The 72089-nt window shown below is 40.7% G+C and overlaps 1 protein-coding gene and 3 long non-coding RNA genes across 4 annotated transcripts; all 4 read right to left on the bottom strand.

Moving 5' to 3' along the window:
• Positions 1 to 20810: 20810 nt before the first annotated feature.
• On the bottom strand, positions 20811 to 23867 carry LOC129009819 (uncharacterized). Its single transcript, XR_008492853.1, has 3 exons — positions 22502 to 23867; positions 21552 to 21706; positions 20811 to 20910 (listed from the first exon to the last, which is right to left on the bottom strand). It is a non-coding gene; the product is annotated as an uncharacterized LOC129009819 (long non-coding RNA).
• A 3011-nt stretch (positions 23868 to 26878) lies between these two features.
• Positions 26879 to 51706, bottom strand: LOC129010778 (uncharacterized). The gene is given in 6 exon segments (XM_054445271.1): positions 26879 to 26917; positions 29766 to 29873; positions 38070 to 38267; positions 47270 to 47369; positions 51134 to 51208; positions 51699 to 51706. Coding segments are annotated over 6 exon segments (528 nt in total).
• Positions 51707 to 55513: 3807 nt separating this feature from the next.
• LOC129009820 (uncharacterized) lies at positions 55514 to 57504 on the bottom strand. Its single transcript, XR_008492854.1, has 3 exons — positions 57175 to 57504; positions 56143 to 56217; positions 55514 to 55693 (listed from the first exon to the last, which is right to left on the bottom strand). It is a non-coding gene; the product is annotated as an uncharacterized LOC129009820 (long non-coding RNA).
• A 4483-nt stretch (positions 57505 to 61987) lies between these two features.
• On the bottom strand, positions 61988 to 70132 carry LOC129009821 (uncharacterized). The gene is made up of 3 exons (XR_008492855.1): positions 70076 to 70132; positions 69017 to 69084; positions 61988 to 62340 (listed from the first exon to the last, which is right to left on the bottom strand). It is a non-coding gene; the product is annotated as an uncharacterized LOC129009821 (long non-coding RNA).
• Positions 70133 to 72089: the final 1957 nt, after the last annotated feature.

Raw genomic sequence — 72089 nt, 5'->3', positions numbered from 1 at the left:
ACTTTTACTTTTATAAAACCTCCAACCTTCTCTTTGTTCCTCAGAGATACCAGAGACCACCCAGTTTGTGTTGAAGCCCCAAATTTCAATTCTTTCTTCCCAAATAAAATCTTTTAAATAAGATTTATCTCTATGTTTTATATGACTTGGAATATATATATATATATGTGTATATATATAGAGAGAGAGAGGAAGTTTTTGCAATTAAAATAATTGCAATTACTTTTAATTGCAAAAACCACAATTACTTTTGCACCAGCCTAATCTCTGTGTGTGTGTGTGTGTGTGTGTGTGTGTGTGTGCGTGTTTACGCACACAATGGACAATGGCGTGAGCATTTTCCCTTTTCTTTTAGAAAAAAAGGAAGTCAATCCTTCTCTAATTCCTGCCAACCCAGTCTTGCTGCAGGCTGGCCAATGTCTTTTCTCAGCAAGATGGCCAGAGAGAAGAGAGCGAAATCATAGGGTCAGGGAAACACTAAGTATTTCTGTTGCTGTATAATTCCTCATATGAGCAAGATGTTAATCGTCTCTAATTAACTGATTAAAGGCTATGAAGTTTTAACTTACAAATAACTTGATATTCACAAATTATCTAACACAAATGTTCTTTCCAGGGAGTACCCAAGCAACATGCATTCCAGGAGCCCTCAACCAGGGCCACTTGGACTTGTAGTCCAGTTTTCTCTAAAGCTTCAATTTCTAGGTAATCGATTAATCTTTTTAACTACCACGAGGAACTTTGCACAAAAGGCAGTTTTTTAGCTGGGCATGGTGGCTCACACCTGTAATCCCACAAATTTTAGAGGCTGAGGCAGGGGGGTGATTTGAGCCCAGGATTTTGAGACCAGCCTGGGAAATATAGTGAGACTGTCTATCTCGAAAAAAGAAAAAAAATTAATTGGGCATGGTGGCACATGCCTGTAGTCCCAGCTACTTGGGAAGCTGAGGTAGGAGGGTCACTTGAGCCTGGGAGGTTGAGGCTACAATAAGCAGTGATCACACCACTGCATTCCAGCCTGGATGACAGAGTGAAACTCTGTCTCAAAAAAACAAAAAGGCAGTTTCTTTGTTTTGTTGTTGTTGTTTGTTTGACTCTTTTATGTATTATTTTTTATTTTTTAGATTGAGTCTCGCTCTGTCACCCAGACTGGAGTGCAGTGGCACAACCTTGGCTCACTTGCAACTTCCGCCTCCCAGCTAGCAGCCTCCCAAGTAGCAGGAACTACAGGGCACAGGCCACCACGCCTGACTAATTTTTGTATTTTTTTATTTTTGTATTTTTTTAGTAGAGACGAGCCTTCACCATGTTGGCCAGGCTGGTCTCAAACTCCTGACCTCAGGTGATCCACCCGCCTCGGCCTCAGCCTACCAAAGTGCTGGAATTACAGGCTTGCGTGAGCCACCACGCCTGGCCAGAAAAGGCAGTTTCTTATATAAAGGTATTTCTTAAGCTCTGCTGAAGGTTTGGAGAGCTGCAGTCGAACAGCAGGAGAAGCAGTTCTTCTGCAGGACACACCAGGCTTGTCTCACCAGGTAAAATAAATGTAATTAGTGAAGCAGGAAATATAAGAAAAATAAGTAAACAGAAAAACGGGTTTTCCTATACTTGGTTGACTCACTCCAAGGCCAGCAACAGGCAGGGCCCTAGCAGGGCCTTGATAGCACTATCTGAAAAGCCAGAGCCCAAAGGAATGAGCTCCAGAGACTGTCCCAACACATCCACCCCCTAGAACAAGGATAAGAAAAGCAAGTTCTTCTTATGAGTTTCCCCTTTGAAATTCTTTCCCTATATCATTATCCTCTGATCTGCTCTCACAACTACTTTTGTAACTATTTCTGCAAATTTGCAAGGATTTTGTGAGTTCCTGTTTCCAGTTGTGCAGTATGGCGAAGGTCACAAGACATGTCTGAGTTTTAAAACCTGTCACTGTTTGATAAACTGTCTTTGTTCTACCTGCTTTCACGCCACTGCATTTGGCGCCACAGATGTATGTATAAAAGTCAAAGCCCTGTCCAGGGCTCAGCTTTTTGGATGCGAATCTGCTGAGCCGGTGCGCCTAAATAAAAATCCTCCTGTCTCACCCATTGGTCTCTCCAGTCTCCGGATTCCCACAACATTAGCACTGTCCATCCATCCTCATAAGAGCTCTACTGGGTAGTTATGAGCATCATCATCTTTTTTAAAGTCAAATTTGTACTATGACATAATTGTAGATTCACATTCAGTGCTAAGTAATAGTATGGAAGGATTTTACCCACTCTTAACTCAGGTTGTCCCAGTGGTAACAGCTTGCAAAACTACAGTACACAATCATCACCAGGAAATTGACACAGAAATGATCTGATCTTATTCAGAGTTCTCATGTTTATAGCTGTATGTCTGTGTGTGCATTTAGTTCTATGTAATATTATTACATATGTGGTTTGTCTCTCCACTGCCACAGTCCCGACACAGATCAGCTCCATCATCACAAGGATCCCTTGTGCTGTCCCTTTATGAACACACATCCCTCCTGACACCGCTACTCCCAGCCCTGGCAGCCACTAATCCATTCTCCCTCTCTATAATTTTGTCTTTTAAAGAATGATTTATAAATAGAATTGGATAGTATATTATCTTTTTACAGACAAATAAATAAGACATAAGCAAGCTAGTTATATAACTGGAAGTTCCAGTGGAAGCCACAGGATAGCTGAGGATTTTACCACTGCAAATCTTTGCTCCCAATCCCTACAGCACACCGTCTCAGACTTGTTCGGAAATGGGCTTTATTTTAATCATTTTCAAAATTTCACTTGCATCTTTGTGAACAAGAACAGAAACTTTAACTCAATATGATTTCACTGATTTTGAAATAATCTGATTAAGTTAAAAGAGAAAAGCCTTTTAATGTAAAAGGAGAGAAAAAATGCAGCCCTCTTTTCTCTCCAGACCCCATGTTACAAACCCACATTCATCCAGGCAGATGCAGTCTGGAAGCATGTGCTGTTGGACATGCATCATGTTAAACACATTCCTTTCATCATTTTCTGCCATGTAGAATTCTGGTGATGTAACATAGCATCCATCTTTCTGCATTTTATTAAAACATTGGATGTTTTGGAAACACTGGATCTATCTTTCCACTTGAACAGCAGGTGATCACAAGCATTTGGTGGGTGTGAGTCCCAGCTGGCTGTGGTCTTCACCTGGTCTGACATTGGGAAAGACGTGCTGGGATTTGGCAGCCCCTGATTCAGCAGCTGCTGCTTCTGCTTCTTACTGTGCCAGAAGTGTTGAAGCTGCTTCCAGCCAGCCAGCTGTCCAGTTAGGGGATGGTCCACTCCCTGGGCCATGCAACAAGAGGCCTGCACACTGCCCTCCATGGGGTGGTGAAAACTCTCTGAACAGCATGCATGAAATCTTTCATATAGACCTACCCTCGCTGTTAGACCAGCACTTGGGAAACCTCATTATGATGCAGTTTCCCCAAACAACATACGTTGTGGATGGAACAACCTGTGTGCAGGTACTGTAATAAGCAATGTTTTAACATTATTTCATTTCTTTCTTACAACACTACACTTTGAAATAGGTGCTATTATATATTTAAACATATAAGGGAAAAGATAGCTCATAGCACAGGAAAAAACAAAACTTCAAGTTAATAGATGTAATTTTTTTTATACAGTCATGCACTGTATAGCTACATTTTGGTAAATGAGAAATCACATATATAATAGTGGTCCCACAGGATGACCATACTGTTTCTACTGTACTTTCTCTATGTTCAGATATGCTTAGATACATAAATACCCTTGTGTTACAATTGCCTGCAGCACTCAGGATACTAACATGCTATCCAGGTTTGTAGGCTAGAAGCAATGGGCTGTCCTCTAGCCTAGGTGTATAGCAGGCTATGCCAGCTAGCGTGGAGTGCGTAAGTACACTCTATGATGTTTGCACAATGACAAAATTTGCCTATTGATGCATTTCTCAGACAGTATCCCCATCATTAAGTGACACATGACTGTGTATTATTTCTTAAATATCGTCCATATCAGAATTTAGTGTTTATTGGTTTCCATCTTAACAGAGAACACTAACTTGGATGTATTTTGCTAATATAATTTCATTTTTCTGCATAGAGCACTGTGGTTTTTGAAGCTCTGCCACTTGAACAGATTTTGTGATCCAACGATGGAATTTGGTTAACATTTTTCTTAAAAATGACCATGCAGAAAAATAAACACTAGGAAATGGAGCCCATACATTTGACTAGATGGAGAGAGGAAAACAAATTCTCCCTGGTCATAGGAATCCCATGATTCACTTCATACAAAAGTGGGCTCTGAGAGTATCACATTGGAAACAAAGGAGCTCCTCTTTCATTGTTTCTATTCTAGACAGTGTGGCATGAGGTGATGTAATGAATTCACCACAGAATATCAACCAAGGTTGTAAATGTCAGGCGCAGAGGGAGACACCTGGTAGCCCAGCATGTGGGAAGGTGTGCAGCATGCAGGGAAGAAGAGTTTAACACAACAGACTTGAAAGGCTTCTCTGAATGTAGCCCCTAATGCCTCATGACCCCTCAGGCAGTCTCTTAGATCAAGAAGACATGGCCTCCCATCATTTTCCCAAAGCGATTTTTAATGTAGAACTAAAAGAGTCTATCTAATTTCTTTTTAAAAACCGACTCTTGTTCCCCAAGGACTCCCTCTGTGCTAGGCAGTGCGCTCAGCAGTTAATGAGTTTAGTAATTCTCCCAGTAGGCTCATGAAGAAGGGAGTAGTATTATGACAGGAAAATAAAAAGCTTGCCCTTCTGCATGTGAAAGCATGCTATCTATTTTCTATATGTCATCTTCTGTGACCGTATTGTAGCTCTTGCATTTAGGCAGTGCAAATATTCTAATTCCATGTTTATCTACCATCTCCACATTTTCAGAGGCAGGGAATCAGGCTGAGGGCAGATACATGCCCTGCCACTGACCCTCCAAGACGCTTGCTCCCATTTACATGTCCTTTCCACCCTCTATCCCAGCACATGGTACCTCAGCCATGGTCTCGATGATGGCAGGAGTTTCCCATCATGCGCCAGTACTGCTCCAGATGAGATGATGCTTTCTTATCCTCTTACCCAGGCCTGGAAACTTGTGCTAGGCTTCATCCTTCACAGACAACCACACTTCCTCTGAGAGAGATTGTTAGTTAGCCCTGACATGCGTTCCTCCTCAGTAATGGAACTTCCGATTTTTACTTGATGACTATGTATTAACTATAGTAACATTAAAAAGCATATTATCCAACCTCCATTACAACTACATTTTTCCTGGTGACCAGGTTTCAGACAGTGGAATATAAGAAGAAGAGTCACGTGGCAGCTTCTAGGACAAAGCAGCACATGTCACTGACCCACGTGTGTGCCTCGTCTCTTCCTCCTTCTTGTATTCTGTGCTTCAAGATGATTGATAGAGCTGGTACCACCACTTGTGAGGCAGCCTTGGAAATGAAGGCCCCACACAGCTGAGTACAAGCTGAAAAGGACCTGGATTCCTGAGGACTTCAGCCCTAGGCTTCTCACCTTTGGACTTTGACATGAGAGAAAAATAAAATTCTCTCTTGTTTAAGCAAAATTACATTGGGTCCTTTACTTGTGATTTGAATCGAAAGATGACCAAGTCAGGGTCATTGCACTCCAGCAAGACCGATTACCTCGAAGAGGGTACATGGTTTGATGATGCTTTTAAATCCTCTTGTCAATCCTTGTTATAATACTAACGTTTATTGGAAAGCGATGACTCACCTCACTGGACTACCCTCTGTGTTTGAAACCAATTGAATTTTTTTAAAAAATAAGGTTAAATACTTATCAAAAATATTAACTTCATAGCTGCTAATGCTAGGTTGGTTGTATCAGAGGTAAAATTGCTTTCTTAATACAGTTGACCCTTGAACAATATGGGTTGGAAATGCTAAAGTCTACTTATGTGCAGATTTTTTTCAGCCAAGCATGGATAGAAAACACAGTATTTGTGGGATCTGAAATCCAGGTACATGGAGGGCTGATTTTTCACATATGCATGTTCTGCAGAGCCAACTGCAGGCCTTGAGTATGCACAGATTTTGGTTTACGTGGGGGCCCTGGAACCAATCCCTCTGCATATACCGAGGGATGACTGGACTTCGTACTGCGAGTCTAGACCCGTGGACTCATGCATGCAGAGGACAAAGGCTGCCTGCTCCCAGCCAGGCACAGAGAGCTCAGGAGACTCAACAGTGAGTTTTCCTTTGACAAACCAGTTCATATATATATGTGTATATATGTGTATATATATATGTGTGTGTATATATATATACACATATATATATATATATACACATATATATATATATATATATTTTTTTGAGACAGAGTCTCTTTCTGTGGCCCAGTCTGGAGTGCAGTGGTGCTATCTCGGCTCATTGCAACCTCTGCCTCCCGGGTTCAAGCGATTCTCCCTGCCTCAGCCTCTGGAGTAGCTGGGATTACAGGCGCCTGCCACCATGCCCAGCTAATTTTAATTTTTTTTTCTTTTTTGTTTTTTCGGAGACATAGTCTCTCTCTGTCGCCCAGACTGGAGTGCAATGGCGCAATCTCGGCTCATTGCAACCTCTGCCTCCTGGGTTCAGGAGATTCTCCTGCCTCAGCCTCCTGAGTAGCTGGGATTAAAGGCACCCACCACTACACCTGGCTAATTTTTGTATTTTTAGTAGAGATGGGGTTTCACCATGTTAGTCAGGCTGGTCTTGAACTCCTGAGGTGATTCGCCCACCTCAGCCTCCCAAAGGCATTTCACATATTAACCGCACTCAACAGAGAGGTGATCAAAAGGATATCAGCATCCTGCCATCTCCCTAATGGGACACACCCTTTGCCCTTCCACAAGGATGTACAAGTATTTGTGCATGTGTGTGGTGCGGGGCGTCCTAACATTCCCGAGGGCTGGAAGCTTCTATTTCACGGTCCAGCAGGAAAACGTGGAGAGACAAAGAAAAGCTCCCCCTCTCCTTTGGGAGATGCTGCTTAAGACAAAATAGAGACCAGAGGTAATTTTGTTGGTAAAAATGAGCCACATGAGGGATACATGAATTGAATTTGGCACAACAGAGCAAAAAACCTGGTGATTCCAAGTGCATATAATTTTAAGTTATTTCTTGGACAGAACTCTCCTCACACCATATTTCTGTAAAGGATATGAAACGTGATTGCCTATTTCTTACATTTTCACATTTTGTTGTTTTGGTTTTGGTTGGGGAAACTTTAATTTATTTATTATAAGGATGGCTGCCATCCAAACAATGAATCCAATGCAGATTTTACCCTCATGGTCTTAGCTTCCTGCCTCTCTTTGTAGGTGGTATAGAAACCCCCTTGTGGTATAACTGTGTGTGTGGACCTTGTCATCAGGACTATTCCAAGCCCAGTTCTCTTCCTTGGTCTACTCCCTAAAGCATCTTTCTTTTGATAAGGCTGCCTCTGACTCAAAGACAGAGTTCTCTTTTATCAGAGAAACAAATGAGCCTGGCTAATGACGGGGATGAAAATTAGACTTATAATGAGCTGCTCTATCATAAGTGCATGTAAATTACATATTCGGTGCTAGTTAAAGTTTTAACATGACACAATACCTTGTAATTACATAGATTTAATTAGTACATACAGAAAATTTTTCATTAAGAATGTCTCACTAGGGCCAAAAATTCCTTCAAAAATCTCTCTTAGGCATGGGGTTTGAACTAGCTATGAAGGGGTTCCCGGCTGCACATTCAAAACAACGCTGTAAACGAAATGTTGGCACACTCCTGAGGAAGAGACATTAAAAGGTATAAAGACTACACACACTTCCTGTATAGTTGTGACACCGATAAATTGGGCACCAAATATAATCATTGTCAGGTCACTGTTCTTATCTGAAGGGAAAATACATTCTTGGAAACAAAATTTGTCCTGAAGATTTTTGCAAGATTGGAAAATACTTTCTAATTTGTTTGTGGTTGTCCATATGACCCACAGATATTTAATGGGTATCTCTCTTAAAAAAGTAGTTTTTAAAAACCAAAATATTACTTTACAGATACAGTAATAATAATTCTTTATTACATCAACTATGCAGTAAGCATTCAAATTCTCCAATTATGGAAGCCTGTTTTTTATTTTATTTTATTTTATTTTTGAGATGGAGTCAGCCTTTGTCACCCAGGCTGGAGCGCAGTGGCACTATCTCGGCTCACTGCAACCTCTACCTTTCGGGTTCAAGTAATTCTCGTGCCTCAGCCTCCCGAGTAGCTGGGACTACAAATGCGCACCACCATACCCAGCTAATTGTTTTTTTATTTTTTTTTATTTTTAATAGAGACAGGGTTTCACCGTGTTGGCTGGTCTCAAACTCCTGACTTCAAGTGATCCGCCCACCTCCGCCTCCCAAAGTTCTGGGATTACAGGCTTGAGCCGCCGCGCCTGGCCGGAAGCCTGTTTTAAAGCCATTAACATATCATGTGCGGATTTAATTTTTCTTATAAATTAGCACACCAGCCTTTCATTCTCCTTTGTTCTTGCTGTACTCAGCAAATCCTAGTACTAGGTACATCTTTGCCTGAGTTTCTGCAGCTGCATTTTCTGTCAGAGCTTTTTTTGTTGCAAGACACGTGTTATACAATTCAATTGTCCAGATAAAAACCAGGCTTAGCTTGGTTTAAAAGGCAAACATATTAGCAGCTTGGTGGAAAAATAAAGGCATTTGACTGGAAGAAATGAAATCAGCTTTTGAAAGAATGAAAATATGCATGAACAGTAAAAAAGGTGAGAACCACCATCACTAGGGAAAGAACACGGGTATTAATATCTTCTTAATTTATAGAATTGCTTGGATAATGCTGGGGTTGATTTTCATCTGATTATCTCAGATACAAATAGGAAAAAGAAAAACAGGCTTATAAATGACTCATACCTATCATGAGTGACTAATTCCAGTTCTGTTCTGTTCTGACTAACAAAGCAAATAGTTTGTGTGTAGGTTGTTTTTGGAAGGAAAATGATTTGAAACAAGGGTCTAAGCTGTTTCAGCAAAGTATATTAAGCCATTGGTAGTTTAGAATAATATTTCTATATTCCTATGAAAATATAGATAAGGCTTGTTAGAGAAGAAATATAAGCAAACCGATATATCCCTATTATCTGAGCATATGCTTTGGTTTTTCTCAATATTATCAATAAATAGCTTTTTGATAATTGGACAGGTAGTAAGTAATCATTATCGTCAAGCTATTGACACTATTGAAGTCTGTCTTTCATTTTGAATCAGTCCATGCCCATCCCATCTTAGGACCTTTGAACTTGCTGCTGCTTCTGCCTGAGCCCCCTGCATATGGCTGGGCTCTTTTTTTATCCTTTTCCTTTAGAAGAAGGATTCCTTATGTCACCTCCTAGGAAAAGCCTTCTATGTTCACTCTAATAAGATAGCCCAACCACCCCCATTCTAGTCTCTCTCCATCAGATTGGCTTTTTTTACCCTTCCACCCCAGCATTATCAGTCTGAAAATAGTCTGTTTCCTTGTTTTATTGACTGAATCCCTGCATTAGGCTGTAAGCTGCATGAGACCAGGATCCCAAGCTGTCACTTTCAGCACTGTTTCCCCAGGCACTAGGAAGGGGCCCAGCGCAGAGTAGGCATCATGAGGAAAGAAGGAAGGAAGGAAGGAAGGAAGGGAGGGAGGGAGGGAGGGAGGGAGGAAGAAAGGAAGGAAAGAAGGGAGGGAGGGAGGGAGAGAGGAAGGGAGGGAGAGGGGAAGGAGGGAGGGAGAGGGGAAGGAGGGAGGGAGGAGGGAGGGCGGAAGTGGGGAAGGAGGGAGGAAGTGGGGAAGGAGGGAGGAAGTGGGGAAGGAGGGAGGGAGGAGGGAGGGAGGGAGGGAGGAAGGAAGGACCCACAGATAGAGCTCAAGGGCCATTCATCTCTTACTGAATTCCTCTCTGGAAAATCCAGTATCATAAGGCAGTTGTGGCATAATTATCTTTAAAAAAACAATTTGGGGAGGGAAATAATAGAAGAAAAAAGCTAGGGAAACTTTTATTTGTTGATTTCCAAATAAGACAGTTAAAACATAGCAGAGGTTTTAAAAGTAAGCCAGAGAAAGTTTAATATCTTGTTGACAGAAGGACCCAGTTCTGTGAAATGTGAAGACATGTAGTCTGCTTTTACCTTCAAAGTGCTGTCGGTCACTCGTGCCCTCTGCTTTGACAGTAAGAATGCAAAGACACAAAATACCGCCTTGTACCTAATCAAGATTCCCTCTCACCACAGCAAGAGGAATGCAGACCCCGAATCTTGGTAATGTGTCACTATAATTTAAATATAGATCATGACGAAGACACCATACATTATGTCTAGTTTAAGTAGCTCAAGTGGAAGGAGGAGTGTGAGCATGGGAGTGTGTGCTTGTTGAGGAGTGAGTAAATATAAGGAGAATATGGTACAAAGCATCACCTTTATAAAAAGAATAGCCCACAGCCCTATACTTTCTATGTGGCTGTGCCTTGTCTTCCCAGCCAAGGCTGCATGCTTTTCGAAAGGTAGCACATATCTTTTTATTTTTTCTCGGGAACCAACACACTAACCTAGACTTGGGTGCACAGTGGATGCCATATAGTCTATGCTGAGTTCACCTGCCTGTGTCACCATGGATGCCCCAGGCACTTGAGCTGCAACTAAAGGTCACTCCACCACAGTGCTGGTGTAAATAGAGTCCACGTGTATTCTGTGCTTCTGCCAACCTACCCATCACATAGTATTAATTCTTTAACCTCATGTCCAGGCCCAGTTAAACTTTGCTTGCTTTGTCTTTCTTCACAAGGGTGCTGTGGGATTAATTCATTCCTGGGCACTGGGTTGAGGGCATTGGGAGCTGGACAATTTCATACATATCCGCAGGGGCTCTTTGCATTTTTTGGCTGGCGGCAAAGCGGTACCAGAAAATATGCCTTTCCGTATATAATTCCATGCTTTCCTCTAATAATAATAATACTCTATTTAATAATAACCATGGGCCGGGGCGGTGGCTCATGCCTGTAATCCCAGCACTCTGGGAGGCCAAGGCCGGCAGATCACCAGGTCAGGAGATCAAGACCATCCTGGCTAACACGGCTAAACCCCTTCTCTACTAAAAGTATAAAAAAAATTAGCCTGGCGTGGTGGCGGGCGCCTGTAGTCCCAGCTACTCGGGAGGCTGAGGAAGGAGAATGGCCTGAACCCGGGAGGCGGAGCTTGCAGTGAGCCGAGATCGTGCCATTGTATTCCAGCCTGGGCGACAGAGCGAGACTCCGTCTCAAAAAAAAAAAAAAAAAAACAAACAAAAAAAAACCCGTGAATTCTATATTGGAAAGTTGCTATATACTCATTTTAATAACTGATTAAAAGGTAAGAATGACAGCCTAGAAACTACAGACCCAAGATCCAAGCCTGGAATCATGCCGTACATCTCGAAACGGGCATATGCAATTAAAAATCCCTCAGCAGGCAGTTCAGCCATGGAGGAAGACACATATTTTGGTCTTGAAATTTGCTTTCAGCTTCCCCAGCACTTATAATCCGATTTTCGCCAGCGGAGATGAATAATGACCTTCCTCAACCTATTTACGGCGGATGGAGAAGAATGATGATCACACATATTGATTTTCCTCCCCCTCCTTCTTGTTGCAGGAGACTTGAGGAAACATGATCTCGTGTATCTTGAGCCCTGCTGTGCTGGGGATGAGGTGAATAAGCATTTCCAAGGAAAAAGAGGAGGGTCCCCTAAGGTCCCAAATCAATGAATGCGTTTGTGGGAGGGTTTCTAGGTCTGGGTCGCTGGGGAAGCTTAAGAATTTTCAACAAACAAAATGATGTTTAAAAGAAACGTCTCATGCCTGTTCTGAAAACTGGATAAAACGCATAGAAAATAGGTTTTGTGTGGCCTGGAGCTTGTTTAATCTGCTATTAGACAGGAAAAGATCCTCTATGTGTTTTCTCCACGGCTTGTTTTTAGTCAACTTTAGTGAATGTAATTACACAATGAAAGGCACCCACGTTACGTGCGCAGGTGGGAGAGTTCTGACCGGAGCCTGGGATTGTCTGTTGCCACCTGCTCTGTGCAGGCTTTTGTCTCTCCAGGGTGCCCCTCCTGGGTCACAGAGCCCCCCACTCCTCTGGAGCCCTTTTTTCCTCCCCTTCTCCTCTTCCCCATCTCACTGTGGATTGCAAACTGCCACACTTCTGAGCCCCTCTTCTGAAGGTCGCCATGCAGAGAAGGGGGTTGGGGGGCGGGCTGCCATTTTACCAATTTCTCAGCCCAGGGCCTCACCTGAGCTGGTACCTGGCAAATATCTGTGGGATGAATGTGTAGCCAAAAGGCTGTGGCTTCCAGGGAGGGACAGCAAGGGCAATTTAGGAGGAAGGGGATCGGTTGAGGTGGCTCATATCTGTAATCCCAGCACTTTTGGAGGTCAAGATAGGAGAACTTCTTGTGACCAGGAGTTCGAGACCAGACTGGGCAACATAGCAAGACCCCATCTCTACCAAAATATATATTTATAGTTGGATGTGGTGACATGGGCCTGTGGTCCTAGCTACTCAGAAGACTGAGGCAGGAGGATCGCTTGAGTCCAGGAGATTCGGGCTGCAGTGAGCTATGATTGCACCACTGCACTCCAGCCTGGGCAACAGAGGGAGACCCTGTCTCTAAAATAAATCAGTAAATAAATAAGAGGAAAGGGTCCTAGGTAAGATCCTTGCTGGGAGAATTGCAATTCTCACTTCAAGTGTCAGAGCTCCAGGGCGTAGATGCCAAGGTTTGATGTTTCTCACTATTTTGTACAGAGATCTCACAGTGAGTAAAGAACCAGCAGGTGCTGGAGGAGGGAGAGCCTAAGGGGCTAGAGTGGAGTCTGTCCTGTGTGTGGAGATGCTAGGCCACTGGAACAGATTTCTGCTGGACTGAGGGATCATGGCTTGAGCCCCACCACACTTCAGAACCTGGGGAGGGGGCAAGACAGAGCCACGACCCCTTTCTGTTCCTTAACACACACATCTTGTCCTTCTCCCTCCTTCATCCTACTCCACCACATCCCCAGCAAGCTGAGCCCTGCCTGGCTGCCAGGTCTTTGGGCAGAGCTTAGAGGCCTCTGTGTGTCTGGGAGGCCAGAAGCCCTTCCCTGGCCAGAAAAGAAGCTGGGGTGGCCTGAAGGTCCGACTACTCTGCCACTGCGGAAAGGGAGGTCACCCTGAGTCCCCAAGTCCAGGGCAATTCTATGCTAATATGTGCATTTATTGCTATACTTTTCCTTTCAAATATGGCTTAATATGGCTTTAGCTGCCCTTTTTTTTTTTTTTTTTTTTTTGAGATGGAGTGTCTCGCTGTCACCCAAGCTGGAGTGCAGTGGCACAATCGTGGCTCACTGCAACCTCAGCCTCCTGGGTTCAAGTGATTCTCCAGCCTCAGCCTCCCTAGTAGCTGGGATTACAGGTGTGCGCCACTATTCCCAGCTAATTTTTGTATTTTTAGTAGGGACAGTGTTTCACCATGTTGACCAGGCTGGTCTCAAACTCCTGACCTCAAGTGATCTGCCAGCCTAAGCCTCCCAAAGTGCTGGGATTACAAGTGTAAGCCACCGTGCCTAGCCTAGCTGTCTTTCATATATAGTATTTTCATAATTACTCAGATGAAAGTATTTCATAATTTACAGCATGATTTCTTTGACATGCTCTATTTAGAAGATGATTTCTTTAAGTCTGTCCATTTAGGGCTGGTGCAGTTGCCATCATCATCATCCTAGTTTTATTCCACAGCGAGAAAAGAAGATACTCTACGATTTCAATTATTTGAATGGCTTACAATTGGCTGGGTGGTAAAGCTTGTGGTCAATTTGGGTACATATTCCGTGTTCTGTGATTGTTGGCTGCTGCGTTCTAAATACGCCATTTGGATCAAGCCTGTATTTCTGTGGTGCAAAACTCCTATATTCCTAAACATTTTATGCCAGAGCTCTACTAGTTAAAAGAGGTTTGTGAAAATCTCCCACTGTGATTGTCTACTTCTTATATTTCTTCCTTTGGTTCTGTCAAATTTTTGCTTTCCACTTGTATATGCTATTTAGACTTGCTTTCTTGTCACATCATCGTATACTTTGAAGCACTTTTTGCCATAAAATCTGTTAAAAGAGTGCCAGCCTACTTTTGTTTCTTGTCTGAATAATGCTTCCCTGGGCTTTTAATTTTATTCTTCCATATTTTAAATATGAAGAAATGTCTTCATATTTAAGATCCCTATAGTGTAAGCATTATGTGGCTCAGTTGTACTTTTTATCTTGTTTGACAAAGCTTGAATTTTTATTGGATGTTGGTTAATTTACATGTGATGATTTTAGTGATATGTTTGTGTTCAGGTTTGTTTCTGTTTGCTACCTTCATTTTTCCCTCCTCTTGAATCCTTGCATTAACAGATTATTTTGGTTTAGCGTCCTCCATTAGCATATTATTCAGTTCCCGTGGAGACTATGACGTACATCTTTGATTCATAATTCATAATAATTAAATATAAATTAATGCTTTCATCATAACCTTAAAAGTGTTAACAATTTAAGACACTTTACTTCAATCCATTTCTTCTGTCTTTTGATTTGTTGGATTCACATTTTTAAGTTCTACATACATTTTGAAACTCACAAGTTATTATTGTTATTATGATTGATTTATGCGGTTTAGATTTATCACAGATTTTTTTAAATTTTGCGTTCATTTTTCTTTTCTTCATTTCTATTTATCTGTCTGAAATGATTTTCCTATCCCTAAAACTAACTGATGTGGTTTGAATACTTGTCCCCTTCAGTCTCATGTTGAAATGTAATCCCCAGTGTTAGAGGTGGGCCTGGTGGGGGGGGCTGGGATCATGGGAATGAATCCCTCATGAATGGCCTAGCACCATCTCCGTGGCGATGAGTGAAGAGGTTGTTTAGAAGTATGTGGTGCCTCCTCCCTTTTCTCTTTGTCCTGCTCTTGCGATGTGATGTGCTGGCTCCCTGTTGCCTTCTGCCATGATTGGAAGCTCCCTGAGGCCTTACCAGAAGCAGATGTCAGCACCATGCTTCCTGTAAAGTCTGCAGAACCATAAGCCAATTAAACCTCTTTTCTTTATAAATGACCCCAACCTTAGATATGTCTTTATAGCAATGCAAGAACAACCTAACACACTAACAAATTGTAAGGTTTTTAGTGTACATTTGGTGGCACTGAATTCTCTCAGTCTTTCTTTTATATAAATTTTCATTTTGCCTTCATTTTAAACTTTTTTATTATGTTATTTTTAGATAGAGAATTCAAAGATGACAGGCATTTTCTTTCAGCTATCTCTTTTTCTTAATTTCTATAAATGTAAGGGTACAAATGCTATTTTTTATTAAATGGTTGTTTTGTCTAGGGGTGAAGTCTGAGATTTTAGTGTGTCCATTATCTGAACAATGCATATTGTACCCATTAAATAATTTCTCATCATCCACCCCCTCCCCCCACTCCCTGACCCTTCCAAGTCTCCAATGTGTATCATTCTACTCTCTACGTAATTTGGTTGTCTTCAGACTTAATTTTGGTTTTGTGGTGTGTGTGTGTTTTTGACAGGGTCTTGCTGTGTCTCTCAGGCTGGAGAGCTGTGGTGCAATCACTGCTTACTACAGCCTCTACCTCCCAGACTCAAGTGATCCTCATACCTTAGCCTTCTGAGTAGCTGGCTACTGTGTGGGGGCACAGGCATGTGCTCCCACACCCAGCTAATATTTTTTTAAATTCTTTTGTAGAGACAGGATCTTACAATGTCGCCCAGGCTGACCTAGAACTCATGGTCTTAAGAGATCCTCCTGTCTCAGCCTCCCAAAGTGCTGGCATTATAGGTATGAGCCATCCACTGTGCCTGGCCAATTTTGTATGCTGAGAAATTAGCTAAAATTCTTATTATTGCCCCTTTGAATAGAATGTGTGTTTTTCCCTTTGTTTTTGCTTTTCATTGGTTTGCACTGGTGCGTCTAAGTGTTTTATTTTCCTTGTATTCCTTTTGCATTGGGTTAGTAGAAATTCTTTAATCTATGCCTACATTTCCATGATCAAGTTTAGATATTTCTTATCCGTGATTTTTTTCAAATATTTTTTCTACCCTATTCTCTCTTCCTCTAAGAGTCTAGATACAAATTTGGTAGGCTTTTTAAAAAAGAAATAAAACAAAATAGTTTTAGATATATAAAATTATAAATTTATATAATAGGGAGAGTTCCTACATACCCCACACTGAGTTTCATTTTGTGTTAACATCTTACATTAATATGAAACATTTGTCACAACTAATGAATCAACATTAATACATTACAATTGATATGGTTTAACTGTGTCCCCATCTAAATCTCATCTTGAATTGTAGGTCTTATAATGCCCACGTGTCATGGGAGGGACCAGGTGGAGATAATTGCATCATGGGGGTGGTTTTCTCCATCCTGTTCTCAGGATAGTGAGTGATTTCTCTTGAGATCTGATGATTTTATAAGGGGCTTCACACTGCACTTCTCCTTCCTGCTGCCATGTGAAGAAGGACATGTTTACTTCCCCTTCCACCGTGACTGTAAGTTTCCTGAGGCCTCTGCAGCCATGCTGAACTGTGAGTCAATTTAATCTCTTTCCTTTGTAAATTACCCAGTCTTGGGTGTGTCTTTATTAGCAGAATGAGAATGGACTAATACAATCATTAATTAAAATCCATACTTATTTCAGGTTAATTTTGGTTTCTTAGTTTTTCTTTAATGTCCTTTTTCTATTTCAGGATCTCATCCAGAATACCTTATTCCATCTAGTAGCCATATCTTCTTAGGCTTCTTTATGCTATGACAGTTCCTCAAAATGTCCTTGTTTTTTCATGACTCATACAACATGTAGCCATTTCAGATTGGTCATTTTCAGTAGCAATATACATTTAAGATTCATTCACATTTTCATGTTTCTGAACAGCTCAGTCCTTTACATTAGTGTACAATATACCATTGTATGGATGTACCAGGTTTTTTAATCTAATCATTTATAAAACTATATCTCCATTACTTCCAGTGTCTGTTGAATATGAATAAATCTATTAAAATATTCATATGTGAATTTGGTGTGAACATACTTTTTTTTTTTTTGAGACAGGGTCTTGCTCTGTTGCTCAGGCTGGAGTGCAGTGGCATGATCTCAGCTCACTGCAAACTCAGCCTCTAAAGCACAAGCAATTCTCCCACTTTTGCCTCCCAAGTAGCTGGGACTACAGGCATGCACCACCATGCCCAGTTAATTTTTGTATTTTTTGTAGAGATGGGGTTTTGCCATGCTGCCCAGGTTGGTCTTGAATTCCTGAACTCAGGCGATCCACCTGCCTCAGCCTCCCAAAGTGCTGAGTCATGAGCCACTGAGTCTGGCCAAAAATACATTTTTAAGTCAGTTGGTTAAATACTTAGGAACATGGTAGCTGAATTGTGATGATAAGACTATGTTATACTTGTTGAGAATCTGCCAAATTTTCCTCAAAATTGGCAGTACCATTTTGTCTTCCCACCAGCAATACAAGACCACACTAATAGTTGCACAATTGCATTGCGTCATTATTTTCATTTGCATTTCCTTAATGGTGAATGATGTTGAACATCTTTTCATATACTATTTGCCACCAAAACACTGTATTTTCTTTGGTAAAGTGTCTCTTCAGGACTTTTGCCATTGTTTGATTGGGCAGTTTGGGGATTATATATTTTTTTCTTACTTTGGAGTTGCATTGTTTTTAATATTTTTAACTTTCATTTCAGATTTGGGGTTCCACGTATACATTTGTTACATGGGCATATTGTGTGACATTTAGATTTGGTTTATGAATGATCTCATCACCTAGCTAGTGAGCATAGTGCCCAACAGGTAGTTTTTCACCCCTTTCTCTCGTTCCCCTTTCCACTTCTAGTAGTCCCCAGTTTCTATTGTTGCCATCTACATGTCCATGATTACCTAATATTTAGCTCCCATTTATAAGTGAGAACATGTAGTATTTGGTTTTCTGTCACTGCACTAATTCACTTAGGATGATGGCCTCAAGTTGCACCCATGTTACCGCAAAGGACATGATTTTTTTCTTTTTTTATGGCGGGGTAGTATTCCATGGTGTGTCTATACCACTTTATTTTTTAATCCAATCTACCATTGATGTGCACCTACGTTGATTCCATGTCCTTGCTATTGTGAACAGTGCTGTGATAAACATACATGCATGCTGCTAATGCCACAGAATTTTGTAGAATTATTTATTTTCCCTTGAGTATATACCCAATAATGAGATTGCTGGGTCAAATGGTAGTTCTGTTTTTAATTCTTTAAGAAATCTCCAAATTGTCTTTCACAGTGACTGGACTAATTTACATTCCAACAAGCAGTGTATAGCCTCACCAGTGTCTATTTTTTTTTGTCTTTTTAATAATCACCACTCTGACTGGTATGAGATGGTATCTCATTGTGGTTTTGATTTGCATTTTGCTGATGATTAGTAATATTGAGCAATAGGTTTTGTGACCACTTATATGTCTTCTTTTGAGAAGTGTCTGTTCATGTCCTTTGCTCACTTTTTAATGGGGTTATTTGTTTTTTGCTTGTTGACTTAAGTTTCTTATAGATTCTGGATATTAGACTATCACTGGATTAATAGTTTGTGAATATTTTCTTTCATTCTGTGGGTTGTCTGTTTACTCTATTGATAGTTTCTTTTGCTGCACAGAAACTCTTTAGTTTAATTAGGTCCCACTTATCAATTTTTGTTTCTATTGCAATTGCTTTTGAGGACTTAGTCATAAATTCTTTGTCAGTGCTGATGTCCAGAATGGTATTTCCTAGGTTTTCTTCTGGGATTTTTAAAGTTTGAGGTCTTACATTTAAATTTTTAACACATCTTGAGTTATTTTTGTACATGGTGAGAAGTAGGGGTCCAGTGTTACTCTTTGGCATATGAGTAGCCAGTTATCACAGCACTATTTATTAAACAGGGAGTCCTATCTCCATTGTTTATTTTTGTCATCTTTGTCAAAGATCAGATGGTTGTAGGCGTATGGCTTTATTTCTGGGTTCTGTATTTTGTTCTATTGGTCTATGTGTGTTTTTGTACCAGTACCATGCTGCTTTGTTTATTGCAGACTTGTGGTATAGTTTGAAGTTGGGTAATGTAATGCCTCTGATTTTCTTCTCAAGTTTATATTTTTTGTGGCTTCTACTCCACATAAAAAGGTCTCACTTGTGCTGTCTTTCTGGATTTGCTTGTCCTTTTAGATTTGGGGATGTCAGTTTGGTCTGTGATCTCAATTATCTGATGAGTCCAAGAGAAGTTATGGACTTTCTGTATATTCCATTTATTTATTTTTTTATTTATTTACTTGTAAGGCTATGAATAATGACTTCTGAACTCTTTATAGGTAGAATCTGAAACTGGAAATCCTTGATAGATTTTTTTTTTCCATGTCAATGGTGGACAAAAATGCCTGCACATTCTTTGTTACTCCTTTCCTTGAAAGGCGAAGGTTATTTGATCTTCCCTTGAATTATAGTTGACATTATTAAGGCTCCGATGATAGAATATAGCAGAAATCATGTTCTGATAGCCCCTAAAAGATACTGCAAGGACACTGTCATCTTCTAATATTTCTTTGTTGAAATACATACTCTTGAAATGCTCCTATTTGGAGCTGAGTCACTGAAGAATTCCACAGAAGAATTATCTGCTGGAGAGAGAGCTCATTTGGGGGAACACAAAGGCACCAGACATATAAAATACTCAACCTTTGATATTTCTGCATCTAGTAGTTTGTGTCATCCTACATGACATGCCAGACAGCATGGAGCTTCAGTGAGTTGGCTCTACAGTGCCTTTGTCCAAATTACTCATTCATGATAACTATTTAATAATAATATGGTTTTATTATGTCACTAAGTTTGGGAGATGTTTGTGACATAGACATAACCACAACACTCCCTTACATGCCTCTTCGGCTCCTGTGTGTCTTCCCTTCTTTTTATTTTTTTATTCTTAAATCTGAATATTTACTACCAACATATTTTTGAAATCACCAGAACTCTCTTTACCTGTGTCTAACATGCTCTTAAATATAATAACTATGTTTTTAATTCACTTATATTTTTCAGTTATAGAATTTCTTTTTTATATATACTTTAAGTCATAGGATACATGTGCAGAATGTGCAGGTTTGTTACATAGGTATACATGTGCCATGGTAGTTTGCTTCACCCATCAACCCGTCATCTACATTAGGTGTTTCTCCTAATGCTATCCCTCCCCTAGCCCCCCACCCACAGTGTGTGTGATGCTCCCCTTGCTGTGTCTATGTTTTCTCATTGTTCAACTCTCACTTATGAGTGAGAACATGCCGTGTTTGGCTTTCTGTCCTGTGTTAGTTTGCTGAAAATGATGGTTTCCAGCTTCATCCATGTCCCTGCAAAGGACATGAACTCATATATAGACCAATGGAACAGAACAGAGCCTCAGAAATAACGCCACACATCTACAACCATCTGATCTTTGACAAACCTGACAAAAACGAGCAAAGGGGAAAAGATTCCATATTTAGTAAATGTTGTTGGGAAAACTGGCTAGCCATATGCAGAAAACTGAAACTTACACCTTATACAAAAATTAACTCAAGGTGGATTAAAGATTTAAACACAAGACCTAAAACCATAAAAACCCAGTTCTAGAATTTTTATCTGAACTTTTATAAGTGAAATTTATTTGTGGACAGTCTCCTTCTCGTCATCCTTTTCATTGAACTGCCTCCACTTCTGTGTCCTCTTCCTTTTTGTGTCTGGTGTTGGAATGATAAAATAAAAATTATAGCATCTGAATGAATCTGAATAGAAGATATTTTATATTAATAGAAGATAGTTTGTGTAGGAGATTATCAATTTTATCTAATCTGGAATATGGATGGATGTGAGGCTGGGTTTCAGTCTTTATACATCTGAGATATTGCTAGCTTTCTTGTGCCTATAGGGTAAAGTCCTTCAGAGTTCCCAATCTAATTCTGAGTTGTTCAGTAGGATCCTTCTTTTAGGTGAACCCTACACTTCAGTTTCACACCCCAGCACTGTAAGACTTGTGAAAACTCCAAAATTTAAGTTTTTAGCTACCGCTTTGTGCTTAGTTTTGCTGCCCTCATATATGACCTTGGTGACACATCAGTAAACTTGTTGAGAGGAAAATTAGCTCCGAACATTGGGCTTATTTACCCGATCTCCCTTCTCCATGTTATGTTGGCCCCTCAATTCATTCCTACCATGGAAACCATAACCTCAATTTTTTTTCCCCATCACTGTGAGATGACTAAAATCTCTGCTCACCTACTCTACATTTTACACACTTTCTATTCAGCCTCTCTGGCCCACACCACTTAAAAATCTAATAAATGTCTTAGAAGGAAAATACAACATAAAATTCTAGGCTCACCTTAATGAAGTTGCATTCTCTCTTTCTTGATCTTTCCAACTCTGGAAGCCTTGAGAGTTCCTTGATGTCTTTTAAAATGTCACTCTTTGGTGTTTTTGGTCAGATATTTTTGTTGTTCTCAATAGTACAGATAGTTTGGCATAAACTGGTGCATTCTAGACAGAAATGGAAGAGCCTGAATGTCACTGTTTTTAAAAGCTTTTAAAAGAACAGGTAGTGTTTTTGCTTGTTAAGATAAATTGGCCTGAAGCCATCTCCCTCGTTTTGTTTTCCTAGTGTTCATTTCTTCCTTTAATTTATTTAACCAATTTAATATCAAAATCTAACTTAAAAACAAAATTATGCAGGACAAGAGATGAAATAATGAAGAAAGACTGTCACTCTCAGAATATTTTTATTCTGGCTTAGGATGTAAAGCTATATCACATAAAACACACATCAGCTAATTTAAAACAATTGTATTTAATTAGCAGAAAGTTACACTAAGTGTAGGAAAATGTGTGTAAACTAGTAACTACCACATAGACTTTATCACACTATGGAACTTGTCTTAACATTGTAATTCAGTATTTTAAAGTTTGGCATTTTACAAATTCTGTAGATTTAGCATGATTGGCTCCTGGTATGGTCTCTTTGAGCCAGTATTACAATCCAGATTACTGTCTTTTACAATCTTTTAAGCAAATTCTAACATTATTGGAAACGGTTTTCAAGGCTGCAATTGGAAAAAAATTCCAAGATAAACAAGGAAAGAAAAAACACCAGTCTTTGTAGGATGAAGATAGTTCTTTATAATGACTGAGCATCCAAATTAACTCTGAAGAACTTTAAAAACAACTCATTCCTATGGAATTCTGAGGTAGTGGGTTTAACTCGCAGGTATCTAATAAGATCACTGATGTGTGGGAGCCACAGGATGGACGATAATGACATCATTGGCCAGCACTTACCCCGTTATTGAACATCAGAATGGTTGCTTCATTCACAAAGATTTGACCAGGGGCCTTCTCTGTAAAACCACCAGGTCCTTGACCCATCGCCATAGCTGACTGAGTTAGTGGTGAAGGCATTTGGTCCAAGCAAGGTCCATCAAGCTCTCTTCTCCTGACAATTGAAGATTATATTGAAGACATCTAGGGGATTGAGGCCAAGCCCCACAGTGGATGTGCTTGGAGAAAAGGAGCATGAAATCCAGACATTGGGGTCTCCCAGCTCTTCCCTTCCTGAATCTTGTTCAACATTCACTTCTCTCAATTATCTGAGCCAAGGCCTTCTAAGACGTCTCATTTTAGTGTTAATTATCCAGAACTATAACGAAAGAACCTAACTAAAAACTCACTGCTGAAAATTACTTTCAGAGATGCAGATACCTGATAGTCAGTCAACCCCAGACACTGAGGATTCAACAACCAAGACTGAAATAGGGTTATCAACTCATATATGGGCACCCCTGAGCTGACAAAAACCTAGACTCTAATGAGTAGCAGATGGTGCTTCTGAATAAAATGGTCAATTAGCTTGTTTTGAAAACAGTTCGCATTCTAATGATAATAACTCCTTTTGAGAACAGGGATTCCTCACATGATAAAGGCATTATTTCCCACTAACTCAGCAATCTAAATCTAAATGATACTAATAGTTGTAAGAATTAACATTTATCAAGCACTTACTTAAATGTGTGCCAGCTTTCATGCTCAAAGCTTTAGACATATAATTACATTTACTCACCACCGCCATCTTATGGAAAATATCTTATCATTTACTGGTTTTGGAAATGAAAAACAGACAACAAACTAAAACCCTGAGACCTAAAGAGTCCACAGTCCATGGTCTCTTGGGTAGCAAGCAGCAGAGCTGGGATCTGAATCCATATCTATCTGACTTGGGAATCCAGATGGGCAACCTCTACTCACTGCTCCCCTGTGGAAAGAGGGCCCTTCGGGCTATAACAACGTGCAGTATCATCTTAGCATGTGGGTTGTCCTTCCCAAAGGAATAAAGTTGTTTTTATTCATGTCTCAGCATCCCATAAAGTTTCTTTTAGAAATCTGTGCTAATTACTCAGAATCAATCTGTAAATGTGATACTAAAATCAATATGTATTATAGATTATGAAATGCAAACATTGTCTTAGTAAATATTTATGACATAATGCCCTAAATTGTGTTCAATATTACATTTTGATTATCATTTTAAAAAATGTAATTCATATAGCAAAAGTCTAAACAGGCAACTAATCAATAGCACTTGAAAAAAGTAGGGTCCTATATTGACCTTAGAAGCTTGGGGGTAAATAAGATATGCACGGGTTGCAGAAGGAGGGATGTACTGAAACTCCTTACAAAAGAGTCACATACAAAACCCAGTTTGCAACACAGGATAAAATCAAATCAGGAATATTTCTTCAGGGACCAGATATTTGTATTCAAAATTTGGTCTAAAAAAAAAAAAACCCAGCAACAACAACACATACACCCATTTCATTAGTATTGCAAAATAAATCGTTATTCATTATAGTCAACCTGAATGAATGCAGCCTTTCTCTGCCATCTTTGTGGGATTGGACACACTGTGAGTTCCCTCACGAAGTACTCCATAGGATGGTAAAATTCAACAGAAACTCTTGTCTAGACATAATCCCTGTTTGGTCACCCTGGAATGCATCACAGAGCCACACCCAGCCACTCTGCCCTCTACACGCTAGGCTTTGTGCAGTGTTTTAAAGCAGGTTTAACCATGAAAGTCAAGACTCTGGCCATGGCCATGAGACACTGGCTCTGAGATGCCTGCGTAATATCACAGTGAACAGTTTAAAGAATCTCCTGGATTAATGCAGTGATTCTCAAGCATCAATTTTGCCTCCTCCTACTGCGGCAGGGACATTTGGAAATGTGTGGAAACATCTTTAGTTGCTATAACTGGGCAGGACGCTACTGGAGTCTAGTGGGTAGAGGTCGAGATGCTGTCAATAATTCTACAGTGTATAGGACGGCCTCCCAGGATGATGAATCATCTGATGCAAAATGTCAATCATACCAAGGTGGACGATCTGGTTTGGCTTTGTGTCCCCACCTAAATCTCACCTTGAATTGTAATAATCCCCACTTGTCAATGGCGGGACCAGGTGGAGGTAATTGGATAATTGGGGTGATTTTCCCACGATAGTGAGTCTCATGAGATCTGATAGTTTTATAAGCATCTGGCATTTTCCCTGCTTGCACTTTCTTTCTCCGGACACGCTATAAGTGGGTGCCTTACACCATAATTGTAAGTTTCCTGAGGCCTCCCTAGCCATGCAGAACTGCGAGTCAATTAAACCTCTTTTCTTTATAAATTACTCAGTCTCAGGGAGTTCTTCATAGCAGTGTGAGAACAGACTAATACAGTGGAGAAAACCTGTTTTAAAGGGTCCACTTCCCTACCTAATATATTTATTATTAATTATTTAAAAAATATGAAACACACAACTGCAGTCCAGGCTGTTCTCAGAACTAAGGCTTCAGCAACGACAAGGAAGGGTCCCTGCCCTGCGATTATCTCCTAACTAGTAACGTGACCTTTGGCAACATAAGTAAACTCCTGAAGGTTGGTCCCTTACCTGTAGAATAGGAGTACATAATAATATCTAAAGTCCACATTTTAATTAAGGATTAAATAAGTTTATAGACAAATTCTCTTTTGTATCTCTCCTCAAATCCCAAGTCCTCTTCCCACCACCCCTTTGGAATGATTTGCAGCATCTTATCTAAGGGACTCCTTTGGTTTTAGATACCTTCAATTATCAGTAGGTTCCTGATCATGCTTGATGAAAACACACATTTTGATGTTAGTCCCATCTTGTAATATTCCTTATTCTTTGCTTTTTCACATTTGCCATGGGAGTTGCTGGTGCAAACAACAGGTGGAAAAGTTTAAGGGCAAAAGGAACACTTGCTAAATAGAAGTTTCTCTGCCATCAAAAGCCATCTGTTGGTCAAAAATATTGGCAGAGTGGCCATAGTATGGCAGGTACTGAAGCAGGCTCTGGAAAGTGCATGACCGTTATATAGACAGACAGCCCCATGGAGATAGAATTCCACAGCAACTCTGAAGCCATGTATAATTCTCAACCTAAGTTCCAAAAAATCTTCCATGATGTTTCAATTTGCAAAAGAGAAGTATAAGCCGATCCACAGAAATTAAAAACGAATAATCTCCAAATCTCTAAACTTTGTTCAATGATGTAAAAGGATCTCTAAACTTTGTTCAGTGAAATAAAAGTACTTATTCTGCTATAAGGTCAGGCAAGTCCAGAAAACTTGCCCCTTGGTATGGCAGTGGGAGAGCATCAAAGCCTCACAGTTGTTCAGTGCTTACAGTAAGCCTGATGGCATGTCTCAGTCTTTACAAGAGCCAAGAGAGGTGGATGCTGTAGAGATGAGAATGGTGTGGCTCAGCAAGGCTGAGGAGTGGGTGCAGCCTCTGTGGTGTAGATCTCCTTAGACCTTCTTCAGCACCAAGGAGAGTGCCTTGAATTATTCAATCGTTAATGTTTTCTAAAAACAAAGATATGCATAAAGACCTATTTTCACGGAGTCAGGAGTCAAGAGAGATAGTCTGTTACTTTGGGTGTGTCCATTTTTAGATTACTTCATCTATTGCTTACAAAAAGACCGCTGAATTTCTAACGTAAATGTGGTCTAGGCCTATGCGTCCCCATTTCCCTGATGGACTTTTTCTAAGCCAATGTACTAGCTCCTCAGACTGAAAGAAATAAGAGTTTTGCTGACCCTGTTTTGAGAGTAATTACTCAACATTTGATAAGAAGGCATCATAGGTTTCCCCAATTCAGGTAACAAGAGTTCAGGGTATCAGAAGGGGTTCAGAGACCTGTTTGTGGGTGCACAATTTTCTATCCCTCATATCTCTGTATAAGAATATCAAAGTGTAAAAATGTGATTCTGCCTTGAACTTCTTCTACTCACATGGGTGAGATGAAATTTTAAATATTAATGTTTAAAGCAGCTGAGAAATAATCAACTAACTATATATAATATAAAAAGACAGTTCACTTGAAATCTGAGAAGAGAATGTAAAAATGCAGTACTTATGTTTGAGGTGTTTTTCTTACTTTCAGATTCTAAAGGTTGAGAACGTTGGGTGTGATGTGACAATTCATTTTGCACCAGCCCCACTGTCAAGGCCTTCACCCAAATGTCTGTGTTGAGGTCCCAGACTTCAGAAAAATGAGAGAACACGTCAATCAGGATGACAGAGAGAAACCCCAAAGCCATATGTGAAAGTTGATTTCTCCACTGGCCAGGCAGCAGGAGTCTGAGAGCCTCGATTTAACAGTTTGAATTTGAATTTAATAAAGCCTCAACCAGCTGCAACAAAAAGTGAAAGATTTCTGAAAAGTAACACTGATAATTGTGGATAAATTCATTGTACTAATTAATCTTACTCTAACAGTAAAGTAATTCAAGTATCTTCCACTGAACAGGGCAACATAATGGACAGTGAAATATACACCTTCCATTGGTAAAGATTATAAATTAAAATTTTGATTTGTGTTTCCTTTGCTTTCAACTTTTAGTATAACCCATGGAGATTAAATTGGTCATTAGAAGGCACACTACATACAGTTTGGTACCTGAATACAATGACAAACAGACATACATTATTTTTAAAAGTTTTTCAGTATTTCACTGCCTGATTTCTTATTCTGTGCAAGAAAATTGCAGTTTTCAAAGCATTTGATTTTGCAATGACTTATAACTAATTAATAAGCCAATCTTAGAATGTGTCTTTTAGCGAACGTATGTTCTGATTCATGTTGGCAAATATGTAAGGATGAAATGTTGGTTGTCAGGTATACATATATTCAGCTTTAGTAGGCACTGCCTAATAATTTTCCGAAGTATTTTAACAATGTTAATTAACATATTGTAATGTTAATGTTATAAAGAATAATGTTTTCTCCTTTTCTGCTGATTATTTGGGCTAACATATTGCCTTCTATGTTATTTTTTCTTGGAAATGTGGCCTCTATGAAATGAATGTAGATGCTTTTATCCCATTGATCATTGAACTCTGTTCCTAAAGGGAGTTGACATCCTCTGTGGCACTCTCATCTGGAGACAGATATCCTGAATCTTACCTATTTTCTTCTCTTATTAGTAAGATATTTAAACTCTTTGTGTTTCGTTTTGTCACCTGCAAAATTGAGATAATAACAGTTCCTACCTGATGGTGATGTAGTGTGAAATAAATAACGTTATATATAAAGTGCTTAGAAAAGTACTAGACACAGTGTAAGGGCCTGAATTATGGGTTAAATCAATAATTATAACTGCAATAAACTGATCAGTGGAATACCATTTTATTTGTCATTTTTCTCTTGGCTGACTTGCCAAAAAGTAATAAAAGAAGGTGTGCTAGCTACTTCTGGGAAATAGTTGTCTCTCTTTAAAAAGAGAGAGATGCCTGGTCACGGTGGCTCCTATCTGTAATCTCAGTGCTTCAGGAGGCTGAGCGGAAGGATTGCTTGAGATCAGGAGTTCAATACCATTCTGGGCAACATAGCGAGACCCCTGTCTCTACAGAAAAAATACCAAAATAGTTAAGTGGACATGGTGGTGCATGCCTGTAGTCCCAGCTACTTGGGAAACTAAGGCAGGAAGTCTGCTTGAACCCTGGAGTTTGTGTAATTACACACTCCATCCTGGGTAGGAGAGCAAGACCCTGTCCAGAAAAAAAAAAAAAAAAATAGAGAGTGAGAGAGCTGCATGAGGAAAATATTTTTGCGCTGCTCTCACTACAGATTGGAAGTTGTCAGGTGTGGGCACCATATCTGTTATCTCAGCAGCCACGTTTGATCATGAAGAGACAAGAGTGAATAGAAAGCCAGAATCCCAAAATACCCCAATTGGAAAGGAAAGTCTGGTTTCCTGAAGACGCCAGAGATCTGTGGACACAACTTGCATTGACCTGCCTTTGCATTTACTGTTAAGTACCCAGTAATCATAACTGTCATTAACCTGTTTGTTAGGTGTGCCATGTCTTGTAGTCAATGTATCCTAAGTGATATAATTCAAAAGCCAGAAGGGGTAAAGACATCCCAAGGTATGTAGGAAAGATTTTTCAGATGTGCCATCACTCCTCCTCCTCACTCCTGAAGACAGGCCTCAGGAGCAAGCCAACCGTAGCATTCTATACAAATGTACAAGATTGCAATCAACATCTCCTTCATTCTTCCTTCCCTCTTTCTTCCTTTGCTGGCCTCTTTTCTGCTCCTCAAGCACACCATGCATCCTCCTTCCTTAGGACCTTTTCACTTGCTATTCCCTCTGCAGAAAGTTGTTTTCCCCAGATGACCCACGCCTTTCTCACTCATGTTCTTCAGGAGTTCAAACATCACCTGCGGGACAGGCGCCTTCTGTGTGTAAACTAAATCAAGTGCAAGCACTTCCCCTCACTCTCTATTGTCCTTGCCTTGTTTGATATACATCGCCACACTCATCACAACCTGATAATCCATTAATTGTTTATAGCCTCTTCCATTATATTATTAACTCTAAGGAACTTTGTTGTTTATTTTTTGCTGTATCTCCAACATGTATAAGAGTGCCTAGTACATAGACGGTGAACAAGAAAAATTTGTTGAATAAATTTCTTCAACAGACATGTATTAAACACCTACTAGATACCAGACACATAAAATAATTAATTAGATCTGATGAGCTATCAGTTTGATACAGTTAATTTGAAAAATAAAGATATCTTAAGGGAAGCTTAAAAATCATATTCTAGATATAGAATAAAATGCATTATACCACTTTAAAATGCATTTGCCCTTTGAAATAAAAATATAAATAGCAAAGAATTAGTGTTGATTAATGATAGTTGGTGATTTATAAGAGCTCCCTATTACTGCAAATTCAGTGCTTCACCAGCTTCTGAATTCTCAGACAGATATAAATTAATTTCTATTGACAGAAATAGCAAAGTCTTTATTCCTGGGTCTGAAAAAGGAGTTTATTTTAGACTAAGATGTTTCTGCATATGATTCATTTCCTAAAGCCCTGAATATTAAGACAGTCTATGGTGTGCTCATAAAAACTCTGCTTTGGAATCTCACTTTGGCATTGTTTGATACCTGTTTTCAGGGCCTGTACCTTTCTGGGCTTTTGACCCCAAACCTGACTATAAGATGCTGAAGAGCTGACACTATACCTTTGCATTTCTTGCAGGCCCACAATGCATCCTCAAAGTGAACACATGCAGAAAGTCAGCACCAGGGACGTGCTGAATCGGGAGGAGGCACTGCTCAGCAGATGAGACCTAGGCATGGAAATCAAACAACTCAAGGTGAGATTTCTTCTCTGCCTCTTACTATCTGTGTGACTTTAAGCAAGCCTTGTCTCTTTAAGCCTCAAGGTCTACATGGACAGAACACATGTAAAAAAATCAATATTGTTCTCCTTAATTCACTCAAATTAATAGAAAAAATAAATAGATAAATATTGTCTAAAACAAATAATACCAGTCTCTAATTCCGATTTTCTCCAAATGACTATTTCATCTTCAGTTACACCGTCTGACTTCCAGAGCATGGATTTTTGTTCCAGAAAAATTTCCCTTTAAAGCCTGCCTCATATCACTTCTAACAGCGCTTTCTTCTCTTTTGCATTTTCTGAGTATTCTCTTAATCTAAGTTTCTCTATCAAGTTTTGTCGCCTAATTTCTATTCTTTAGAACATTCTGCATTCATCCAGTGGACATCCCTATAAGGACAATTTAGAGAACTGGCTATCCATGAATTTTTTTTTCCAGCAAGCCACAGATCTATACTGAGTAAGTATGATAGTGCCTCAAAAATACACAATTCTGTACACATTCACCTCAAGGCTTGACATTTGGGTATCTGTTAGAAATACATATGTTTTCTACTAATACTTTTTAAACTATCCAAGTAGATAACAATACACCCAGAACACATACAGCAAAATGTTTGCAAGAGAATTCATGTGAAATGCCAGGAACACTTACGCATATCTTTTTTAGTTTGCAGGCTCCTCTCTGAAAAAAAGAGTCTAAATGGCTCACGTGCCAAGGAGAAGAAATCTCTACAAGTTGCAGCATGAATTAATGTGTCATGGACCTTCCTATAGAGAAGTCAATTCTTAAAATTAGAAATCAATTTCTGACCCAGGAAAATGAGTTGGAAACAGGTAGTAACCAAATATCTCTATGGAGTATTCTTTCTAAGACGGGTGGGTGAGGTGTGTAAATTTTTCAGGCTAATTTAACCAGCTAATTTAATGCAAAACACAGCTTATTGTCTTAGGATTTTTTTTTCCATTGAGAATCTTTTAGCAGTTGGTGATTGCCTCTGAGATTTTAATATCTTTCTACTTTTATCTGCTTTATTTACAATATTTATATACTCCCTAATATTGCACTTTTAGGGGCAGATAAAGGGGCAGGTGAATGGCTGGTCTCATAAGCACAAAAATGACATCCATTCTATATCTACATTTACGTCTCTTCTATACATTCACATCTCTATATCTATCTATCTATCTATCTATCTATCTATCTATCAACCTATCTATCGTCTATCATCTATCAATTTACCTGCCTATCTATCCTGTGTCTGTCTTCTACATCTACATGCATACCTTTTCTGTATTTATACCTTCATTCATATTTGTGTTTGTGTATTCTACAGCTATATCTACTTTATATATTCTACATCTGTATCTAAATCTATATTTCTCCATCTATGTAAGTTTTTTGGTTCTCCACTTCATAAATCCTGTTATGGCCTCAATGGTGGACAGAGCCAAAAAAGGATTTTGGAGCCAAAAACATCCTTTCAAATGTGGTTTGGTTGTAAATATAGAAATAGTGCAGTTTCGCCACTTCAAAACTACCTGTTGGACATTTTTTTCACCTCTGAGGATGGAGTTTGACTGGCAGTGAAATTGACGGCTAAAGAATTTAAAATGATTTTCATAATTCTTCTTGAGTAGAGATCTCACCTTAAATCCTGCTGAGCTGATCAGTGTATTTACATTATTGGGATATTAGAGATTAAAGTCACATCTATTGCAGCAGCTCCCTGGCGTGAACTTCCTCAGAAGGGAAGTAGAAGCTGAGCTTAAAAAGAAATTCTGTTTATATGCTGGATTACATTTATTGATTTGCGTATATTGAACCAGTCTTGCATCCCAGGGATGAAGCCCACTTGATCATGGTGGATAAGCTTTTTGATGTGCTGCTGGATTCTGTTTGCCAGTATTTTATTGAGGATTTTTGCATCAATGTTCATCAAGGATATTGGTCTAAAATTCTCTTTTTTGGTTGTGTCTCTGCCAGGCTTTGGTATCAGGATGATGCTGGCCTCATAAAATGAGTTAGGGAGGATTCCCTCTTTTTCTATTGATTGGAATAGTTTCAGAAGGAATGGTACCAGCTCCTCCTTGTACCTCTGGTAGAATTCGGCTGTGAACCCATCTGGTCCTGGACTTTTTTTGGTTGGTAAGCTATTGATTATTGCCACAATTTCAGCTCCTGTTATTGGTCTATTCAGAGATTCAATTTCTTCCTGGTTTAGTCTTGGGAGGGTGTATGTGTTGAGGAATTTATCCATTTCTTCTAGATTTTCTAGCTTATTTGCGTAGAGGTGTTTGTAATATTCTCTGATGGTAGTTTGTATTTCTGTGGGATCGGTGGTGATATCCCCTTTATCATTTTTTATTGCATCTATTTGATTCTTCTCTCTTTTTTTCTTTATTAATCTTGCTAGCGGTCTATCAATTTTGTTGATCCTCTCAAAAAACCAGCTCCTGGATTCATTTATTTTTTGAAGGGTTTTTTGTGTCTCTATTTCCTTCAGTTCTGCTCTGATTTTAGTTATTTCTTGCCTTCTGCTAGCTTTCGAATGTGTTTGCTCTTGCTTTTCTAGTTCTTTTAATTGTGATGTTAGGGTGTCAATTTTGGATCTTGCCTGCTTTCTCTTGTGGGCATTTAGTGCTATAAATTTCCCTCTACACACTGCTTTGAATGCATCCCAGAGATTCTGGTATGTTGTGTCTTGGTTCTCGTTGGTTTCAAAGAACATCTTTATTTCTGCCTTCATTTCGTTATGTACCCAGTAGTCATTCAGGAGCAGGTTGTTCAGTTTCCACGTAGTTGAGCGGTTTTGAGGGAGATTCTTAATCCTGAGTTCTAGCTTGATTGCACTGTGATCTGAGAGATAGTTTGTTATAATTTCTGTTCTTTTACATTTATTAAGGAGAGCTTTACTTCCAAGTATATGGTCAATTTTGGAATAGGTGTGGTGTGGTGCTGAAAAAAATGTATATTCTGTTGATTTGGGGTGGAGAGTTCTGTAGATGTCTATTAGGTCTGCTTGGTGCAGAGCTGAGTTCAATTCCTGGGTATCCTTGTTGATTTTCTGTCTCGTTGATCTGTCTAATGTTGACAGTGGGGTGTTAAAGTCTCCCATTATTAATGTTTGGGAGTCTAAGTCTCTTTGTAGGTCACTCAGGACTTGCTTTATGAATCTGGGTGCTCCTGTATTGGGTGCATATATATTTAGGATAGTTAGCTCTTCTTGTTGAATTAATCCCTTTACCATTATGTAATGGCCTTCTTTGTCTCTTTTGATCTTTGTTGGTTTAAAGTCTGTTTTATCAGAGACTAGGATTGCAACCCCTGCCTTTTTTTGTTTTCCATTTGCTTGGTAGATCTTCCTCCATCCTTTTATTTTGAGCCTATGTGTGTCTCTGCACGTGAGATGTGTTTCCTGAATACAGCACACTGATGGGTCTTGAGTCTTTATCCAATTTGCCAGTCTGTGTCTTTTAATTGGAGCATTTAGTCCATTTACATTTAAAGTTAATATTGTTATGTGTGAATCTGATCCTGTCATTATGATGTTAGCTGGTTATTTTTCTCGTTAGTTGATGCAGTCCCTTCCTAGTCTCGATGGTCTTTACAATTCGGTATGATTTTGCAGTGGCTGGTACCGGTTGTGCCTTTCCATGTTTAGCGCTTCCTTCAGGAGCTCTTTTAGGGCAGGCCTGGTGGTGACAAAATCTCTTAGCATTTGCTTGTCTGTAAAGTATTTTATTTCTCCTTCACTTATGAAGCTTAGTTTGGCAGGATATGAAATTCTGGGTTGAAAATTCTTTTCTTTAAGAATGTTGAATATTGGCCCCCACTCTCTTCTGGCTTGTAGGGTTTCTGCCGAGAGATCCGCTGTTAGTCTGATGGGCTTCCCTTTGATGGTAACCCGACCTTTCTCTCTGGCTGCCCTTAACATTTTTTCCTTCATTTCAACTTTGGTGAATCTGACAATTATGTGTCTTGGAGTTGCTCTTCTCGAGGAGTATCTCTGTGGCGTTCTCTGTATTTCCTGAATCTGAATGTTGGCCTGTCTTGCTAGATTGGGGAAGTTCTCCTGGATAATATCCTGCAGAGTGTTTTCCAACTTGTTTCCATTCTCCCCGTCACTTTCAGGTACACCAATCAGACGTAGATTTGGTCTTTTCACATAGTCCCACATTTCTTGGAGGCTTTGCTCATTTCTTTTTATTCTTTTTTCTCTAAACTTCCCTTCTCGCTTCATTTCATTCATTTCATCTTCCAGGGCTGATACCCTTTCTTCCATTTGATCGCATCGGCTCCTGAGGCTTCTGCATTCTTCACGTAGTTCTCGAGCCTTGGTTTTCAGCTCCATCAGCTCCTTTAAGCACTTCTCTGTATTGGTTATTCTAGTTATACATTCTTCTAAATTTTTTTCAAAGTTTTCAACTTCTTTGCCTTTGGTTTGAATATCCTCCCGTAGCTCGGAGTAATTTGATCGTCTGAAGCCTTCTTCTCTCAGCTCGTCAAAGTCATTCTCCGTCCAGCTTTGTTCCGTTGCTGGTGAGGAACTGCGTTCCTTTGGAGGAGGAGAGGTGCTCTGCATTTTAGAGTTTCCAGTTTTTCTGCTCTGTTTTTTCCCCATCTTTGTGGTTTTATCTACTTTTGGTCTTTGATGATGGTGATGTACAGATGGGTTTTTGGTGTGGATGTCCTTTCTGCTAGTTTTCCTTCTAACAGACAGGACCCTCAGCTGCAGGTCTGTTGGAGTACCTGGCCGGCCGTGTGAGGTGTCAGTCTGCCCCTGCTGGGGGGTGCCTCCCAGTTAGGCTGCTCGGGGGTCAGGGGTCAGGGACACATGCACACGTATGTTTATTGCGGCATTATTCACAATAGCAAAGACTTGGAACCAACCCAAATGTCCAACAATGATAGACTGGATTAAGAAAATGTGGCACATATACACCATGGAATACTATGCAGCCATAAAAAATGATGAGTTCACGTCCTTTGTAGGGACATGGATGAAATTGGAAATCATCATTCTCAGTAAACTATCGCAAGAACAAAAAACCAAACACTGCATATTCTCACTCATAGGTGGGAATTGAACAATGAGAACACATGGACACAGGAAGGGGAACATCACACTTCGGGGACTGTTGTGGGGTGGGGGGAGGGGGGAGGGATAGCATTGGGAGATATACCTAATGCTAGATGACGAGTTGGTGGGTGCAGCGCACCAGCATGGCACATGTATACATATGTAACTTACCTGCGCGTTGCGCACATGTACCATAGAGCCTAAAGTATAATAATAATAATAATAATAATAATAAAAATTAAAAAATCAAAAAAAAAAAAAAAGAAAATGAAAAAAAAAAAAAAAAAAAAGAAATTCCATCACCTTGAAGTAAGGCCACATTCAAGGTGTCTTTCAATGCTACTGATGCATCAAGCCACTTGTCTATTTTATCTCTAGCTAGAGAGAGACAGATAAGTATCTATATTCACAAATCTATCTATATCAATCTGTCTGTCTATATATCCCTCCATCCCTCCATCCATCTGTACATCCATTTGTGCATCCATCTACCTATCTAACTGCCTACCTATAGACATCTATCTATCTATCTATCTGTCTATCTATCTATCTATCTATCTATCTATCTCTATATCTATCTATATATCTATCTGTCTATACATCTATCTATCTACTTACCTACCTATATATATCTCTCTCTATCTACCTGCCTACCTATACACCTGTCTATGTATCTATGTATCTATCTATCTGCCTTCCTACCTATTCATCTCTCTGTCTTTCTATCTACCTATCTACCTACATATACATCTATCTGTCTGCCTGTCTTTCTGTCTGCCTGCCTGCCTGTCTGTCTGTCTACCTACCAACCTACCTATCTATACATCTATATATCTATCAACTATGTAGTTGAGAAACTGGGCAGGCAAACTAGCTAATTTAAAGCATAAATTCAATCATGCTGTTCTTGTGCTTAGAAGCAAAATGACTTCCCATTTTGCTTAGAACGAAATCCAAACTCTCCACCACGATGTGCCAGGCCTGTGTGACAGCTCCTGCTTCTGCTGTCTGCTTTGTGCCCTTCTCCTTCACCCATCCTTACAGCTACAATAGGCTTCTCTCTGCACACCCAGTAACAGAGAACTTTTAGTTGGCATCAGACCTCTTTGACAAGGTGACAGTTTAGCCAAAGGAATCCTGCACGAAGAGAATCTGGCCCTGCAGCAACAGGGCAAAGGTTTTTCAGCCTTCGAGAGCAGCCAGTGGAAAGGTCCTGAGGGGTCAGGAGCCCAGCAGGCATTGCAATGCCCGTTGCAAACTCAGATCATTCTGCTTAGTGCTCTCCACTCATCGCTATCTGAAATTGCCTGGATCATTTGTTTGTTGCCCGTCCCACTCATGTAAGTTCCATGAAGGAGGAGACTCTGTTTGTCTTGTCTGTGTCATTGCCCAGGACCCTAAGCCTAAAAGCCTGCATATGACACACTAAGTGCTCAGTGAATGTCTGGGGAATAAGGGAGCTGCATGATTCTTTCTTTCTTTTTCTTTTTCTTTCTTTCTTCCTTTCTTTCTTTCTTTTTCTTTCTTCCTTCCTTTCTTTCTTTCTTCCTTTCTTTCTTCCTTCCTTTCTTCCTTTCTTCCTTCCTTCCTTCTTTCTTCTTTCTTTCTCCTTCCTTCCTTCCTTCTTTCTTTCTTTCCTTCCCTACCTCCCTCCCTCTCTCCCTTCTTTCCTTCCCTCTTTCTCCCGAGACAGGGTCTCACTCTGTTGCTGAGGCTAGAGTACAGTGGCATGATCATGGCTCACTGTAACCTCCACCTCCTGGGCTCAAGCAATTCTTCCACCTCACCCTCCCAAGTAGCTGGGACCACAGGTGCATGCCACCTTGCCCAGCTAATTTTTGTAGTTTTTGTAGATACGGGGTCTCACCATGTTGCCCAGGATGGTCTCAAACTCCTGGGCTCAAGTGATCCACCTGCCTTGGCCTCCCAAAGTGCTGGGATTACAGGTGTGAGCCACCATGCCCAGTGGGACCTGCATCTTTCTATGCACAGACTTTCCAAATTCAACCAAAGTAAACTTGTGGCTGCTCTCCATCCCTGTGTTCCCAACCTATTGCTGCTGGTTTCTTTGCAGAGTCCCTTCTCTTGTTGCCTCTTGTCTCTACCCTGGAGAACCAGGTTCACGTCTTAGCTATTACACAGCCTCACCTCACTTCCAGAGGTAACTATAACCCTTTGAACACCTGGTTGGCATCTCTATTAGCTGCATTTGCTTATACAACTTACTTGTCTGGGTTAGAATTCTTGTTTTTTTCACTTTCTGCATAACTTTGGGCAAGGTGCTCACCTTTCTGTAGTACGGTTTTCTCACCTGTACAAATAGAGAGCATAATAGTACTTACCCCATAATGTTGTTAGGAGGATTACATGAGCTAATACACAGTCTACCCACAGAACTGCAGGCAGATGTCACGGTGGCCCACGAGCAGGTCCAAAAAGGACCCCTGAAGCTTAAAAGCATCACAGAGCTCAGCATAACCAAGCAGAATAAGAAAAAGAAAGACCAAGACACAGTGAAACTCAAGTGATGGAATGAGCAAAAAGATTAAGGAGCAGAAGCAGTGTGGCCAGGACAAGTGGACCCCAGCCCAGGTGGCCTTCAAGAATCTGCAGGAGAACAAATGGAGAGGATCCTGAAGAAAGCATCCAAAACCTACAGGCAGAGTGTGGACTTCAGCAGACACCTGCTGCACACACTCAAGGAGCATGATGAGGTTCCCGCAGCCAGCTGGACAATGTGGCCTCCACCCTGGGGATGGAGCAGTAGTGCAGGGAAGTGGGAGTCCACATTGGAGTTGTGTCTGTTTCCTTTGGTATTTTCTAGAAACATGGCTTTGCATGCACCCTCGAATCTCCTGCTGCGACAGTGCTTTTCAGAGCTGTCGCATTCTGGAACTTGATTAAAGTGAGACACCTTTTACTTAGTTTAGGTTTCTTGGTGGCACATAGAAAGTACACTTTTCGTGTAGATGGGAAGTTTTAAAAGCTTACCCAGAAGTAAAGGCCACTTTTGTGTCCATGCCCCGTAAAAATGTTTTTGCCCTCCAGTTGCATCTCACCCTCTGAGGCCAGCGAGCTGTCTTCGCCTGGATGAGATGAACTCCAGAGGATGAGGGGCTAATGCCAGCGTGACCTGTAGGTGCAGACTCCTGTGAGACCCGGTGTGGGTGCCCTTCCAAGCATCCTCCAACTGTTCCCTGCAGGCCCCAGAAAAGCCACTTGCAGCTTTGTGGTCCTCCGACGGCCTCCTCGGCCACCTGGCCGGTGAGGCAGTGCAGCCCGATAGCAAAGCAGCCATCTAAGGCAGGGATGGACCGTGCGCCTCATGCCTTTCTGGGTTTGTCCCCCCAGATTCCCTTTCCAAAAACTCCTAATGGGCATTGCCCATTGATTGCCACTTTTCTTTGTAATGAAGCCCAGACATGGGCTGCCTTGGCCCTCAGCTCAGAACCCCAAGGAGCCTCTTGAGTTTACTCAGAGCTGACAGATCACATGGGGCTCTTTGGCATCCCTGTGCCCTAAGGACACCTCAGGGGTGACAGAACCAGGACAGAGCCCCAGCACAGACAGACACGGGTGCAATCAAATGGTAGAGCCCAGATACCAGTGCTGGAGGGCCAGGAGGGCCTGTGTGTGCCAGGTGAGGGTCCACCTGCATGTGCTATTGGGAAACAGCATCTCTTTGGGGAGAAATTGTCTCTGTTAATGTAGATATTTAAAGAATAACAAACGCAGAAGAGAAAACCCAAGTGTGGAGTTTGGAGTTGTCTGCAAACTGTAGAATAAAGCAAAAACGAGTTATTAAAAAGTGAGCTCATATAGACAAATAAGTTAGAAAATTTATGTATTATCATAGCTTGATAGATATTTGCTTTTAAAATTATAATTGTAATAATCATAGTGCTTTGAATCATCAGTCCTTTGTATAGTCTTCACTCTCATCAGACTAAAATACATTTTAGTACAAATGAAGGGGTGGCATTTCATTTATTTTAGAATATTTTCACAGATTTCATACATCTGGCAAAATGTAATTATATGTTAAATACATATCTCATTTCCACATTTAGCGTATAAGAGGAAAATTATTTGAGGTCAAAATTCCTCTTGAAATTCCTTTAAATCAATGGTAAATTATAGCGTATGCATGTATTTGTGTACGTAATCCTTTTAAGTAATAACTATGCCTCTCAAAGTGTTGAAAGTCACTGAGTTAGACCAAAAATTTAATGAAACAGAAAACAACACACAGACAGGTAAGAAGCTGTCCAGTCCTCATCATGAATCGGGCATATTGGAGAAGCCACACGTGTTCCTTCTTGCCTGCAGGGTTGACTCCATTAGGTTCCACTGTTAACCTCGGCAGACAATCCTAGATTATCTTGTGAAGATTAAGGAGATCATAGACAACACCTTGATAAAGACTGAGTTTTAATGCTGGTGCTTTAATTATCCTTTTACGCTACAAAACCATATGAAGCAAGGTATTAACATTTAAGTTTTTTTTAAAAGCATCAAGAATTCCAAAATCAGGTACAAAATCAAAAGGCAGATTTTCAAACAGAATCTTTGAAAAGTGGTTCTTCAATGCTTAAAGGATCTCACCCTTTTCCACAGCAGAGAAGTGTCAAGAGAAGTGAGCAAGAAAAAATTTCTTTGGACAGAGCTTGGTGAAGAGACATCTTTGTGTTTAAAGGCAATCTTGAAACTCATGGGCACTGTGGTCTGGGATCTGAGTCCTGCTTAGGATGTGTGAGGCTCAGAAAGGGCTGGTTTCCTGTAGGACATCAGAGCTGGGAAGTGCTTCTAATCCTAGAAGGGACCTGGGCTGTCAGAAGGTACTGGAGGAAGGAGGCTTCATGTCCTGTGCACCAGAAATGTGTAAGTCCTGGGCTGACTATGACATTTGGCATTTATTGTCCAAAGAGAGATGTGTTTGAACATGAGCATGTTTGCTATTGATAATTATGCATAAAAAATAGACAAGGCTGGTAGATAAGCCAGGCAATCAGAACCCTGTGGTCACTCTAGCCATGCAGAGAACCGGCCTTGCAATAGGGCCTGGGCAGAGTCTGAGTGGGGTGGATGAACAAATACAAGCAGTTGTGGAGGTTCAGGAGGGGTCAGCAGAAGCACACTATGCATTGCTCAGGGGGATCGCCATCTGCGTGCCCTACAGGGTACCTTCCAGGAGCCCATGAAGGTCTACAGAGAATGAATCAGACTGAAACTTCCACCAGACCAGAGACCTCAAGCCAGCTGAAGACAGTATGTTACAATCTCTCCCGTCTCTTTGGTGTCCTTTCTTCCCTTTCCTCTCCCTTCCCCTCACCAACCCTGGAAAGATTAGAAACCCTGGAAAGAAGAGAGGGGAGAGAGAAGAGAAACTTTTCCCACCGTTTCCCATCAAAGTCTTCCAGTCTGAGCTGGGAAAAGAAATAATTTAATGTAGAATTGTATTTGAAATTTTCTGTAACATTTTGAGTTGATTATTCTAATTTAGACTGTTTGCAACTTTTAGGGGAACACAGGATTATTATTAACCCTAAGAGAGGTGGTGGAAAGTCCTGGGCTAGCTGAAATTTTCGTCCATTTACAGGAAGGATTAACTTATTGGAGAAAATTTAAGGGCTCAGGGCGACAAAATAATTGCATTTTAATGATATCCCACAAATTGTATATTCAGTGTACCTGTTGCTAGTGATTTTCTTGTGTTTCCATTCCTCCTATTAACAAATACTTACAAAATATTGTGTGAATCACTTTCTTTAAGAAATATAATTATGACTTCAGCTTACTTAACACATGTTTAAAGTTCAAAGCATTTGTGTAAATGATTTCATTAATCTAATTCTTTTTTACAGTAAAAACATAATCCCTCTGGCTTAATACAAAGAAAATTCCCCTTAAAACATTTTGAAGATACTAAGAAGTCTGATGTATATTAATATCTCCCTCAGCTTCCTACAAGTCAGTTTCAAATACTTTTTACATTTTACTTTCAGGCTTCAGACTGTGACAAGAGGGTCAACTTGGTGAATAGAAAACTACCCTGCATTGAAAAGAATGCTTCTGGATCCACATCCTAGGTTCAGCTTTTATGAGCAGTGGGGCTCAGGGGAGGGGAGATTTACTAAATACATGATCCGGAGGAAGAATAAAAAGAATAGTAATAAAGAACAATGCCTTGAAGATTGTAAACACTGAAAGTTGTTGGCTGAGTTTTATCTTATCATGTAGGATTTTTTTTTTTTTCATCTTAAGTGACAGAATTGCAGCAGGAACCAGCTCAGAGCAGAAGTTGTCTGGGGCTGTTTCTGGGAGGCTGGATGTTGGGTGTGGAGGTGGGGAAGGCAGGGCCCTGAGTCCCAAAGACTGGAACGAAGCCAGTGTCTTCCTCTCCCTTCCTGGTGATCTCAGCTTGTCTGGTCTTGGTTTGGACTCCTTTGTTACCACAACAAAGTCTTCTCCATAAGATTAAACAGCACTCATCTCTCTCTCCAGCCTTTGTCTCTGATGGCAAGGCTGAATTTACTCTAGTTTCAAACTTTAAAAACCTAGAGAGAGTCTCAGAAAGGCCTGGCCTGGTTTCCATGCCTATCCCAAATCTATCCTGGGGGAACAGACAGCTAAGATTGTCCAGGTTGGGCCAGGTTCCTCCATGGGGTCAGAGGAAGGATGTGGTGCACGCTGCTGTAAAAACTAAAGTAGAGGTTCCTCTTCAAAGAGACTTTCCTCCCCATCTAACTAGGAATAAATAGTAACTTATCTTAGAAGCAAAATTTATTCAAAGACCTGTGCTAACATTCTTAAATATCTGCTAGCTGTAATAAAGAAATCAATGTACTTTATGTTCTTAGCTCCCACAATTTAGCCTAAATATTTCCCCTGGCATGCTTATACTGGACCAAGCAAGCATTAGGTCATAGCCTGTTCCTCTTCCTTATTTGGAGGTGTTTTTACCTTTCTCAGCATTCCACAAGTTACTTCCGCCTTCCTTTGTTCTCCTCTGCCTTTGCCTCTTTTAAAAAGTTCTAAGTTGCTAGCCAATCAGGACAAATACAGAATCGGAAGTCCTATTGCAGCCAATAGAAAATGGACATAGCAGTAGGGTGGACACGTCAGGTTATAAATGACCCTGTCTCCTTTGTTCAGCATACTATCATGGCAAAATTGCTGGCGAGTGTACTCTTTCTGCAGAAAGTGAAAAAATGGCCTTGCTAAGAAAATTAAATTTATGTTCAAGTGCTATTTCTTTGCAACATCAGGGAACAAGCATTTCTAACACTGCTAAGAAAAAGGAGAAAAAAGCCTTGGAGTAGGATCAAACAGAAAGTTGGAGACTATTAGATTTCAATGTAAGTCCACTCAACAAGCCTTTGAGTGTCTACTGGAGGCAGGCAGATGCTGCTGTTTGCTAAGGATCCAAAGATAAGAAAGGCATGAGCATACCCCTTGCAGATGGCACACATTCACTATGAGAAGCAGAGCTTTCACCCAACAATCACAGCACACTGTGAGGAGCTAGTGTAAACATGTTAGAAAGCAGCACTGTGGCAGTTCTCAGAAGGGGTTGGTGGTCCCTGCCCTGGGCAGGTAGGCACCAAGGACCTCCTAAGAGTCTTGATTGAGGCCTTGTAGGGTAACAGTGTCCCAAAGACAACAGTAGGAGTGGCTTCCAGACGAGGCATGGAACGGCATGGCCTCAGGCAGAACCTGAATTGTCCCAAATTTTGGGATTAAAAGGAGTAAGCAGGAAAATAGAAGAGTCACACCTACTCATGGATAAATGGGCAGGTGTTAGCATGGAGGGTATTGCCGCCATGCTAAAGAGCTGGCAACTTGTTTCCGAGCATGGTTAAAAAATAAGCTGGTGATAGGACTACCATGAAGAATAATAACAGAGCCTCATAACTGTGGACTCTGGATAGGCATCGTGCTTTGTGTGTTTCACCCCTTGAACAGGTGCTGTTCTAGTTCTTTATTTTATTTATTTATTTTTGAGACAGAGTCTCACTCTGTCACCCAGACTGGAGTGCAATGGTGCAATCTCAGCTCACTGCACCTCCGCCTCCCCAGTTCAAGCAATTCTCCTGCCTCAGCCTCCCGAGTAGCTGGGACTACAAGCACGAGCCACTACGCCCAGGTAATTTTTGTATTTTTAGTAGAGATGGGGTTTCACCATGTTAGCCAGAAGGGTCTCAATCTTTCGACCTTGTAATCCACCCACCTTGGCCTCCCAAAGTGCTGGGATTACAGGCGTGAGCCACCGTGCTGATCAAGAACTGGCTATTTCTTAAAGCATGCATGTGTATGTAATAACAGTTCATATTCATGGAGCACCTATTCCACGCTGAGTCTGCATCTGAATTGGGTGGTCTGCATCTGAATTGCTAATTAACTGCCAAAGACTTAAGCGTGGTTGCACAGAAAAGGATTAAAGTACTCACATGCAAAAAAACAGTTACCGATTATGACAGAGCTTTGTGTCAGGCCTTGAAGAGAGCAGGAAAAGAAAAAAGAAGAAAAACAAATGGGAGAAAGCGTACACCAGGATGAAATAAGCCACCTTAATAATCAGAAGTTGACTTCCGGAATCCATTTTTAATGTGAATTATTGATATTTTGAGCAGATCCAATTTTGTAGCTATTTTGAGATTTTTATTTTTATTTTTTTCATTTCCACGATGGTAACCAAAGAGGGAAAATGTCTAAGTGCTGGCTTGACAGCATGGAGATTTTTTAAGGATCCTCTTTGGTTTCTGACTTCTGAATTTTAAGTATCTATGGGAGCATTAATAATAAATCCATCTTTGCTGCTGACATTAATGGCAATGCCTGATCCTAAGGCACAGAGTTCACCTTGGCCTTAGAACCCCAAAGAAAAATTCCGTTTGTCTCTGGAATAAGAGGCGCAATTACAGGGAGGAAAAAAAATAAATGCCTGCCTGACTCCAGAAATTCTTTCCATGGAGAACTTTCGTGATTAAGTTTCTAAACAAGCTTCACTGCAGATGTTCTGGGTATCTCTGGATTCATTTCTTCCACGTGTTTTCTGGGATGTGCTAATTTGTGAGAAAATACTCTCCTCCCTACCTTCTCTTAGCTACATGGTGTATATAACCCATGCCTTTGGAGGAATCAATTTTATACTTTGTGAAGGCTTCAAGACAGGATATTGGTGAAAAATGAGGCAGCAGAGGGGGTGGAGGGGATGTATTAGTCTCTTCTCATGCTGCTAATAAAGACATACTCAAGACTGGGTAATTTATAAAGAAAAAGAGGATAATGGACTCACAGTTCCACATGGCTGGAAAGGCCTCAGAATCATGGCAGAAGGTGAAAGGCACGTCTTACATGGCAGCAAGCAGGAGAAAGCGTGTGCAGGGGAACTCCTCTTTATAAAACTATATGATCTCATGAGACTTATTCACTATCACAAAAGCAGGGGAGTTTCTGGGCCAGAGTGAACGCTTTCATCTACCTCAACCTTTTACTTTAATAATACACACAGGAGATGGGAGAAATTGAGTACTGTCACTCAACTTACTGTTTTCAGCTTCTTAAATTTTTTCCCAGGTTTCTCTCCTTAATTCCTTCAGTTCCAAAATAGATGAGGGCCAAAGACAATATTTACAGCTAAGCTGCTCAGATGCCTCAGTGAAAAGAAAGAAAACTCTCTTACCTCTGCCCACAGGGCCAGCCTATTTGTGGGTATAAAGTCTGGGCTGTCTAAGAAATGTGAAAGGAAAATATCTTGGGCCCTTTCAAGCTGGGAACTGCTTAAGGCAAACCTGCCTCCCATTCTGTTCAAAGTCACCCCTCTGCTCACAGAGATAGATGCATATCTGATTGCCTCCTTTGGAAAAACTTATCAGAAACCCAGAAGAATGCAACCATTTGTCTCTCACCTACCTGTGACCTGAAAGCTCTCAGCGTGAGAGGGGGAAGCTTGCTTTGAATTGTCTCTGTCTTTCTGGATGGATTTAATGCACTTCTTACATATACTGATTGACATCTCATGTCTCCCTAAAATGTGTAAAACCAAGCTGTACCCCGACCACCTTGGGCACATGTCATCAGGACTTCCTGAGGCTGTCACCAGCGTGTCTTCAACCTTGGCAAAATAAACTTTGTAAATTAACTGAGACCTGTCTCAGATTTTCTGGGTTCACAGAAATTTTATACAAAAGGAAAAAAGAAGTTCCCTTTAGTAAAAATCCTTGTTAAAATATCTCCCATTGCATCTTAAGGCTGTATATTTTCCTTCCTATGATGTTGGTGAAACTTTTTCATGGCCCACATCCATTTGAGAGACAGGACTAGCTGGATTTCCCAGGCCAACTAAGAATCCCTAAGCCTAGCTGGGAAGGTGACTGCATCCACCTTTAAACACGGGGCTTGCAACTTAGCTCACACCTGACCAATCAGATAGTAAAGAGAGTTCACTAAAATGCTAATTAGGCAAAAACAGGAGGTAAAGAAATAGCCAATCGTCTATTGCCTGAGAGCACAGCGGGCGGGACAATGATCAGGATATAAACCCAGGCATTCCAGCCGGCAATGGCAACCCTTTTTGGGTCCCCTCCCATTTTATGGGAGCTCTGTTTTCACTCTATTAAATCTTGCAACTGCATTCTTCAGGTCTGTGTTTGTTACAGCTCGAGCTGAGCTTTTGCTCGCCATCCACCACTGCTGTTGGCTGCCGTGGCAGACCCACCACTGACTTCCATCCCTCCGGATCCAGCAGGGTGTCCCCTGTGCTCCTGATCCAGCAAGGCACCCGTTGCCACTCCCGATTGCGCTAAAGGCTTGCCATTATTCCTGCATGGCTAAGTGCCCGGGTTCGTCCTAATCGAGCTAAACACTAGTTACTGGGTTCCATGGTTCTCTTCCGTGACCCACGGCTTCTAATAGAGCTATAACACTCACTGCATGGCCCAAGATTCCATTCCTTGGAATCCATGAGGCCAAGAACCCCAGGTCAGAGAACACGAGGCTTGCCACCATCTTGGAAGTGGCTGCCACCATCTTGGGGGCTCTGGGATCAAGGACACCTTGCTCATCCTTGAATGAGAGAATGTCTGGTCCAGCATGATATTGTAACATAAACATGGTGAGTGCATTTTCTTTTCCTTGAATTCCTTCACCATTTACCTAAATTTTCATTCTAACATTCTCGAATGGAGCATAGTCAAAGTGAATGTCCAGTAACCAAGCAACCTGAGGGATGGAGAAGGATTGGGACTGCCAGTGGTCTGGGTAAGGAAGTTGCTCTGTTGCTTTGTCTTGTCTGTGTTTGGGGTTTCCCCTGCTATAGGGAGCAGCTGTCTGAATCTGGATTTTGGTCTGGTCTGGCGTCCATGCTGGACAGCTCACATGGCCAAGTTCAGCCCCTTTCATTATTTCTTTCTGACCCAGTAGAGAGATGGCTGGCCATTCTTGGCTGGCCCCTGCTGTAGGTCCTGGGAGCCCTGCCTGGGACTTTCCATCACTGGTCTTTTATAAGCTGATCATCTTTGAATGAAAAGGGCTCCCCAGTGATGTGAGACACCTGCCTGGTGGGCTGCCCTCTCCATGTGCCCACTCTCATTCACAAACACAGCAGTGGGTTCAGCCAAGATCTCTGTGCCAGCTGATGCTCTTTAGGGTGCAGGTTTCTGAAAGTCCTGCTCAAACTGGTTTCAACAAAACAGAAGAATTTACTGATAAATAGAACTACAAAGCCCAAGAGTAGAACTGACTGACTAGACTCAGGGGCCGGAATACTGTATCCAGTCTCTTTCTCCTTCTCTGTGACTTTGGTAAATATTAGATTTCATTTTCAGATTCCACTCACCATCTCAGGCGTCTATGATCCATATGTTACTGATACCTGAGGAAAAAATGTAATATCTTTATCTGATAATTACTTAGGAGTCCCAGAACTCACACTAATAATCAGCTCCACCTATCGAAAATTCATAATAATCAGCTCAACCTATTCAAAATCCCAACACTTAACGGTGGTCACCATGGTCAGATGGACGGAGTGAAGAGGATTGGAGAAGCCCCAGTCATGTGCCTCCTGGTTCCTAATGACAGCAGCAGGGAAGAGGGTGGGTTTTTGATGCTCTAATTGGTCGGAAGGAAAGCCTCATTCAAATCCCCATGTAATAAAAATAACTAAATCAAAATAAAATTTGGTACTGTGAGCCCAACAAATGAGTTGAGACATGAACATCAACAACAATTGTCTGCCCCGATAGCCACTAATTACCTTTGGGTGAGGCACCTCCGTTTTGCTGGAAGAGGTTCTGCCGCTTGTGGATATGGATGGTTCTCTATTCTTGTTATCAGCCCATGAAAGTGATACCGCTCTGATTAGTGGAGGAACACCAGGTTCTGCGTCTCAAGTCAAATTAGAAGAAAATGACAGGGACACACGTGGAGTAGTTTTAAGGAGCAGAGAGTTTAATAGGCAAGAAGGAAGAGAGAAGACAAAAGGAAGAAGCTCCCCCGTACAGAGACAGAGAGGGGGTTCTCCAAAGCCAAAAGAGGAAACCCGAAGTGGGGTGGATACTGGCCAGGTATATGTAGAGGCTGGAGGAGGCAGTGTCTGATTTTCATAGGGCTTAGGGGATAGGTTTCACTAGGCATGTCATTTAGGTAGCCCTGGAAGAAACTGACCCTCCTACCCTAGCCTTTTAATATGCAAATACAGGTCGCCATGATGTTCTACACAGGTGGGGTTATGTGGGGGTGGCCATGTTGCCAGGAACATGTGGGGCAAGGGCAAGAAGGCAGTGGAAATCCCCATGTGTGGGTGGACCTAGTTTCTAATGGCTCACATTTGCTTATCAAAGGTTGCCCACCTGGCTCTAACAGCTGGGGCTTTCCAGCTAGACAGGAAATGTCTTTAAAAATGAAAATTTCTGCAAACAGGGACAATTTGACTTCCTCTTTTCCTAATTGAATACCCTTTATTTCCTTCTCCTGCCTAATTGCCCTGGCCAGAACTTCCAACACTATGTTGAATAGAAGTGGTGAGAGAGGGCATCCCTGTCTTGTGCCAGTTTTTAAAGGGAATGCTTCCGGTTTTTGCCCATTCAGTATGATATTGGCTGTGGGTTTGTCATAAAAACCAAACACCACATATTCTCACTCATAGGTGGGAATTGAACAATGAGAACACATGGACACAGGAAGGGGAACATCACACTTCGGGGACTGTTGTGGGGTGGGGGGAGGGGGGAGGGATAGCATTGGGAGATATACCTAATGCTAGATGACGAGTTAGTGGGTGCAGTGCACCAGCATGGCACATGTATACATACGTAACTTACCTGCACATTGCGCACATGTACCATAAAACGTAAAGTATAATAATAATAATAATAATAATAATAAAAATAAATTAAAAAAAAAAAAGAAATTAGGCCTCCTGGCCAGGCATGGTGGCTCATGCCTGTAATCCCAGCATTTTGGGAGGCCGAGGTGCGCAGATCACCCGAGGTCAGGAGTTCAAGACCAGCCTAGCCAACATGGAGAAACCGTCTCTACTAAAAATACAAAATTAGCCGGGTGTGGTGGCGCATGCCTGTAATCCCAGCTACTCAGGAGGCTGAGGCAAGAGAATCACTTGAACCTGGGAGGCGGAGGTTGCAGTGAGCCGAGATTGTGCCATTGCACTCTAGCTTGAGCAACTAGAACGAAACTGTGTCTCAAAAAAATAAAAAAATAAAAAACAAGAAAAGAAAAGAAAAAAAAAATGAAAATTTCCCAAGTACTCCTTTTTATCTCTATCCACCTAAAATAATTTCTTAATAACTCCTACCACAAAAGCATCCTCCTTCTTTAAATATTTCCTTGTTTATTTTACTAGAGAAAAAGAGCTGGTGTTGTCACCATTGTTCAATTTAAAGACCTAATTGGAATGACTCAATTTTACACAATTTCTCAGAATGGGTATCAAATTCCCTGGCTCCATAATCCACATAAAAAGAGAGATTAGGGTGTTCGGCACCTTTTGTAATATGCAAAACTAAAATTCTGGATGCTATTAATAAGATAGTCCTTTCTTTTTCAGACTGTCAGAAACTTTACAGCCAAACAAAGATTCTGGTTTATTTTTCTCAAGGAAAGTGGAGCTGATGTTGGAACTGCGAGGAGATCTAGACATCATCGGAAACAATTCATGTCATGATGTCAGAAATCTCCTTTCTTCTTTAGTTCTGACAATGCGATATAAAAGAGTATATATTTTATTTAAATTTCTATCTTAATTCAGATACAATTGATAAATAAAATTGTAGACATTTAAGGTGTACAACATGATGTTTGGAAATACATATACATTGTGGAATAATTACCAGAATCGAGCTATTTAACATATCTCATCTCACATAATGTGAGTGTGTGTGTGTTTAGTGAGAGCATTTAATATTTCAATCCTTAGCAAATTTCTAGTATATAATACAGCATTATTACCTATAGTCACAATGCAGTACATAGATCTCCAGAACTTATTTATCCTGCATAAGTGAGATTTTGTACCCTTTGACCAATATCTCCCTATTTTCCTTTCCCTGTGGCACCTGGCAACCATCCTTATACTCTCTGCTTCTATGAAGGTAATTAGTTTTAATTCACCTCCTGGGGTAGCAGTTTCAGTAATCAAACACTCACATTCCTGCATTGATTAGCGAATGCCTAATTAGAAAGTCCACAGTCCAGAAGTTCCCGCTAAAGCCTGTCAGCTGTTATTTTCTATGTCTGCTCAACACTGGAGGTCTCACTAGCTAGTGTAATTCATCTAGAAATGCTTTTTCCTTGGAAAGTTTAGTGGTGTGTTCTCTAGCAACATGGATGTAGAAAATGGGCTTTCATTGATGAGAAAGGCAGATGGAATAAACTGAATCAGTCACTCCCCATACCTGCAAAAGAGGGTCTCACCATCTCATAAGCCCCATACTCTATACTTGTAGGGAGAACACATGAAGTCAAACCCCTAAACCACCCTCCATCCAGTCACTGAGATGGCAAATTCTGGTTGCCAGATGCCAACTGTGACGGATTTCTTCTTTTAGAATGTTGTCATAGCTGTCTCATGGGCATCTTTTAGGGCAGGTGTTATGGACTGAATTGTGTTCCCCAGGACTCATGTGTTGAAGTCTTTGTTTTTTGTTGTTGCTGTTGTTGTTGTTATTGTTGTTGTTGTTTGAGATGGAGTTTTGCTCTGTTGCCCAAGCTGGAGTGCAGTGAGGTGGTCTCCACTCATTGCAACCTCTGCCTCCCAGGTTCAAGTGAGTCTCTGGCCTTAGCCTCCCAAGTAGCTGGGATTGCGGGCATGTGTCACCACACCCAACTAATTTTTGTATTTTTAGTAGAAGCGGGGTTTCACCATGCTGGCCAGGCTGGTCTCGAACTCCTGAACTCAGGTGATCCACCCACCTTGGCCTCCCAAAATGCTGGGATTAGAGGCATGAGCCACCACACCAGGCCTCATGTGTTGAAGTCTGAACCTCCAATGTGACTGTACTTGGATATAGGGCCTTTAAAGAACTAATGAAGATTAACTGAGGTCCTAAAAATGGAGCCTAATCCAGTTTAATTTGTGTTCCTAGGAGAAGAAGAAGAGACATGAGAGACGCGCACAATGAAAAAAGACCAAGCGGGGACATGGTGCGAAGGTGGCATCTGCACGCCAAGCAGAGGGACCTCAGAAGAAACTGAGCCAGCCAGCACCACACCTTCATCTTTGACCTCCAGCCTCCAGAACTGTGAGAAATACCTTTCTGTTGTTTAATCCATCCAGGCTGTGTCATTTTGTTCTTGCAGCCTGAGAGACCATTACAGAATGTGTGGTTGGATCACTTACAAGGATAGAAGATCTGGGTATCATACAGTTTACAGAATGTATGGACCACTGTGTTCCTATTGATAATACGTATTAATTATCGAATACTCATGTGTATGGCAGAATTTGTCCTGAGGCTTTATTTCCTCTTAATCTGATTGTGAAGTCAGAGAAAAGGCTAATCCCTTGCCCAGCTCAAACTCTGACAGCTATGTAATATTATTTCAAAAATGGTTGTTCATGACTCAAAGGGCTGAGGCTACTTCATGGCATTTGCTCTTTGACTCACCTGGACAATCTCTAGAAATGCACCTGAACTCACCTGATGAAGTGCCCAATATTTCTCATTGCTCTGGGGAGCTGGGGTTTTTTTAGCATGGAAATGAGATGATAATGAAGCCTGAGGTCTTCTTGAACTCATTTGGTTGGCTATCTTGGCTCTAAACAGTTTCAGCCAGTCTGGTTACAAAGGGAACTTTTTATTGCAGGCATCCTTAAAGAGTAGCAGAGTTAGGATAGGGTAGAAATTCAGCTATGTCACATAGGCATTATACTAGGTAACACTAACACCAGGGAAGAAATAGTAACCTTCTCACGAGTGGGGCACTGTCACCAAGGAGATGGTGGGGTGGAGCTCTGCCTACCAACCAAACCCTACATCAAGACTTTATTCTCTTCTTATGCTCTAGAATTTCACAGTAGTATTGGAGATAGGACATTTCCTTAAAGAAAGATGGAAAGCTAAAACAGGTTGCTATTGATCCACTGGATACAAACAGCTTGCATGCCTGCAAATTATTCTGGTTGACTTGTGCCTAGTCCTGTTCATACAAGGACTTCAAAGACTCACCGGTTCATTCCGGAAACACAGACATTTAAAAACCTCCCATGTTGGCCAGGCACAGCGGCTCTGTAATCCCAGCACTTTGGGAGGCCAAGGCAGGTGGATCACTTGAGGTCAGGGGTTTGAGACCAGCCTAGCCAACATGGTGAAACCCCATTTTTATAAAAAATAAAAATTAACCAGGCGTGATGGCGGATGCCTGTAATCTCAGCTACTTGGGAGGCTGAGGCATGAGAATCGCCGAAACCTAGGAGGTAGAGGTTGCAGTAAGCTGAGATCATGCCATTGCACTCCAGCCTGGGTGACAGAGCGAGACTCTGTCTTAAAACAGAAACAAAAACGACAACGAGAAAACCTCCCATGTTCTTAGGCTCTGGCTCTGTCCGGGACATCTGCTGTCCATAGGGCAACCTGAGGGCTATTTCCCAGCCACTAATTCCAGAGGTTTCCAGAGGGTTTTGTTCCCTCCTTCTCTGAACACTGCAGTCCATCAGGGTTTCAAGTAGTCCTGGTTTCCCAAAGTCTTTGTTGAAACGTAAAACACAGGACATTTGACCAAACAAAACAAAACAAAACAAACAAACAAAGAAAAGAAGAAAAGCCCCTATCCTAATGCCACAGAGACCCCAAAACAATTCAGCAAATGCATCAGGCCTCAGAGAATCAAATCAACTCTTTCAGCCTCTGCCAATGGCCATTCTATCCGTAAGTCTCAGGCAAAATTCCCGGTGGGAGGCAAATGAAGCCGTGTCTACACATCTGCTGTCCTCCCTCCCACACACCCTCTCCACTTCCTTCCTCGGTAGGTCACAATCAAAACACCTATGCAAACTTAGTGATTCTTTATAATTCTTATCCATTGAGCCTCTCATGCTGTGCTTTATCAGTTTTCCATGACAACGAGACACTCGCAGAATAAGCTAGTGCTTGGGACAACTGAAGATGAAAAATAGATCATTGGAGGTTGTGATCTAGCAAGGAAGATTAGGTTTATACCTAGAAATATTAGAAAAGCAGGAGCCTAGAGAGCCAGGGTGTCACCATTTTAAAATTAACTCCATCTTTAAACTCGCAACACACATTCCTTGCCAGTCATGACCCGTGGTCATAAGATGTTTACTGCTGAGGAAACAGCTTGGCAATGCCTGCAAGGACAAACTCCTACAACAGCAGAAAGTCCACATGTCCCAATATCACGTAACAATATACGCTTTTAAGAAATGTATAATCATGTTTTCATGTACTCACAAACTAAAATGCCAAGGATAACTTTCTTTAAATGGCCAAAATACTACATCTTGTCACACTGTCAGCCCACCCACACACAGAGATAGCTTAACTTTTATGTAGATAAGACCCCTGTGTAAGAAGAGTTTAAAACAAAGGCAGGGCATTCTTCCTCTTGCTTTCTGAGGACACCCTACTCTGAATCTGAAGAATTTTCAATAAACGATCTCTTCTCACTGCACTCTATGACTGGCCTTGAATCCCTTTCTGTGCGATGTCCAGGAACCCTCTCCTGAGGTCTGGATCATAGGGACCCCTTTTTCCAGCAACACAAACATTGACAATATAAAATTAAAGAACATGTTTATCTATGATATCGATGTCTATATCCATAAGTATACCTAGCTCAAAATCTGTCTCTTTATTTAGTTATCTAACTATATGTCTATCTGTATCATAGACATATTAGAAATCATAATTTCTAACATATTGTTGTAGGAGGTCATAACATAACCTATTATAAAGTGACAGCCTCTTGCTCCTATTTTCTATTATTTCCCATTCAGTCCAGGTAAAAGCCTTTTTGGAGGACCCTCCCCCACACCCGCTGGAACAGTTACTCTGGCACAGCCGCTCCAGCCTGGATCTCATTTTTGCTTCTCCTGCACTTCTCGCTGTGCAGATGTTAGACTCACGCTCTCCGCTGGCCTCCTGCTCCTGCTCTGAAAGTGAGCAGTTGTCCCTCTGGGTGGCATTTGAAGTCAAAGTTGGGTCTCTTGACAGTGCCCACCCCTGGTATTCCCACTGCAGGAGGGAGGCCTCTTCTGTTAGCAGTGACGGTTATTACAGAACAATGCCTGGAGAGATGATAACTTAGAGCAATTTCATTGTCTTTCCCCTTGACGACTCAGCTCCCACGCTAGAGCAGGTGAGGCAGTGCTTAGGAATAACAAAACAAAATCGCAAAGCCAGGACTTCCTTGAGTTTATTTGGTTTCTCACTAGATTTTAATCATTATTATTATTATTATTTTGAGATGGAGTTTCACTCTGGTCACCCAGGCTGGAGTGCAATGGCGGGATCTCAGCTCACTGCAACCTCTGCCTCCCGGGTCCAAGCTATTCTCCTGCCTCAGCCTCCTGAGTAGCTGGGATTACAGGCACCCACCACCACGCCCGGCTCATTTTTGTATTTTTAGTAGAGACAGGGTTTCACCATTTTGGCCAGGCTGGTCTCGAACTCCTGACCTCAGGTGATCCGCCTGCCTCAACCTCCCAAAGTGCTGGGATTACAGGTGTGACCCACGGTGCCCGGCCTCTGACTAGCTTTTTTGAAAATTTCATAGAATGATCCAGGGTTCCAGATTCAATTTACTTTAAGGTGAAATAAGTGGGCTGGTTAGCAAGTGGCCAGCTTTTCTTTGGTGTGAGGATAAAAAGAGGGTGGCTACTTTCTATGGCTTTCCAAACAGTCTCTGTTTCACTTAGTTCAAAAACACCTAATGTTCATATAACAAAGAAATGATACATATTTGAGATGATGATATACTAAGTTGCCTAATTGGATCATTCTGCCATGTATACAGGCATCAAAACATCACATTTTATTCCATAAATATATACAATTACTATTTGTGAATTTAAAATCAAACTATAAAAAATACATTATACTAATGTTCTAAGTTGACTTCTGAGACTTTTAGTATGTATTGAGTACTTATACTATGTCTCTCACTGCTTCTACTCATTGAAGAGGTTTATATTGTAAGTAAACATAATTATTATCATATTCATTTTACAGATAAGGAAACTAAAGTGCAGAAATAAATATTTGTCCAAATCTGCACAAGAAAGAGGTTCAACACAGGGCTAGCACCCAGAGATGTCTAGTTTTCAAGACCCACCCTCTCACTTAGTACACTGCCCCGCCCTCCATTCACTGCAATTAGGATTCAGGAGCAATAATTGGACACAGTCAAGCCAGTTTGCATCTTTACAGAAAATTCCACCCATTTTGATGAGTGAAGATTCACACCTTTAGCTATGATTTGGCTCCCTGAATTCCTCCAAGTCAGAATATAAACAGAGCTAGACATAGTTCAGATAGTTATGTCATACCAAAAAAAAATTTTAAAAGGATACAGAATCAATGAATCAAGTAGAAAATGAGACATTTTTCATTAGGCTAAAAATAATTAAGTCAATTATTTGGCACTAATGCAACTCTTAAGCCCTGTGGGTGGGAACTTTTGGTTCATAAAAAGTGTTTAGTTCAGATCTGAGCTGAAACAACTTTCAATCTCATTTTCAAGTAGAAAGATGGCAAGGGCCAAGGCGGGCGGATCACGAGGTCAGGAGGTCGAGACCATCCTGGCTAACACGGGGAAACCCTGTCTCTACTAAAAATATAAAAAATTAGCCGGGCGTGGTGGTGGGCGCCTGTAGTCCCAGCTACTCAGGAGGCTGAGGCAGGAGAATGGCGTGAACCTGGGAGACGGAGCTTGCAGTGAGCCGAGATTGCGCCACTGCACTCTAGCCTGGGCGACAGAGTGAGACTCTGTCTCAAAAAAAGAAAAAAAAAAAGAAAGAAAGAAAGATGGCAAGGGCTCCTTTACACACCAATAAAATTAGAACAAATACATATAAGCAACTAGGACAATCCTGGAATATTGTGGGCACCAAGTAAATATCGTGGATACATCTTATGCAGCCAGACAGCATGATCCAATAATCAGACATCCGAAGGCTCCTGGAGTTTGATCCTCTGAATTCACTCTGCAATATGAAATCCCGTTATTCTTGGCAACTGATCATGCTTTTGAAAAAGTGCGTCCCAACTGAGATAACATTGAAATTTTCTGTTTAAAGATACCTCAAGTGACTGTGTTCAGGAGTCAGTGTTCCCATCAATGGATCTGAAGATATTCCTAAGCTCCTAGCAGTAATAAATGGCATCTGAAATTATTTCAAGATGAATCATCCTGGGTAGACTTTGAAGGTTAGTCTGAAATTGTACGTAACAACCCAGAAAAGCTATGCTTTGCCCAGCTAAAGTGTGGTCCCTGAAAGTCATCCCCTGGGCCAGGTAGGCTGCTAGGCCACCCAGAGTGGAAAAATACAGAGCAGCCTAAGGGCATATTTTCTTACCCAAGGCCAGTTTAGACAGAAGAGTCACTTGGATAATTGTCCACTTCGTTCTTTCTTCCATCCCAGAGGATACTTACTTTTGGAATATTCACTTTACTCTCCACATAGCGATATTTTTCTCACTTAACTCCATCTCTTCTTCTCTTTAAGGCCTGGTAGAAAATGGCCAAATTTTATAAAATGAGGCAGAAGTGCCTCTAACATTGCCCATATGTGGGAAGATGAAACCTAGGAAAGAGAACTTAGAAGGAGAGAGTCATGGTACCCACTGGGGTTCCTCAATGAGAACATTGCAGAAGGTGTAAATTGGGGGACTCAAGGCTGAATACAGCCTATAGGTATATTTTCTTGGCCTACACATCATTGCTTTTAAAATCACGTTGGTTCTCAGTAGTCAAAGTTCAGGGGGTTTTATGTGCAGGGTCCTGGGTTTCAGGCTACTCTTAAAAGTTTAAAAGATGTGGCAATGCTGGGCCTGTGTTTCTGCATAGCAGCAAAAGCCAGGAGCAGAGTAGCAGCTGCTTGCCTCAGAGGCGGCATTAGATCTTCAGGACGCCACAGTCCCCATCACTCCCAATTGCCTTAGCCTGGTTTCTGACACTCATTTATGTCACTTGTCAGGCCGCTATGGGCATTGGAGTTTGTGTCTCCTATTTTAATACCTTTTGAAAACATTAATAAAAAACACATTTCCACAAACAGACTGGGCACTATGGCAGAAATGCAAAAGTTAATCAGACCTACATCCTGCCCCCATGTAAAAGTAAAGTGCAGAAGAGCATATATTGTATGTTTCTATTTGGGCAAAAAAAAATCCCACATCTTCTCTCTCTCTATGCAGTGAAAATGCACAGTGCATAAATCATAAAGATCTCTTAGCATTGGATGCAGTAGATATATCTACATGATTTGAATTTTTTATCAAATGCTTATGTTAATTTTTTAATAGGAGATCTAATTGTCATGATAGTTTCCAGAGATGACTATCATAAATATTATTCCTCTTTCCACGCACATTACACTCAAACTGTTAAGAAAGGGAGTCCATTTCTCCTCCCCTTATATCTGGGCTAGCACTATAACTTATCTGGGCTAGCACTATAACTTACCTTGAACAAGAGAAGGTGGTAACGGGTCACTATGATGATTCCAGTCACAGTCTATAAGAGGTCCAACAGCTTTTGCTTTCTCTCTGGGGAAAGCCAGGCACTATGTAAGAACTCCAGCCACTCTGTGGCTGCCATGCCATGAGGAAGCTCACACAAGCCGTGTGGACAGGGATGACCCAAGTAACCAGGCCGCCAGTGACCACAGAGGCCTGAGGTGTGTGATCCCAGTTGAGCCACCACTATTTGTGACATCCCAGCCAAGGATCCAAACATCGTGGAGCAGAGAAAGCCCCCCTCATCCTAGCTTGTCTGCATTGCTGATACAAAAGTGGTGAGCAAATAAATGATTGCTTTAAGCTCCTGATTTGGAGTAGTTTATGATGTAGTGATAGATCCTTGAAACAATAATGAAGCAAACAGTTGGCATTCTAGAACTCGAACAGTAGAAAAGGGGTGTGCATAAGACAAGCTGGACACATAGAATCATATCATCTTTCTGATGAGAAATATTGCAGGTGCAATAACATGCATCTGTCATCAAAGGGCATCTCAGGTAGGTCCAAGTTGAGCTTGGCAGCCTGTATTCAGTTGGGAGCCATTGAAGGTTATAGCAGGAATGTCTCCCATACTTCATTGTGAAGTCTCTAAGACAAAACAAACCCCTCTGAGCTTTAGTTTCCACACAAATGGGTAATATTTCTATCTCACCCTTTCCAAAGGCTTGTTGAGAAAATGAAATAACATAACTGTGGCTGCAAGTGTTTTGTAACTTGGGAAGGGCATACAGATCTGGTGAGTTACTAGAGCGGAGTTAAAGAGAAACAACATTCAGGTACTGACTTCAAGCAAAGCCAGTTCATGAAAGGCAATGTAAGTAGGAGATAAGACTGTGGACACAGTGGCCTGGTTAAGACCTTGGTTCTGTGACTTATGCACTGTTTGCCTTGCAGCAGGGTGCTTGGAAACTCTGTGCCTTATTTTGCTCATGGCGAATGAGAATTGTAACACACACATTACGGGGGCATTTTATAGTATTAATGAGTTAACATGCAAATATGTTTAAAACAGTGCTTGGCACACATTGAGAGCTTAATAAATATGAGCCATTAATTTTATTATTGCTACTATAATTAGGACCTATAACATCTTCATATTTCTAATGAAGTTCTGTTTCCACAGCATACAGTTAATTCATAACATTTCAGATGTGATGCTGTATTTCATCCTACCATTATTTTTATGAGAAAGTTTCACTGAAATTCTCACTAGTCAGCCACTTATTTCTGCTTGAACTTTTTCTGAGATAGAAATTTCTATCTCAGAGAAGCCTCTAATTTTTTAGTTTATTTGCTTGAGATAAATACATAGGAGAGAAAGTATTGAGGTAATTGGTATGTTCACTTCCAAGGCAATTGTCAAATCACCCTCCATAAAGCCTACAGTAATTTTCTGACCTCCTAGTAATCCTGTTAGGTGCATACTTCAACATTTTCTGCCAGCAATGAAAACGCAACCTTTTAAAATATTTTTCAGTTTGATCAGTGAAAAAAAATTTGTAATTTTATGTTGATTCTTTTTGTTATTAATGCTGTTGATTTATTTCTCAAATGTTTAATTTTCACATTTTCTTTTATTATTGCTGACTTGCTTTTTCAGGGTTTTCATGCATGATCTGTCTATTGAGTTGTTTTATTATAACTAGATGTTTTTGCTGTTATTCTGTTTTACGACTGTGTGTGTGTTTGTGTGTGGCTGTTGTGTAAGGCAGTGTTTCAACTTTGTTTTTCATTATTGACCTCTTTTACCCTGAGTAGACTTTTAAGACTATTTCCTAATCATTTCCCTCCCTCCATGAAATGTTTATGCTGCAGATGTGTTGCATATCTGTCTGCATACTGCATCTAGGCTTGTATTATTTTGTGCTCCCTACCAACCCCACCAGCAAATTTTGCCCCTGTAAGGATGCTACCTCTGCTATTGAGACTGCATGGTGTTGAAGACAGAAAGGGCATCTTGAGCAGGGAACTTCATTTCTGCCTGATTCCTGCATGTCTGGGGGAGACAGTGCATCAGAGCCCCACTGTCCACAGGTTGTTTGTTATGTTTGTCTTCCTTTGCATTTTTTTTTCTGTTTGTTTGTTGTTTGTCAGTGAATCCTCTCCCGATCACATTGAATCCTGTTGGACTTTTTTGTACATGTCCTGCCCACTCTTGTGCCATGGAGAAACCCCCCAGCATTCTATTTTCTTTGCTGTTTGATCTCTAGAGTAGCTGTTTTCAAATCGACTCCCACCACTGCATATGGCTTCAGTGAGGTATGCCCAGCAGTCCCAAGAGACAATTTCCCCTTCAGGGTTCTCCAACAGTAAAATTCACCAGGCAAAGAGCGCCCCATTAATCTCTTCTTCACATTGTTGTTTTTAATTTTGATAAAATACACATAACAAAATGTACCATTTTAAGCACTTTATTTTATTTTATTATTATGTATGAGCCTGGGTCTCATGCTATCACTCAGGCTGGAGTTAAGTGGCGCAATCTGGGCTCAATGCAGCTTCAACTTCCCAGGCTCAAGCAAGCGGTTCTCCCACCTCAACTTCCTGAGTAACTGGGACTACAGGCATGCACCACCACACCCGGCTAATTTTTGTATTTTTTTTGCAGAGATGGGGTTTCACCACCTTGCCCACACTGGTCTTGAACTCCTGGGCTCAAACAATCCTCTCACCTCGGCCTCCCAAAGTGTTGGGATTACAGGCGCGAGCCACCGTGCCTGGCCAAATTTAAGCATTTTAAAGTGTATGCTGCAATGGCATCAAGTGCATTCATAATGTTGTGCAATCATCACTAGTATGTAGTTTCTAGAAATTTGTGTCACCCAAAGAAAAACCTGCTACCCATTAAGCCATCACTTCCTATTCCTTTCCTCCCTAGTCCTTAGCAATGACACATCTGTTTTCATCCCTGTGGATTTGCTTCTTCTGGATATTCCATATGATGAGTCTATTATCTAGAATATATATATATATATATATATATATTTTTTTTTTTTTTTGAGATGGAGTCTCGCTCTGTTGCCCAGGCTGGAGTGCAGTGGCACAATCTCCACTCACTGCAAGCTCTGCCTCCTGGGTTCACACCATTCTCCTGCCTCAGCCTCCCAAGTAGCTGGGACTACAGGTGCCCACCACCACGCCCAGCTAATTTTTTGTATTTCTTAGTACAGACGGGGTTTCACCGTGTTAGCCAGGATGGTCTCGATCTCCTGATCTCATGATCTGCCTGCCTCGGCCTCCCAAAGTGCTGGGATTACAGGTGTAAGCCACTGCGCCCGGCCTATCTAGAATATATTTTAAAATTCCAACTCAGAAAAGACAAATGCCAGTTTTTAAATTGACAAGATAAATATACGTTTCTCCAAAGAAGATACACAAATGACCAACAAATACATGAAAAGATTCTCCATGACATCACTCATTAGGGAAATGCAAATCAAAACCATATTGAGATATCACTTCACACATACTAGGATGGTGATGAAAAATTGAAAAGTAAAAGAAAGAAGGAAAGAAAGAAAGGAAGAAAAAAGAAAAAAAAAAGAAAGGGAAAGAAAGAAGGAAAATGGCAAGTGATGGTGATGATATGGAGAAACTGGAGCGCTTATTCATTGCTAGTAAGAATGTAACATGGTGCAGCCTCTATAGAAAGAGTTTGTTGGTTCCTCAATAAGTTAAACATAGAGTTATCATATGGCCCAGCAATTCCACTCCTAGGTGTGTACCCAAAAAAATGAAAAACAGGGTTTCAAACAAAAACTCCTATGGCCCATCCGTCTTGCAGCAGACTTCCTCTCTTTTGAGTAAGGGATTGTTCCTGGGACCCTGGGCGTTCTAGAATCCTTGAGAAAATACTGGTAGTCCCAACTGCATTTGCATAGTTTCTTTCCCTAGTTTTCTATGTTAATGATGCTCTCACAAATATCACAAATATCATTGTGCCTGTATGTTTTGTTACTTTTTATTTTGTTTGTTTTTGGGGTTTTTTTTGTTGTTTGTTTGTTTGTTTTTGCCAGGCTCTCAGTGATGGGGCTGGGGAAGCCCAGGAGAAGGGGCCTGAACTGTGTGCATGATAGAATGAGATATCCTGCAATGAGAAGCTGCAGGGTCTGGATGCACAGGTGAGCAGGGCTAGAGCGTGATCATCTATCACGATCCAGGGACTGGCAGAGAAAACACGTCCAGTGCTTTAGAGGATGGGCAGCTGCTGCAGCCTTTTCTGCTTAATGGGCAGGAAAATATAAACTCAAGAAACAATGGGCAGAGAAAAGCCCCAGAGGGTGAATGAATGTGTTCTTCTTCACTGAGTACAGTAAATCAGGATTTAAGATGCAAACCAGGCCTTTGTGTGAACCCAAGATCAAATGCATTGTTTCATTAGACAAGATATGAGTGTCAAAAGACTTTCCTGTACACTTGAGTGATTTCATTCAGCACTCATTAAATAAAGACAAAGTTGGCTGAGAGGGTAGATGACAATAGTAACCACCTCAATCAATAGAAATTAAATGGTCTTTGATTTACTAATCTTTTTCTCATGTATCTAAAATCTAATTTCATTGGGAAAACTAAGTTAAAACTACTTTAATTCTACCTAAATAAACTAAACTAAAAGACAAATGCATTTATAGATAAAATAGAAGTCCTGGGGGAAAAAGAATAACACAGTTATCTATTTTAGAAAGTTCCCTGCTTATTTCTGAGTGTTGAGTGGGAAAATATACCAAAGCTTAGGCATACAAAACCTGCTTTAGGATTAAAAGTTTCCTTGAAAATGTTCAGAATTTTATTCTTAACCATTAATTATGTAACAAAAGCAAAGTCAATTTTACCTCTTTAAGCAGCACAGAATAAGATCATTGCCAATGCCATGAGGAATCTTCCAGAGCAGTTCTGCCCCTTTGGAGGAAGCCAAGAAGGACTCAATCCATCATCACAGAGGCACTTGGACTGAGGGTGTATAAGGGAGATTGGGCAAGGTTAGAACTTGCAAGGCCTTGTGGTCTATGGTGGGGGACTTGAGGTTGACTCTGTATTGTGTGAGATGTCATTGGAGAGTTCCCAGCATGGAAGCAATATGACTGGTTACTCCAGGCCTCAGTTTCCCCATCTGTAGAATGAAAGACTATGGTGAACTGTATTCATTACTTTCCATCTCTAACACCTGTAATTTCAGGGAGGAGGATGAACTGAATCAGAGCAACATAAAGAGAAAGTAACAGGCTTTATGAACCCAGAACTAGGTTTGCAGAATTGCAAAGAAAGGTGTGTGTGTGTACACATATACATATGCATATATACGTATATACATATATGCACATACATGCATACATACATATTTGTTTCAATAAGAACCTGCTTATTAAAATGTTTGTGTCTTTCAGAGGGTGAAGGGTTGGCAGAGGGAGGGGATCAGGAAAAATAACTAATGGGTACTAGGCTTAATACCTGGGCAATAAAATAATCTATACAACAAACGCCCATGACACAAGTTTACCTATGGAACAAACTTGCATTTGTACCCTGAACTTAAAATAAAAATAAAAAATAAAATGCTTGTGTAATAAATAAGAAACTATTAGCACATGTGCAAATTGCAAATAGCTTAGAATGTTCAGAAAATCTTAAGTTCAGAGAAAGGCACTGAAAGAAAGTAGTTACACTTCTCATATGGCCCTAAATCAGTAATTGTCAATTATTTTAGCCCCAGGACCCCTTTATACTGTTAAATATTATTAATACCTCTAAAGGACTTTTATTTATTGAGGGTCCTATCCATCAATATTTATTATATTCGAAATTAAAACAGAAATGCCTTTGATGCCTGTTTTTAAAAATACTAAATCCATTACATGGTAATATAAACAGCATATTTTTATAGAAATAACTTATTCCAAAAAAGTGAGGGAGGAGAATGGAAGTATTTTGCATGTTTGCTAATCTCTTCTTTGTCCAGTTTGATAGGAAACAGCTGTGTGTGTGTTCATTCTGTTGCAGTATCTTGTAGCCTCTGAGAAACTCCACTGCACACTCATGAGAGAAAGAGTAAAAGAGCAAACAGCATTGTGGTATGATTACTAAGAAGGTAGTTTCTGGCAATCATCAGGGATAGAGTATCGGCTTGGTGTCTTTAGTTCCAGAGTAATTGTGCCTTGCAAATTTCTTAACTTTCTATTCTAATTAAATTAACAAAAGATGTTCGAAAATTTATCAGGGTCACACATTCGAATGTCTGCAGAGGCCAGGGAGGAGGATTGCTCGAGTCCAGGAGCTCAAGATCAGCCTGAGTAACATAGGGAGACCCTGTCTCTACTAAAATCATTAAAATATTATCCAGGTGAGGTGGCATGCACCTGTGGTCCCAGCTACTCAGGAGGCTGAGGGGGATCAGCTTGAGCCTGGGAGGTCGAGGCTACAGTGAGCTGTGATCGCACCACTGCACTCCAACTTGGGTGACAGCGGGATATCCTTTCAAAAAAAAAAAAAAATCAACACCACAAATGTCTGCAATCACTCAGTAGATAACACACATGAGTGAAAATACACGGTGCAACAACATGGACCTCTAAGCGGGGGACACTGGTGAACTTGAACATTCATGCCGCCGAAATGCTGCCTGTTACTCAGCTCCCGTAGATGTGCCTGTGAGAAATGTGAACTCAGTATTGCCCATATTCCAATATTTCAAAAGAAGCCATGCATTTTTGAGTGTCTGTCTGTGTGTGTGGGTTTAGTATCTCTTATTTTCCATAAGTGAGAACAATGGGATAAAAATCATCCAAGGACGATTTTTTGCCTCCTAGGCTAAAGAGCATACATGTATTAATCCTTTGCCTCTTTTGTCTTTTTCTAATCGCAAAAGTATCCCATCTTCGTTGAGCCAAGGAATGGAGTCCCAAGGGCTGGGTGCAACATCTGCTCTCTGCAGAGCTCTTCTCTGGGCTGACGCTTCAAAAGCCCACAGTAAGACACTACTGTGTTCTCTTTGTAAAGACCTGGAGTTATTTCTCAAATGTCTTTGTTGACAGCTGATGAAGTACAAAACAAACCCAGGCCTATTTGGAAGTAAGCAGGAATTAGCATATCAGCAGCTGTGGCATCTCTTCAGACACATAGCAACAGGGATGTCTGCTGAAAAAACCAAGGTAGAGAAAAGACCTTTGCAGAATCGTGAGTTCACTTCCAGCAGGCTAGAGCGGAAAAGAGGCCGTTGCTTCTCGTAGAAGTACTTTTGAGGAAGGAGAAATGGGGGTGGTTTTAATTAAAATAGTATCTTTGCTTATGGTTAAAAAACATGACACTGAGGTATTTTAAAAAGTTTTCCCTGCAAAGGAGGAACATTTCTTCATTTTTTCCTTTTCCTTTTTTCCCTTTTCCTTTTTTCCCTTTTTTCCCTCACTGCTCTTTTTTTCCTTTTTTCCCTTTTTTCCCTCACTAATCTTTTCCTTTTTTCCCTCACTGCTCTAAGGTAACTGTGCATTTTCACAGTCATATGTAGATTAGGATTAGTAAAAGCATCCTCTATTTTTTAAGGTCATCAGAATATAAGCCCAAACAAGAAGGGGAAATGTGAGAATTAATTTGTTTTTCAGAGCTTTAATCCCAGCATTGGGAGCCCACTGAGGTGGTGTTTTAGAAACCCAGGGAGGACTGACCTCAGTGCCCATAATTAGAAATGAAATGCCACATTGCTGACTCTGTAGAGAAGCAAAGGATGCAATTATTTACACACCTAGGACAGATGTGCTTTCTCCTCTCAGCGGGCCAGGGAGAAATTCCCTGCAGAAAGATTTTTATCAATCAAAATTGTATGCCAGTCATGGATACAATGAAGATGGTAAGAGCAATATATTTTTCTCTCTCTCTGAGTCTCACTTTCTCTCCCATGTCCTATTACAATTATTTCCCAACAGATAATCTTGTCACACATTTCAAATCTCTGAGTCTTACAGCCTATTATTAAGGTTTCACAATGCTCAAGCTAACATTAAGTAATGGAGACTCAGAGAGCTGAGCTCCAAGATGGAGGAGCAGAACTGGACACTGCCAACAAGGCTTTGCTCTTACTATTGGCTTCCATGGAGTCAGACATAGGATGTCACTGGAGCCAAGACTGGTCAAGACAGAGACCTGTAGCAGAGCACTCCAGGGAGCAGCCAAGGCCCTAGGGTGAGTGCACAGAGGCAGGAGATGGGGAGAAAAAGGAGATGAAGGCAAAGGTTCACATTGTGGAACATTTGGAAATCACAGATAAGGAGAAGGAAGAAAACAAAAACTGCCAGCTGTTCTAACAGTCAGAGACAGCCTCTGTTACGATTTGGATTCAAATCTTCTAGTCTTTTACTCTTTGCATTTTGGAGTCAAGAAAATAATTATGTTGTAAACAATAGTTGATAATGTTTGCTTTTTAATATCATGCATATCTTTTTCTATTAGTATTTTTCAGCAGTACCTTCTTTTTAGTGTTGGCTAATATTACATTATATAAATGAGCTATGTTTTATATACACCAGGAACCATGAACTTAAATACTTCAATATCCAGACAGGTGATAGAAATGATTGAAGTAATGATTAAGTATAGATCAATAAAGTGATGGGTACTGGGATAAACAGGAAAATGCTTACACAGTCTAAGGAAAGCAGTTCCTATTTTACCGTGGCCAATTTCTGTCATGTTAAGATGCAGTGTTTATGGATGTTCTGGTGTTTTGAGGCAAACCAACATTCCAGGATTTATTTTAAAAGCCTATTTATAAATATTGGCAAGTTAATGAACTTTTAAAAAAAAATCACTGAGTTGGCCACAGAAAAAATACCTCTAGGCTATACTGTCCTCCTAACTTCCAGTTTGCAACCTTATATGGATTTAACTCAAATTTGACTCATTCATGAATTTTAGACATTTAGTTTGTTCCCAATTTTTATATTAAGCAATGTAAAAAGAACCGAAATATATGAATAAAATCTTAGGGTTAATATCACAAATATAAGACAGCTAGATTAAAGGTTATATATTGTTCAAGTTTTTGAAACATATTGCAAAAGTGCCTTAGGAAAAGTTTGACTAATATACAATTTCCCCGTATTATGGTTTGGTTGTGTCCCCACCCAAATCTCATCTTGAATTGTAGCTCTCATAATCCCCATGTGTCATGGGAGGGACCCAGTGCAAGGTAATTGATTCATGAGGGTGGGTTTTTCCCATGCTGTTCCTGTAATAGTGAGTAAGTCTCATGAGATCTGATGGTTTCATAAATGGCAGTTCCCCTGCACAGATTCTCTTGCCTGCTGCCGTGTAAGACATGCCTTTGCTCCTCCTTTGCCTCCACCATGATTGTGAAACTTCCCTAGCTATGTGGAACTGTGAGTCAATTAAACCTCTTTCATTTGTACATTACCCAGTCTTCTGTATGTCTTTATTAGTGACATGAGAAAAGACTAATGCACCCCAGCAGTTTGTACTAATATCCAATGTATTTTTCAAGCTTGGATTATTAATGTTCTGTGCATAAAATTATATGTTTAATTTAAAATATTATGAGTATAAATGTACCTTTAATGTGTTTTGTTATTGGAAATGTTGAGGTTTATTTTTCAGTTCTATTTCTTCTTTGGTAAAGAAGAAATATCTACTCACATTTTAAATTTTGTTTTGTTTTGTTCATTTCTTTTTTATTTCTAAGATTCTTTATATATTTAAGATATTATTGAAGGATTGCTATTCTACACCATATTTGAAAACACCTAAAATCCCATCTTAACACAGATTTAATATTTAACCATATGCACAAAGTATTTCTCAAAATGATTTTCTTTTTATTGAAAATGTTCCAAGATTTGAAATGCATGACATTTTATTCAAAAAGTAAAGCCTGCAATTCGAGAATCAGGCCATCTGTAGATGATCAGAGATGTTCTTACATACAACATTGCTACTTGTGCAAAGTGAATATATCTCATTTCAGTGATAAGAAAAAACAAGGTCAGAGGGATAAAAAGGAAGCATGAGGAAAATACAAAATCAGATTAAAATCTTACTTTCCCCAGGGAACAATTGAGCCTTCCTCACTTTCAAATTAATGTGTGGAGCCCGATGACATCACACTCATGTCTGGTTTGGGGTGCCTGTCACTGGAGAGCTATTGCTAAGTCATCTAAGAGTTTTAGGTAAATTCTTCCATCAGGACTCTGTCTGTGAGAGTTCACGATTCAGCCTCCTAGACTTCCCCGTACTTGGTTAACACCTCTGGATCCCCGTGTGATTTCTGAAGGCAAGGTCCAAAAGTTCCCAGGCTCCCAGGCTCAGTGCATCTCATGCCTTGACTACCCAGGCTCTTTCTCGTAGGAATTCACTCTCTATCTTTTGTGAAAACCCTTCCCAAACTTTAATTCAGATCCTCTTCCAAAGTGGAACCTGCAACACCAGGTATCATGGCACCACTCACTTTCATTTATTTCCTGTGCGTTGGTGTTGATGTATAATATCATTATCATGAAGAGGGAATCTTTTAGGTAAGGCTGATGTAGACATAACTACTCCTCCTGAGATATCTTCACCCACCAGGTTAGACTCAACTAACATACCTGGATCCCGTAATTTTTGTCCTTAGAAGGATGTAGTTTCCCCAGTATTGCTTCTTTATTTTCTTGCCTGTATTTTAATACAACTTCTTACTAAGATTTCTTCCCCTAAACCTACTAATTTAATACAACCTATTTAAAATTATACTAGGTTTCTTATATTACCACATACTAATGCCTCTAAAGCCCTTCAAACAAATAAAACATTTACTAATAACCTACCTTCACTAAGTAGATTTCCCTTCTGGTCTATATTATCCAACTTTGTACACCGCCATTTCTCCATTTTACACTTGAGCAATATCCAACTAAATATGATGTAGAAAGAATTGAGATCAACCTGTGAAACACAGAAAGGGCCATGCATGCATTTGAGGTTTCTATGCCACGCTGTTTCATAGTTTTATTCCTTTGCTCACAGATTTCCTCTTTCTGGAAAATCTCTATATTTTCTGCCTGACATTCTTCATAATCTAACTTGATTCTCATTCTTTCTGGAAGCTTTATCTGAACTCCAAGCTGAGCTAGGTACCCCTCTTCTAAGTCTGCATAGTACCCTTTATATAAACCTAATGTATGCATCTGTCAATTTTTAGTTTCTGAATATTTTTTATGTAAACTATAAGCTTGCGGAAAGGTGTTGGGTGTCACGTATCCTTTATCTCCGTGTCCATCACAGCCCATGGAACATAATAAATCTTTGGACTAAACCAAGAGGATTCATTAGGATCATTTTTGAAAGCTCCTTCAGCTCTGATATTTTATTCTACCTATCAGGTAAATGACCAGAGAAGGAACTATTATTCTTAGTTTAAGTTGTATAGAATGTCAGGCTTCTGGCTCAAGCTCTATTCACAGTATAGTCAATAGAATCTTCTTATGATTTATTGAATCTGCTTAGTTCATGTGAACATAATTCATCACTACAAGCCCAGAGAGCTCCGACCTTCCATCAGATTTGGGAATGGTGCCACCGTGGATGTATCGTTACTATTTTAGCATCTAGTAACAAACATTTCTGCCTCCTATACAGTAGCCTCGGGCTGAAAGAGAGGAACTCTATTTCTGGATTGTGTTGCCTGGAAAAACAGCCATTTCCATATTACTGGTTTGGGCTTTTGAGAAAGAATTGGAAAGACATATTTTGGATTAGTCAGGATGTTTATCACCAACTACCAATACACACTAAATTCATAGTAGTACCTGTAGCTTGCTTCTGGCAACTTTGTTCTGCCTTGTAACTGCAGACGTGGAGCAAGTGGCTTCTGGGTCTTTGTAGCAAGGGAAAAGAGAGAGAGATAAAAAAGACACCAGCTTTTAAATACCTCGTTCCAGAAGTGATAGGTGTCACTTGCTTTCCCAGAGTGAGTCACATGACCCGCAGTTTAGCTGTGGGTGAATCTGAGAAATAAAGATCTCACTGATATATGTATGTTTCTATCTCTGCCACACATTTCCAGATATTGAGACATTATAAAACACATTCTAATTTTTTTTTTTTGAAACAGGATCTTGCCCTATTGCCCAGGCTGAGTGCAATGGTGTGATTACGGCTCACTGCAACCATTACCTCTTGGGCTCAAATAATCCTCCTGCTTCAGCCTCCTGAGTAGATGGAACCACAGGCATGCACCACCCTGCCAGGCTATTTTTTAATATATTTATTTTTTGTAGAGACAGGGTCTTGCCATGTTGCTCAGGCTGGTCTTGAACTCCTGGGCTCAAGCAATCCTCCTGCCTTGGCCTCCCAAAGTGCTGGGATTACAGGTATGAGCCACCACACTCAGCAATCATATGGATTCTAACATCTCACCTGGAATAAACCTTGTGCCTAGAGAAGAAATCCCTTTCAGTCTTCTAGGTTCTAGAATCTAGAGTTTGAGAACTTGCCTTTCCCTCATCTGTACAGTAGCCTCTGGCTTCAGGCACAGGAATTTTTGCACTTCAAGTTGTCCTAGTATATTAATTATTTCAGGCACAGTAAAACAAAAAGGATGTTTGTGTGAATACGTAGATTGAGATAGAGCTTGTGGTGGAGAAATATCCTCTCTCTTTGCCTGTTTTAGGTCTTTTGACTGGATCTGTTCCTCTAATAGGCTTTTAATGACTGTTCCACCTGATACCTGGGTGTGAGTCCCTGTGCTCACTCCCTTAATTTCCTGGAAGACAAATCAATTAAGCCCTAGGCCTTGCTAACCTTGCCTTGTCGTCTGTCTTATGCTGACAACTAGTATTTCATTAACACGCTTGGAGAGGGCTCACCCCAATTTGTTTCTCCAGATGTTTTGGTCATCCTACATCAGAATAAGATGAATTCTGCCTTCAAGCAGCCCCATAGTTTAATGCCAGATGATGTGAAGCCTTTTTTCAGATATCAAGGACTCTGCCCGGGGGAGGGGGGGACCTCTATTACTGGGCTTCCCAGATTTATTTAGAATCGTGATCCTTAGTGACTGCAGGAAGCCTCATTTGTTGTTTAATACTCTGGGTTCATGATGAAGGTGCATAAATTAACAGGTACCGAGGGTCGTTGTGACCCAGATGGAGGCTTCGCAATATCCTACAATGTCAGGGCATGGAATCGGCCCATGATGAACGAGTGCTGTGGTGAACCGTGCTCCTGTTGGAAAATAGAAATGTCCTCTCAGTGCACGTGGTCTGAAGGGATAAACCATGCTGCTTTATTAATGTGTTTACTGAGCACCTGGTAAAGTACATGGCACAGAAGTGGGATTCAATAATGAATGTGTCCATGCATAAATGAAAGCCCCTATGATGAGAACAGAAAAACATATGTTACTGGTTTTGCTTTTTTCTGCCTTCTTAGATATTAACAATTCAAAATACTCAATAAATTTTAGTGGGGATGTCAATGCATTGCTCCCAAACCAACAGGGAAACACTTCTAGTTTAAGCTGCACCATTTTCAAAGCCCCCCGCCACCCGCCCCCCCCACCATTTCACAGACCTTGGTCAAAGTGAGACATTCCACAGGGGTTCACGCTATGACAGCCTGCCCAACTGCCTGACTTTATCACATTCTGGGGGAAAAAGGGCAAGGAACATCACATTCCGTCAGAACAGGGGCCAAACCGCCTCATCATGGGAATTTGTTATCAATATTTTTCCAGGCAACAGAACGTGCCCCTTCCTCTCCGAGAGCCCTCTCATTCAGGCCTACATTGCCCCAGACTGTAAGCAGCAGTGGGCATTAAGCTGGTCCTCCACCTCTGCCAGTCTTATGCTGGACATAGAACCTGCATTTGCTGTAGAGCCGCCAACTCTCTCTGTGTGTCTTTCTTTAACCCCCACCTTCCCTTCAAAACCTAACAAACATCTTCCTGTGGCTGCCATGGGTCACTTAAAGGGGTCTTGTGCATGTATCTCCACTCACCGTTTCTTGTTTTCCCAGAGACCACACAATTCTATCAACGGAGTTATTAAGAGGGTTTTTTCAGAGCCTGATTGCTTGGGTTTTTATGTTTATTCTGTAACTTCCTGGCTCAGTGTGAGACCTTGGATAATTTATTCAATCTCTCTGTGTCTTGGAGTACTCACACATAGAATGGGATTCATAATAACATTTATATTTCATTGGGGGATTAGTCACAAGCTGACTATATCTCCTGACTGAATCCTGGCCAGCTCCCACCAGGTGGCCCTGTCTACACAGCACTCTCTTTATGGTCCTCTTCTCCTGGTTCCAGAAACTTCCCTGAGTCCTTGTCCCTTTAGAACTAGGGATGACAACTATGTTCCTTACTGCTGCTGTCCTCAGGATACTGCATTTTGGGTTTCCCTATAATTGGCCTACCAACTGATCCTCATTATTTATGGATTCTGCATTTGCAAATTTGCCTACATGCTAAAATTTATTTGTAACCCCAAAATCACTATCTTTGAATAAGGCAAAACTCAGCCTTCTTGTTTAAGCTTTCATGCTGTACATAAGTGTCTTTTTGTGGTCTATCAAATGCCACTTTTTTTTCATTTTTATGCTTTATGTTGATGATTTTACTGTTATAAATGACCCCCAAGCATACTGCTCAAGTGCTATTTAGTGTTCTCAGGCTCAAGAACGTTGTGATATGGTCTATAGAGATGTGTATGTTAGATAAGCTTCTTCAAGGCATAAGTTACAGAGCTGTTGGCCATGCGTTCATTCTACAAGAGTCAATGATTTATATTACATAATGTATAATGTTATTAACATAATATCTGTGTCTTTAAAATAGGAATATGCATAAAACAGGTATATGTATTGATTGATGAAATG

This window comes from Pongo pygmaeus, chromosome 10, assembly GCF_028885625.2.
Source record: "Pongo pygmaeus isolate AG05252 chromosome 10, NHGRI_mPonPyg2-v2.0_pri, whole genome shotgun sequence".
Lineage (NCBI taxonomy): Eukaryota > Metazoa > Chordata > Mammalia > Primates > Hominidae > Pongo > Pongo pygmaeus.
Note: the sequence above shows the minus strand (reverse complement) of the source record. Positions and strands in the feature narration are given on the sequence as shown.